Source organism: Salvelinus namaycush, chromosome 19 (genome assembly GCF_016432855.1).
Source record: "Salvelinus namaycush isolate Seneca chromosome 19, SaNama_1.0, whole genome shotgun sequence".
NCBI lineage: Eukaryota > Metazoa > Chordata > Actinopteri > Salmoniformes > Salmonidae > Salvelinus > Salvelinus namaycush.
In genome coordinates this window covers 15,617,848-15,689,936 of record NC_052325.1, presented here as the reverse complement: position 1 = coordinate 15,689,936, position 72,089 = coordinate 15,617,848, and the positions used below count along the sequence as shown (strand labels likewise).

General features: G+C 43.9%; 1 protein-coding gene across 1 annotated transcript; it reads left to right on the top strand.

Annotated features, from left to right (window-relative positions):
* The first annotated feature begins 42,588 nt into the window (after nucleotides 1-42,588).
* LOC120064174 (serine/threonine-protein kinase SIK2-like) lies at nucleotides 42,589-56,991 on the top strand. Its single transcript, XM_039014561.1, has 11 exons — nucleotides 42,589-42,884; nucleotides 43,508-43,720; nucleotides 43,922-44,038; nucleotides 48,008-48,071; nucleotides 48,229-48,390; nucleotides 48,707-48,831; nucleotides 50,342-50,465; nucleotides 50,650-50,876; nucleotides 52,648-53,368; nucleotides 53,492-53,687; nucleotides 53,798-56,991. Exons 2-11 carry the CDS (start codon nucleotides 43,568-43,570, stop codon nucleotides 54,327-54,329), a joined length of 2,421 nt encoding a protein of 806 aa, XP_038870489.1. The 5' UTR covers nucleotides 42,589-42,884; nucleotides 43,508-43,567; the 3' UTR covers nucleotides 54,330-56,991.
* Nucleotides 56,992-72,089: the final 15,098 nt, after the last annotated feature.

Genomic DNA, 72,089 nt, shown 5'->3' with positions numbered 1-72,089 from the left:
GTTTTAGTGTGCTGTGCACCAGTGTGTTCTTGTCTGAATCTGCCACGTGCTGTGTAGTGATGTGATGATGTGTTGTTTGTGTGTCCGTGCACGTGTGTGTGTGCGAGGTAATGTTCATAGTGGTGATGCTTCTAGAGGTGATGCTTCTAGAGGTGATGTGCATAGTGGTGATACTTCTAGAGGTGATGTTCATAGTGGTGATGCTTCTAGAGATGATGTTCATAGTGGTGATACTTCTAGAGGTGATGTTCATAGTGGTGATACTTCTAGAGGTGATGTTCATAGTGGTGATGCTTCTAGAGGTGATGTTCATAGTGGTGTTACTTCTAGAGGTGATGTGCATGGTGGTGATGCTTCTAGAGGTGATGTTCATAGTGGTGATGCTTCTAGAGGTGATGTTCATAGTGGTGATGCTTCTAGAGGTGATGTGCATAGTGGTGATGCTTCTAGAGGTGATGTTCATAGGGGTGATGCTTCTAGAGGTGATGTTCATAGTGGTGATGCTTCTAGAGGCGATGTTCATAGTGGTGATACTTCTAGGGGTGATGTTCATAGTGGTGATGCTTCTAGAGGTGATGTTCATAGTGGTGATGCTTCTAGAGGTGATGTTCATAGTGGTGATACTTCTAGAGGTGATGTTCATAGTGGTGATGCTTCTAGAGGTGATGTTCATAGTGGTGATGCTTCTAGAGGTGATGTTCATAGTGGTGATACTTCTAGAGGTGATGTTCATAGTGGTGATGCATCTAGAGGTGATGTTCATAGTGGTGATGCTTCTAGAGGTGATGTTCATAGTGGTGATGCTTCTAGAGGTGATGTTCATAGTGGTGATGCTTCTAGAGGTGATGTTCATAGTGGTGATGCTTCTAGAGGTGATGTTCATAGTGGTGATGCTTCTAGAGGTGATGTTCATAGTGGTGATGCTTCTAGAGGTCATGTGCATAGTGGTGATGCTTCTAGATGTGATGTTCATAGTGGTGATGCTTCTAGAGGTGATGTTCATAGTGGTGATGCTTCTAGAGGTGATGTTCATAGTGGTGATGCTTCTAGAGGTGATGTTCATAGTGGGGATGCTTCTAGAGATGATGTTCATAGTGGTGATGCTTCTAGAGGTGATGTTCATAGTGGTGATGCTTCTAGAGGTGATGTTCATAGTGGTGATACTTCTAGAGGTGATGTTCATAGTGGCGATGCTTCTAGAGGTGATGTTCATAGTGGTGATGCTTCTAGAGGTGATGTTCATAGTGGTGATGCTTCTAGAGGCGATGTTCATAGTGGTGATACTTCTAGAGGTGATGTTCATAGTGGTGATGCATCTAGAGGTGATGTTCATAGTGGTGATGCTTCTAGAGGTGATGTTCATAGTGGTGATACTTCTAGAGGTGATGTTCATAGTGGTGATGCTTCTAGAGGTGATGTTCATAGTGGTGAGGCTTTGTGTGTGTGTGTTTGTGTCTGTCAAATCAAATCCAAATGTATTTGTCACATACTTCGTAAACAACAGGTGTAGACTAACAGTGAAATGCTTACTTACAAGCCCTTCCCAACAATGCCAAGAGACAGAAAATAGAGAAATAAATGAAAAGTAATAACACGTAATAATAAAAGTAGTAGTAAATAAACAATGAGTAATGATAACTTGGCTATATACATGGGGTACCAGCACCGTGTCTATGTACAGGGGCACGAGGTTATTGAGGTAGATATGTACATATAACTAGGAATAAAGTGACTAGACAACAAGATAGATAAGAAAGAGTAGCAGCAGCGTATATGATGAGTCAAAAAAGGTTTGTGCGTAGGGGGGGTCAATGCAAATAGTCAGGTAGCTAACTATTTAGCAGGCTTGGGGCAAGAAGCTTTTCAGGGTCCTGTTAATTCCAGACTCCATGCATCGTATCACTTGCCAGGTGGTAGCAGAGAGAACAGTCTATTACTTGGGTGGTTGGAGTCTTTGACAAGTGTTAGGGCCTTCCACTGACACCGCCTGGTATAGAGGTCCTGGATGGCAGGGAGCTCGGCCCCAGTAATGTGCTGGGCCGTAGGCATTACCCTCTGTAGTGCCTTGTGGTGAGATGCCAAGCAGTTGCCATACCAATTGGTGATGCAGCCAGTCAAGATGCTCTCAATGGTGCTACTGTAAAACATTTTGAGGATCTGAGGGCCCATGCCAAATCTTTTCAGCCTCCTGAGGGGACTGTGTTGGTGTGTGTGGACCATGATAGATCCTTAGTGATGTGGACACCGAGGAACTTGAAGCTTTCAACCCGCTCCACAACAGCCCCGTCGATGTGAATGAAGGCATGCTCGGCCCCCCATTTCCTGTAGTCCACGATCAGCTCCTTTGTCATGATCACATTGATGGAGAGTTTGATGTCCCGTCACCACACTGCCAGGCCTCTGACCTCCTCCCTATAGGCTGCCTCATCGTCGTTGGTGATCAGGCCTACCATCATCGTGTCGTCAGAAAACTTAATGATGGTGTTCGTTTTGTGCGCAGCCAAGCAGTTGTGGGTGAACAGGGAGTACAGGGGGGGACTAAGCACACACACCTGAGGGGGCAGCCCGTCAAGAAGTCCAGCTATTCAATCCCAGGGTCCTTAGCTTAGTTATGAGCTTGGAGGGCACTATGGTGTTGAACGCTGAGCTGTAGTCAATGAACAGCATTCCCACATAGGTGTTCCTCTTGTCCAGGTGGGATAGGGCAGTGTGGAGTGCAATGTTTTGGGGTGGTATGAGAATTGGAGTGGTCCAGGGTGTCTGGGATGATGGTGTTGATCTGAACCATGACCAGCCTTTCAAAGCATTTCATGGCTACAGACGTGAGTGCTACGGGGCGATAGTCATTTAGACAGGTTACCTTGGCGTTCTTGGGCACAGGGATTATGGTGGTCGGCTTGAAACATGTAGGTATTACAGACTGGGTCAGGGAAAGGCTGAAAATGTCAGTGAAGACACTTGCTAGCTGGTCAGCGCATGCTCTGAGTATGCTTCCTGGTAATCCATCTGGCCCTGCGGCCTTGTGAATGTTAACCTGTTGAAAGGTCTTACTTACATCGGCTACGGAGAGCGTGATCACACAGTCGTCCAAAACAGCTGGTTGTCTCATACATGGTTCATTGTTGCTTGACTCGAAGCAAGCATAGAAGGCATTTAGCTCATCTGTGTGTGTGTGTGTGTGTGTGTGTGTGTGTGTGTGTGTGTGTGTGTGTGTGTGTGTGTGTGTGTGTGTGTGTGTGTGTGTGTGTGTGTGTGTGTGTGTGTGTGTGTGTGTGTGTAAGCTTTCAGCTGCCAACTTCCTGTATCCCCCATCTGAGACCAGGAGGCCACCCGTAGCAACCGCCCTTAGCAACCAGCACTTTCTCTCTTCCTTCCACACGATGTTTATGCTGATAGACCAACATATGCAGCAAGTCATCGCAGAGACTTTCTCCTCTTTTCAGTACCAACCATCGGCCATTTGATCCCCGCTCCCCCTGTCTTCTCTGGGCGTGGCACTGACAGAGACCTCCTCCTTCCACTGGAGGTGTCAGAGCTCACATGGATGGAACACAGCCAACACACTCTTAATCGTTCTCTCCTCTCTATTCACTCCCTCACCCAGCTTAGACCTCATAAACCCTGCTGAGCTGTTCTCTTGCTCTGCAGACTTCTTCTCTACAACTTTTCAACTGCACAACACACACACGTGCGCCTGCACACACATTCTGTTTTCTCTATCTTCCACCTGTTGCCAGTCTGAGTGGAAAAGACAGCATGTCTTGAGAACAGCAAGAAGGCAAGGGGGAAAGAGGAAGGGAGGGAAGCATATGGAGAAAGGGATGTAGGGGGTGAGAGAGAAGCAATGAGAGTGAGAGAAAGGGCAGATGAAGGGAGCGCTGAAACAAAGAAGGCAGATGAGGAATGGAGAGGGAAGGGAAGGGAGGGAGGAAATTGGGCAAAGGAGGCAGGAGGAGGGGAAGGAGTGAACCTGCTCATTAGAGAGATGCAGCAGCAGGAGCAAGACGGAGTGGAGTCTTAAGGAGAGATTGTGTGTGAGCCTATTTAGCAGTGTGTGGTAGAGTCAAAAGGACACGTGTACTGTACATCAGGTTAACTTGCCAAAGGTCAAAGGTGATGAGGTGCAGAGACAGACAGAGAGAGTGAATGCAGAAAGAGAGAGAGGATATAAATAGTAGAGATTGCTCCTCTTTCATTGTCGAAGAACATCAGATGAGAGCCCTATAATTTTCTCTTTCTACCATCTCACTCTCCTCCTTCCCACTTTCCCCATTTATTCATGTATTACTCAACCTCCCTCTCTCTCTCGCTCAAATGCTAAAAGCACCAGACAGAATAAATGTCTTACTGCTACTGTAGGTTTATAGTGTCACGCCCTGGCCTTAGTATTCTTTGTTTCATTTATTATTTTAGTTAGGTCAGGGTGTGACATGGGGAAGGTATGTGTTTTTTGTATTGTCTAGGGTGGTTGTATGGTTTAGGGGGTTAAGTAGAGTAGATGGGTTAGTGTTCAGTGTAGGTGTCTAGGAAAGTCTATGGTTGCCTGAATTGGTTCTCAATCAGAGACAGCTGGTTATTGTTGTCTCTGATTGGGAGCCATATTTAAGGCAGCCATAGGCTTTAGCTGTTTGTGGGTAATTGTCTATGTCTAGTCTATGTTGCATGTTTGCACTTAGTCATTTATAGCTTCACGTTAGTCATTTTGTTGTTTTGTTTCGTTTGTTCTTCTTCTAAATAAAGAGAAGATGTATTTTTCACACGCTGCGCCTTGGTCCTCTCTCTCAACCAAAGACGATCGTGACAGAATTACCCACCAATCTAGGACCAAGCGGCGTGTCAAGCGGCAACAGGACCCACCTACACAGGATTCATGGACATGGGAGTAGATACTGGATGGAAAGGGACCTTGGGCACAACCGGGAGAATATCGCCTCCCTCGTGAAGAGCTGGAGGCAGCTAAAGCCGAGAGGAGGCGATATGAGGAGGCAGCACGGAAGCAAGGCTGGAAGCCCGTGAGTACAACCCAAAAATTTCTTGGGGGGAGCCTTAAAGGGAGTGTGGCGAAGTCAGGTAGGAGACCTGCGCCTACTCCCTGTACTTACCGTGGAGAGCGAGAGTACGGGCAGACACCGTGTTACGCAGTAGAGTGCATGGTGTCTCCTGTACGCGTGCATAGCCCGGTTCGGTACATTCCAGCTCCACGTATCGGCCGGGCTAGATTGAGCGTTGAGCCGGATGTCATGAAGCCGGCCCAACGCATCTGGTCACCAGTGCGTCTCCTCGGGCCGGCTTACATGGCACCAGCCTTACGCATGGTGTCCCCGGTTCGCCTACATAGCCCGGTGTGGGTTATTCCACCTCCCCGCACTGGTCGGGCGACGGGGAGCATACAACCAGGTAAGGTTGGGCAGGCTCAGTGCTCAAGGGAGCCAGTACGCCTGCACGGTCCGGTATTTCCGGCGCCACCTCCCCGCCCCAACCCAGTACCACCAGTGCCTCCTCCACGCACTAGCCCTATGGTGCGTGTCTCCAGCCCTTTACCACCAGTGCCTACACCACGCACCAAGCCTCCTGTGTGTCCCCAGAGTCCTGTGCGTCCTGTTGCTGCTCCCCGCACTAGCCCTGAGATGCGTGTCCCCAGTCCGGTACCACCAGTTCCGGCACCACGCACTAGGCCTAATGTGCGCCCCCAGGGTCCAGCATGCCCTGTTCCTTCTCCCCGCACTAGCCTGAAGGTGCGTGTCTTTAGCCCGGTACCTCCAGTTCCGACACCACGCACCAGGCCTACAGTGCGTCTCAGCCGGCCAGAGTCTGCCGTCTGCCCAACGGCGCCTGAACTGCCCGTCTGCCCAACGGCGCCTGAACTGCCCGTCTGCCCAACGGCGCCTGAACTGCCCGTCTGCCCAACGGGGCCTGAACTGCCCGTCTGCCCAACGGCGCCTGAACTGCCCGACTGCCCAACGGCGCCTGAACTGCCCGTCTGCCCAACGGCGCCTGAACTGCCCGTCTGCCCAACGCTGTCTGAACTGTCCGTCTGCCAAGCGCCGTATGAACTGCCCGTCTGTACTGAGTCTTCAAAGCCGCCCGTCTGTACTGAGCCTGCAAAGCCGCCCGTCTGCCAGGAGCCTTCAGAGCCGTCCGCCAGACAGGAGCCGCCAGAGCCTTCCGCCAGACAGGAGCCACCAGAGCCTTCCGCCAGACAGGAGCCGCCAGAGCCTTCCGCCAGACAGGAGCCGCCAGAGCCTTCCGCCAGACAGGAGCAGCCAGAGCCTTCCGCCAGACAGGATCAGCCAGAGCCTTCCGCCAGACAGGATCAGCCAGAGCCTTCCGCCAGACAGGATCAGCCAGAGCCTTCCGCCAGACAGGATCAGCCAGAGCCTTCCGCCAGACAGGATCAGCCAGAGCCTTCCGCCAGACAGGATCAGCCAGATCCGTCCGCCAGCCATGAGCAGCCAGATCCGTCAGCCAGCCATGAGCAGCCAGATCCGTCAGCCAGCCATGAGCAGCCAGATCCGTCAGCCAGCCATGAGCAGCCAGATCCGTCAGCCAGCCATGAGCAGCCAGATCCATCAGCCAGCCATGAGCAGCCAGATCTGTCAGCCAGCCATGAGCAGCCAGATCCGTCAGCCAGCCATGAGCAGCCGTCCCTCAGTCCGGAGCTGCCGTCCCTCAGTCCGGAGCTGCCCCCCCTCAGTCCGGAGCTACCCCCCCTCAGTCCGGAGCTACCCCCCCTCAGTCCGGAGCTACCCCCCCTCAGTCCGGAGCTACCTCTCAGTCCGGAGCTACCCATCCGTCCGGTGGCGCCCTCTGGGATGGTCTTCAGTCCGGGACTTTCTACAAGGGCCGCCGCTCCAGAGGCGCCACCAAAGCGGGTATTGACAATGGTGGAGTGGGGGCCTCGTCCCGCGCCCGAGCCGCCGCCATGATGGGGGGCCACCCCGGACCCTCCCCTTCTGTTTCAGGTTCTGCGGCCGGAGTCCGCATCTTTGGGGGGGGGGGTACTGTCACGCCCTGGCCTTAGTATTCTTTGTTTCATTTATTATTTTAGTTAGGTCAGGGTGTGACATGGGGAAGGTATGTGTTTTTTGTATTGTCTAGGGTGGTTGTATGGTTTAGGGGGTTAAGTAGAGTAGATGGGTTAGTGTTCAGTGTAGGTGTCTAGGAAAGTCTATGGTTGCCTGAATTGGTTCTCAATCAGAGACAGCTGGTTATTGTTGTCTCTGATTGGGAGCCATATTTAAGGCAGCCATAGGCTTTAGCTGTTTGTGGGTAATTGTCTATGTCTAGTCTGTTGCATGTTTGCACTTAGTCATTTATAGCTTCACGTTCGTCATTTTGTTGTTTTGTTTCATTTCTTCTTCTAAATAAAGAGAAGATGTATTTTTCACACGCTGCGCCTTGGTCCTCTCTCTCAACCAAAGACGATCGTGACATATAGGTCCTATTACTACAACATTCAAATGTACAAAAATGTATCTGAAATCCATCGATGTCAACAACCAGCATTTTATATCGCTTAAAACCACAGGATTGATATTGATCTCTCCGCTACAACATACTGTACAAGTGTATCCGGAATGCAGACAGTAGGCACCTAAACTAACTGTAGCCTATCAAAAGTCATTGCACACATTGGCCTATTTTGACCCTTGCCTGTTTCTGGACTCTGTACCCGCCTGCCTGACCATTCTGCCTGCCTTGACCACGAGTCTGTCTGCCAATCTGTACCTCCTGGACTCTGATCTGGTTTTGACCTTTTTGCCTGTCCCCGACCATTCTCTTGCCCACCCCTTTGGATTAATAAACATTGTAAGACTCCAACCATCTGCCTCCTGTGTCTGCATCTGGCTCTCACCTTGATAAACTCAGCCAGGGAAACATAGACAGTAAGCTATTATCGGTCACACCTTTCATTAAGTGACAATGGATAGGCTACCGGGTAGCCTACAGAATGTATTTATTTACATATTTTTTTGTTGTTGTTGGGAATATTGGAATATAATCAAATAACAAGGGGCCTCGATGGCACTAGATTATCAATTGGCACTAGATTATCGCCAGTTGATGTCTTGTTAAACCATCAATCCACTCTAAATTCACCCTGAATTGCAACCATTACGGTCACCTCATTACCGCTCCCTACAAGATGATGTTGGTTTTTACCTTAATCCTGCTTGCAACCAAAGTCTTTCAGTCTTATCATCATAACAATTTAATCCTTTTTGAACAGACTAAAGAGGAGTTATCTAATCTGTGGTAATTTACCAAGCCTAATGTAGACTATAGGCTATCTAAATATTATTAAAACAATCCAATGGTGGAAGCTTGCAATGTATTCGAAGCTTAAAAAGTCCTCTGAAGTTTTTAATTCTACTTCAAAATCTTTGACCTGAATCTCAAAATATATAGAGTTTAATTTCTATGCCTTTGTTTTCTCTTTCGATGTTGGAATCAGTTAGCATAGCATCTATTGTTGTTTGATAGGGCTTTGCATTTTTGATTAATCAATTTAGCCTACCTTGTATTATTTATAATCATGTTTTATGTTGGACACTCACTCACAATCTAATTGATATTTGTCCAATGATTTATTATCTTTTAAATGTCTAAAAGGGCAGTCACACTCCTTTTGTAATTATTGAGCTTTTATTAAAAAGATAGAACAGTCTTAGAAAGACAGGGAAGAGTCAAATGGGAGTGGACTGGATTCAAACCCATGCCAACTCTGGAATATGTGTGCCGAGGTCATGCTGGACCACACAGGCACTCAGGCCACCAATCATTTTTTCTGCCTATTGCTTGCCTTGAACATATAATAAAACAATTGATCTCCCCAAAAAACGGATTTTCCCCAACTAGAAATACATCTACCCCCTACAAATATGTACATTTGTATAATCCACATAAGAATTCACACGGGACGTGCTGTAGCCTGCACGTAGCCTACATCGGCTACTTGGAATGGCGCCCAGTGGACCATGTAGGTACGGTACTTCCAGCTGCGGCCTGGCGGCAATTCTAAATATTTCTTTAGATATTAAAATCCTCTTGCTGCAGGATTATTTTACTCCTGTGACAAAACGGGTCAAATTAAGATCCGACATCTGTATGCACCGGGGCTTCTTTATCTCTCTCTCTACCCCTCTACCTTCCTCTCTTTCTCTCTCTACTGACTCTGTCTGCAATACCTATAAGTTTCAAGCAAACCACGATTGTTCATGTGCGCAAGAATGCCAAGATAACCTGTCTAAATGACTATTGCCCCGTAGCACCATGAAATCCTTTGAAAAGCTGGTAATGGCTCACATCCACATCATCAGCCCAGACACCCTTGACCAACTCCAATTTGCATACTGCCCCAACAGATCCACAGATGACACAATCTCTATTTAATCTCTATTGAACATACTGCCCTCTCCTACCTGGATAAGAGGAACACCTATGTGAGAATGTTGTTCATTGACTACAACTCAGTGTTCAACACCATAGTGCCCTCAAAGCTCATCACTAAACTCAGGACCCAGGGACTAAACACCTCCCTCTGCAATTGGATCCTGGACTTCTTGATGGACTGCCCCAGGTGGTGAGGGTAGGCAACATCATATTGGCCACGCTGATCCTCAACACGGGGCCCCTCGGGGGTGTGTGCTTAGTCCCCTCCTGTACTCCCTGTTCACCCACGACTGAGTGGCCGTGCACAACTCCAACACCATCCTTAAGTTTGCTGACGACACGTTGGTGATAGGCCTGATCACCAACAACGATGACATAGGCTATAGAGAGGAGATCAGTGACCTGGCAGTGTGGTGCCAGGACAACAACCTTTCTCTCAACGTCAGCAAGACAAAAGAGCTGATCATGGACTACAGGAAACGGAGGGCCGAACATGCCTCCATCCACATCGACGGGGCTGTAGTGGAGCAGGTTGAGAGCTTCAAGTTCTTCGGTGTCCACATGACTAAGGAACGAACATGGTCCACACATAGCAACACATTCGTGGAGAAGGCACGACAATTCCTCTTCCCCCTCAGGAGGCTGAAAAGATCCTCAAAAAGTTATACATCTGCACCATTGAGAGCATCTTTACTTGCTGAATCACCACTTGGTAAGGCAATTGCTTGGCATTAGACCGCAAGGCGCTACAGAGGGTAGTGCGTGCAGCCAAGCACATCACTAGGGCTGAGCTCCCTGCCATCCAGGACTTCTATACCAGGCAGTGTCAGAGGAAGGCCCTAAAACTTGTCAAAGACTCCAACCACCCAAGTCATAGACTGTTTTCTCTGCTACAACACAGCAAGCGGTACCGATGCACCAAGCCTGGAACCACCGGGACCCAGAACAGCTTTTACCCTTAGCCATAAGACAGCTAAATAGTTGGCCAAATAACTACCCGGACTATCTGCATTGACCCCCTTTGCACTAGCTCTTCTGAATCATCAAATACGCTGTTGCTACTGTTTATTATCTATCCTGTTGCTTAGTCACTTTACCCCTACCCATATGTTCATATCTACCTCAATTACCTCGTACCCCTGCTCATCGACCCGGCACTGGTACCCTTTGTATATCGCCAACTTATCGTTACTCATTGTTTATTCACTGTATTCCTCATGTTATCTTTCTTTAATTTTCAATTTTTCTCTCTGCGTTGTTGGGAAGGGCCCGTAAGTAAGCATTTCACTGTTAATCTACACCTGTTGTTTATGAAGCATGTGACAAATACTATTTTATTTTATTTGAATACCCTCTACCTCCCTCTCCTTACCCCTCTACCTCCCTCTATCTACCCCTCTACATCCCTCTCGTTCTCATTCTCTCTCTCTACCGCTCTCTCTTTCTTTCTACGCCTCTGCATTTTAAATTCCAATGTTGTCTCTTAGTTTGAGTATCTCTCTCTCTCTCTCTCTCTCTCTCTCTCTCTCTCTCTGTCTCTCTTTCTCTCTCTCTGTCTGTCTGATTCTGTCTCTGTCAAGCCCTTCTCTATCTGTTAACCTTTCTCTCTCTCTCTCTCTGCTCTAGGATAATGGACTGGTCTGTGGTATGACGCATGCAGCCGTGTCTCCAGAGGGATTAATACGCAGGAAGACAGGCAGGCAGGCAGGGAGACAGATGAAGAGAGACAGACATATGAAAAGAGACAGACAGACATGTAAGCAGGCAGGCAGAAAATCAAACAGACAGACAGACAGACCAATACAAACAACAACAGACAGACAACGACAGACAGCTAGGACCAGTAGTTACATCCTCAGCTTCAACCTGCATGGGGCCGCATCTGGATCAAAGGGTTTATTAATGTCCTCTGGTCATTGTCACCATAACACCTCCTAGTCACAAACATACAGACCCCTTTGTACTGGATACGGCATGGTGTTATTGTCTGCTGTCCTATGATATTATGTCCTGTGTATTGTTGCTGATGTGATTATAGTGGAACATTTCAGAAAATGCAGAGCTAAACTCATAAGCTCATCCAAAACACATTTTACCAGAATGATGATTATATTGAAAAGCCTTTATAGTTATGGCATATCCAACTATGGAAATGCTTTAAAGGCCCAGTGCAGTCAAAAAGGAGGTTTTCTGGTGTTTTGTATATATTTCCACACTATGAGGTTTGAATAACACTGTGAAATTGTAAAAAAAAGTATGATAATGCTCTTTTAGTGTAAGAGCTGTTTGAAAAGACTGCGTTATAATTTCAGCCTGTTTTGGTGGGAGGGAGTTTTGGCCTTAAACGGTGACATCACCATGTGGTAAATTAGTTAATAGACCAATAAGAAAGAGAAGAAGAAAGAAAAGAAAGAAAAGAAAGAAAAAGCTAATTATCAGTTTCCCCTCCTCACTCAGACCACTCCCACAGTCCTAGCAAAAGTCTTGCTTGAGAAATTGCCCTTTCCTAAGAAGCTATTTTTGTTTCTTTTTGACCATTTGAAAACAATCCTATTCTGTCTCCAGTATTCCATGAACAGCTCCTTAGTTTTTTTTTTTTTTTACATTGAGGGAAAGGTTATTTTCCTGGCACCACTCTGCCAGGGCTCCAACCTCCTCCCTGTAGGTTGTCTCGTCTTTGTTGGTAATCAGGCCTGGCATTGCTGTGACGTCAGCAAACTTGACGATTTAGTTGGAGTCGTGCCCAACCACACAGTCATGGGTGAACAGGAAGTACAGGAGGGGGCTGAGCACACACCCCTGTGGGGCCCCCGTGTTGAGGATCAGTGTGGCAGAGGTGTTGTTGCCTATCCTTACCACCTGGAGTCGGCCCGTCAGGAAGTCTAGGACCCAGTTGCACAGAGAGGAGTTCTGACCCAGGGCCATAAGCTTAGTGACGAGCTTGGAGGTCACTATGGTGTTGAGAGCAGAGCTGTAGTCGATGAGCAGCATTCTCACATAGATTTTCCTCTTGTCCAGGTAGGATAGGGTGGCGTGCAGTTGTAACGGATGTGAAATGGCTAGCTAGTTAGCGGGTACGCGCTACTAGCGTTTCAATCAGTTACGTCACTTGCTCTGAAACCTAGAAGTAGTGTTGCCCCTTGCTCTGCAAGGGCCGCGGCTTTTGTGGAGCGATGGGTAACAATGCTTCGTGGGTGACCGTTGTTGATGTGTGCAGAGGGTCCCTGGTTCGCGCCCGTGTCGGGGCGAGGGGACGGTCTAAAGTTATACTGTTACATTGATGCTGTTGACCCGGATCACTGGTTGCTGCGGAAAAGGAGGAGGTTGAAAGGGGGGGGAGTGTAACGGATGTGAAATGGCTAGCTAGTTAGCGGGTACGCGCTAGTAGCGTTTCAATCAGTTACGTCACTTGCTCTGAAACCTAGAAGTAGTGTTGCCCCTTGCTCTGCAAGGGCCGCGGCTTTTGTGGAGCGATGGGTAACGATGCTTCGTGGGCGACCGTTGTTGATGTGTGCAGAGGGTCCCTGGTTCGCGCCCGTGTCGGGGCGAGGGGACGGTCTAAAGTTATACTGTTACACAGTGCAACAACCATGTTGGGGCGGTATGCAAATTGTGGTGGGTCAAGGGTGTCGGGCAAGGTGGAGGTAATATGGTCCTTGACTAGCCTCTCAAAGCACTTCATGATAACAGAGGTGAGTGGTACAGGGTGATAGTAATTTAGTTTAGTTACCTTAACTTGCTTGAGTACAGGAGTAATGGTGGACATCTTGAAGCAAGTGGGGACAACAGACTGGGATAGGGAGAGGTTGAATATGTCCGTAAACACTATGGTATGTGAAGGGTTGACAATGTGGATGTGTTGTGAGTGTGTGTGTGGGTGGGGGGGGGGGGGGGGGGGGCTGTGGTTGTTGGTAATTCACACTATAATCGTGGGAACATAAACACTTTATAATGACTGCTGTTATAATCTGTGATGACTGTGGGTTTAGTTAATGGACCAATAGGAAATATGGCTCCAAACCTCTCAGCCAATAACAGCTAATTTTCAGTTTTTCCCTCCCCACTCAAACCCATCCCAGACAGTCCTAGCAAAAGTCTTGCTTAAGAATTTGCCCTTTGCTAAGAAGTAATTTTTGTTGACCATTTGAATGAAAAACAATCAGAGTAAGGTACTTAATTGTTACCCACAAATTATTTGATATTGATATAAAATGTGGATGGGGGAGTGCTCCACATTCTGTCTCCTGGGGGGGGCACCGTGTTGAGGATCAGCGTAGTGGAGGAGTTGTTACCTACCCTCACCTGGGGTCAGATCGTCAGGAAGTCTAGGACCCAGTTGCAGACCCAGGGCCCTGAGCTTAGTGACAAGCTTGGAGGGCACAATGATATTGAAAGCAGAGCTGTAATCAATTTTTTTATTTTTTTTTATTTCACCTTTATTTAACCAGGTAGGCCAGTTGAGAACAAGTTGTCATTTACAACGGTGACCTGGCCAAGATAAAGCAAAGCAGTGCACATTAAAAAAGTTATCCTTGTTCAATAAAATGATGCTAAATATATTCACGTCACCAAATAATTAAGAAAAACACTGTTTTGCAACGAAAGTCTACAGTAGCCTGAACAGCACTCTGTAAAGTAGCACCATGGTGTAGCCTCTTCTGGGTACACTGACTTCAATACAAAACCTAGGAGGCTCGTGGTTTTCACCGCCTTCCATAAACTTACACAGTAATTATGACAACTTCCAGAGGATGTCCTCCAACCTATCAGAGCTCTTGCAGCATGAACTGACATGTTGTCCACCCAATCAAAGGATCAGAGAATGAATCTAGTACTGAAAGCATAAGCTACAGCTAACTAGCACTGCAGTGCATTTAATGTGGTGGGTAGTTGACTCAGAGCAAAAGACAAGTTGAACAGTTCTGAAGAAATTAATTTCTTAAAAAATTAAGGAAAAGCAAGAGAGAGAAATATTTAGTTGTATTATTATCACTTTCACTTAGCTAGCTGATGCAGCTACGTAGCTAGTTTAGCCTAGATAAACACCCGGCTCAAAAAGAGAGGGACGCTATTTTAGCTAGCTGACTATGGCTATCCAACACTGGAAATCTTCCAAGTCAAGGTAAGCGTTTGGTTTTATTTTACCAGGTAAGTTGATTGAGAACACATTCTCATTTACAGCAACAACCGGGGGAATAGTTACAGGGGCGAGAAGGGGGGATGAATGAGCCAATTGTAAGCTGGGGATGATTAGGTGACCGTGATGATATGAGGGCCAGATTGGGAATTTAGCCAGGACACCGGGGTTAACACCCCTACTCTTACGATAAGTGCCATGGGATCTTTAGTGACCACAGAGAGTCAGGACACCCGTTTAATGTCCCATCCAAAAGATGACACCCTACACAGGACAATGTCCCCAATCACTGCCCTTGGGATATTTTTTTTTAGACCAGTACTTCCTACTGGCCCTCCAACACCACTTCCAGCAGCATCTGGTCTCCCATCCAGGGACCAACCAGGAAAACCCTCCTTAGCTTCAGAAGCAAGCCAACAGTGGGATGCAGGATGGTGTGCTGCTGGCTTATTAATTGATTGCCACCGGGGCCCACTGGTGTAACTGCTTAAATGTTTCCCTACTGACTGTACACTGTACTATATGATTGTTGCAGGTTTACTAACACGTTTGTTTTAGTAGCTATGTTGACTATGACGTTAATATGGTGACAAGAATGTAGACTGTGGGTGTGTTCGTAAAGGCACTCTAGAGTGCCAGAGTGTGCTCAAATTGCGCTCTGGGCATTCATAAATTCAGAGTGTTTCACTCTCAGAGCGTTCAGAGTGCCCACTGGGTGGGTAGGTTTGATCTGAGCGTCCTAACCTCACAACTGCTGTCAAGCACTAAAGCTAACTGGCTAAAGTTTGGGGGTATCATCGGATGGGGCCACAGTGTCTCCTGACCCCTCCTGTCTCAGCCTCCAGTATTTTTGCTACAGTAGTTTATGTGTCGGAGGGCTAGGGCCAGTCTGTTATATCTGGAGTATTTATCCTGTCTTATCCGGTGTCCTGTGTGAATTTACGTATGCTCTCTCTAATTCTCTCTTTCTCTCTTTCTTTCTTTCTCTCTCACAGAGGACATGAGCCCTAGGACCATGCCTCAGGACTACCTGGCATGATGACTCCTTGCTGTCCCCAGTCCACCTGGCCGTGCTGCTGCTCCAGTTTCAACTGTTCTGTCTGCGGCTATGGAACCCTGACCTGTTCACCGGACGTGCTACCTGTCCCAGACCTGCTGTTTTCAACTCTCTAGAGACAGCAGGAGCGGTAGAGATACTCTCAATGATCGGCTATGAAAAGCCAACTGACATTTACTCCTGAGGTGCTGACCTGTTGCACCCTCGACAACTACTGTGATTATTATTATTTGACCATGCTGGTCATTTATGAACATTTGAACATCTTGGCCATGTTCTGTTATAATCTCCACCCGGCACAGCCAGAAGAGGACTGGCCACCCCTCATAGCCTGGTTCCTCTCTAGGTTTCTTCCTAGGTTTTGGCCTTTCTAGGGAGTTTTTCCTAGCCTCCGTGCTTCTACACCTGCATTGCTTGCTGTTTGGGGTTTTAGGCTGGGTTTCTGTACAGCACTTTTGGATATCAGCTGATGTAAGAAGGGCTATATAAATAAATTTGATTTGATTTGATTTGATTTAAAGTTGGCTTGCTTGCTAGCTACTTCCAGACACAAATGAGAGAACACCTCACTATGACCATTTTACTCTCCCTATCAGAGCTGGTTAAGATGTTTTCATGTTAACTAGAGCGTGGGTGACTGTAACTGTGCTCCTGGCAACAATTGCATTCATTTTATTTGCCCACATTTGCTGACACTGGTCATATTCAATGGGTGTTGGGCATTTGTAAATTCATCACTTATTCTGTGCTCTGGCACACTCAGAAGAGAGTCCTAGATCGGAGTAGATAGCCAGAGTGAATTTACGAATGCACCCCGTGTGTAGCGTTTATGATGTGAAGGTTTGGCTTGGAATGTTTTTTTCCGCCTGGTCACAGAAAGCTGATGTGTTGTGCACTAAAGTCCGCAAGCTAGGGAAAAGGTGAGAGGAGGAGAGCGCGTAGATGCGAAAAGGAATAGAACGTTCAAAGGGATCATGCTGTGAAAGTGAACTGTCTTTGTGTGTGATCAGGGGTGTATTCATTTTGCCGATTGTGTTGAAAAGTATTTCTTAAACGGAAGGAAACGGAATGAAACAGGGATAAACACACCTACATTTGTCCAATAGAAAGTCTTGTTTGCAATTGTTAAACTAATGATTACACCCTAGATCAGCTAGATGCAAGCAAGAATGTGCAAGGCGGTATTGAATGTGTCAATGTCTGTCACCTTGATTACTCAAATTTCTCTCGACCTGTGCACCTACATTGTAAACTTTAATACACAAGCTAGGTTATAGCACCTTCATGATGGGCATAGGGAAAATTTGAGTATCATGTAGTAGCCTAAACCTATCGATATTACATTGAACTGGGTGAATGGAATATGAATGACAGTCATTCAATATGCTGTAATAGAAATAAGGCCATGCTCATAAAACAATAATTGTCCTCCCTCATCTTAAACGGCACCGACCACCACTGATTCAAATGTACAGTGCATTCGGAAAGTATTCAAACCCCTTTACTTTTTCTACATTTTGTTACGTAACAGCCTTGTTCTAAAAAGGATTAAAACAAATCCTCATCAATCTACACACAATACCCCATCATGGCAAAGCAAAAACAGGTTTAGACATTTTTACAAATTTATAAAAATAAAAAACTGAAATCACCTTTACATAAGTATTCAAACCCTTTACTCAGCACTTTGTTGAAGCAGCTTTGGCAGCGATTAACCCTTCGAATCTACTTGGGTATGATGCTACAAGCTTGTCACAGCTGTATTTAGGGAGTTTCTCCCATTCTTCTCAAGCTCTGTCAGGTTGGATGTGGAGAGTCGCTGCACAGCTATTTTCACGTCTCTCTAGAGATGTTCGATCGGGTTCAAGTCTGGGCTCTGGCTGGGCCACTCATGTACATTCAGAGACTTGTCCCGAAGCCACTACTGCATTGTCTTGTCTGTGTACTTGGGGTCGTTGTCCTGTTGGAAGGTGAACCTTCGCCCCAGTCTGAGGTCCTGAGTGCTCTGGAGCAGGTTTCATCAAGGATCTATCTGTACTTTGCTACATTCATCTTTCCCTCGATCCTGACTAGTCTCCCAGTCTCTGCTGCTGAAAAACATCCTCACAGCATGATGTTGCCGCCACCATGCTTCACCGTAGGGATGGTGCCAGGTTTCCTCCAGACATGACGCTTGGCATTCAGGTCAAATAATTCAATCTTGGTTTCATCAGACCAGAGAATCTTGTCTCTCATGGTCTGAGAGTCCTTTAGGTGCCTTTTGGCAAACTTCAAGTGGGCTGTCATGTGCTTTTTACTGAGGAGTGGCTTCCGTCTGGCCACTCTGACTTAAAGACCTGATTGGTAGAGTGCTGCAGAGACGGTTGTCAAGTTGTAGAAACATCTCAAGGATGATCAATGGAAACAGGATGCACCTGAGCTCAATTTCTAGTCTCATAGCAAAGGGGCTGAATACTTATGTAAATAAGGTATTTCAGTTTTTATTTTTAAAACATTTGCAAAAAAAATCTTAAAACCTGTTTTTGCTTTGTCATGATGGGGTATTGTGTGGAGATTGATGAGGAACATGTTTTATTTAATCAATTTAAGAATAAGGCTGCAACGTAACAAAATGTGGAAAAAGTGAAGGGGTCTGAATACTTTCCGAATGCACTGTAAGTATTCCTCTTGTCCAGGTGGGATAGGGTGGTTTACAGTGCAACGATGATGTTGGGGCGGTATACAAATTGTAGTGGGTCTAGGGTGTCGGGCAAGGTGGAGGTGATATGGTCCTTGACAAGCCTCTCAAAGCACTTCATGATGACAGAGGTGCGTGCTACAGGGTGATAGCCATTTAGTTCAGTTACCTTAGCTTGCTTGGGTACAGGAACAATGATGGACATATTGAAACAAGTGGGGAGACCAGACTGGGATAGGGAGAGGTTGAATACACTACATGACCAAAAGTATGTGGACACCTGCTCGTCGAACATCTCATTCCAAAATCATGAGCATTAATATGGAGTTGGTCTCCCCTTTGAATCTACTTGGGTATGATGCTACAAGCTTGTCACAGCTGTATTTAGGGAGTTTCTCCCATTCTTCTCAAGCTCTGTCAGGTTGGATGTGGAGAGTCGCTGCACAGAGAGTCGCTCCACTCTTCTGGGAAGGCTTTCCACTAGACCTGGAACATATCCCAGTCCAAGTGATCAACACAGTCTTGTAGCATTGATTCCGATTGGTCAGACCAACGTTGAACATACTTTACCACAGGTGCTTCCTGTTTTAATTTCTGCATATGTGCGGGGAGAAGCAGAATGGAGGCATGATCTGGCCTTGTAGCCATCCCGGAACTGAGAATAACAATGGTCAAGCGTCTACTCTCCGCGTGTAACACAGGAGATGTGTTGGTGGAATTTCAGGAGAATTTTCCTCCGATTTCCTTTCTTGAAGTCTCCAGCTACAACAAATGTAGCCTCAGCATATGTGGTTTACAGTTTGCTTCAAATTCCATATAATTAGTACTTGGAGTTCCCCTGTGGTGTCGGCTTAAACAGCCATGGCCATAACCAATGATCATTTTTGGGGGAGGTAATGGGGTCAGCATTTGATGGTGATGTATTCCCGATCAGGATACAGATACATTACCACAATTCCAGATACATTCCAGATACATTACCACAATCACATCATGAGTTATTAATCATGAAACATACCCCTCAACCTTTACTTCCACGGAGAGTTATTTGTCCTGTCCGTGCGATGTCCAGATAACCCAGCAGGTTGTATGGATGGAGACGGTGTAGAAGGGGAGAGCTATGTCTCTGTAAGGTCAATTATTTTACAATCTCTTGTGTACTTCTGGAAGGAGATACTTGCCCTGAGCCAGTAGGGTACTGTACACACAATTATTAGGATCAGAAGAAGCCATTGGAGCTGTTTTACTCACGTTACTCACTCTGGATGACATCACTCATCTCCCATTCCTGGTGACTTACTGATGGTCAGGTGAACCTTTGACTTGGGCACCATTTGAGGATGTCATAGAAAATACGTGGGCATGTGCAGATCTCATCCCACTACCTGTATGGTATTTTGAGACGATGATTACTGATGATGGCTGAGGAATATGACATTGCTGTATATTTACAGTAAAACTGCAGACTTCCTGTAGAGGCTTTGTGACGTGATGCAGTATGAACAATCACTCTTCAGCCTGTTCCCTTTCACTTTTAGTCATTAGCTGAGCTTCCCCTTACGATTGTGGCCTACAGCTTTTCTCAGAAATGGTGTGTGAAGGGGTATTATGTGGTTGTGGTGTGTGAGTGTGTGTGTGTGTGTGTGTGTGTGTGTGTGTGTGTGTGTGTGTGTGTGTGTGTGTGTGTGTGTGTGTGTGTGTGTGTGTGTGTGTGTGTGTGTGTGTGTGTGTGTGTGTGTGTGTGTGTGTGTACGTGTCTGTGTGCAGTGGGTATCATAAGTATTCACCCCCACACATTTTGTTGAGTTACAAAGTGGGATTGAAATAGATTTAGTTGCGAATTTTTTGTCATTATCTACACAAAAAGTAAAAAGAAAGTTCTACAAATTAATACAATTTAAATAACTAAAATGTAGTTGTTGCACAAGTATTCACCCCCTTTGTTTAGGCAAGGTAAATTAGTTCAGGAGTAAAATTTGGCTTAACAAAACACATAATAAATTACGTGAAATGGAACAGGCTGAAGAGTGATTGTTCATACTGCATCACGTCACAAAGCCTCTACAGGATGTCTGCAGTTTCTTTGTAAATATACAGCAATGTCATATTCCTCAGTCATCATCAGTAATCATCGTCTCAAAATACCATACAGGTAGTGGGATGAGATCTGCACATGCCCACGTATGTGCTGTGACATCATTAAATGGTGCCCATGATAGGGGTTGACATGATTTTTGAATGACTTCCCCTTTCTCTGTCCCCTATACATACAACATCTGTAAGGTCCCTCAGTCAAGTATTGAATTTCAAGTAGATTCAACTTCAATGACCAGGGAGCTTTTCGAAAGCCCCATAAAGAACAGCAGTGATTGGTAGATGGATAACAATAACAAATCAGACATTGGATATCTCTTTAAGCATGGTCAGGTTAATAACTAGCTGTGGGTGATGTATTAAACCACCCAGGCACATCAAAGATACAGTTGTCCTTCTGAACTGAGCTCCAGGACAGGAAGGAAACTGTTCAGGGATGTCACCATGAGGCCATGGGTGAATATACACTGCTCAAAAAAATAAAGGGAACACTTAAACAACACAATGTAACTCCAAGTCAATCACACTTCTGTGAAATCAAACTGTCCACTTAGGAAGCAACACTGATTGACAATAAATTTCACATGCTGTTGTGCAAATGGAATAGACAAAAGGTGGAAATTATAGGCAATTAGCAAGACACCCCCAATAAAGGAATGGTTCTGCAGGTGGTGACCACAGACCGCTTCTCAGTTCCTATGCTTCCTGGCTGATGTTTTGGTCACTTTTGAATGCTGGCGGTGCTTTCACTCTAGTGGTAGCATGAGACGGAGTCTACAACCCACACAAGTGGCTCAGGTAGTGCAGTTCATCCAGGATGGCACATCAATGCGAGCTGTGGCAAAAAGGTTTGCTGTGTCTGTCAGCGTAGTGTCCAGAGCATGGAGGCGCTACCAGGAGACAGGCCAGTACATCAGGAGACGTGGAGGAGGCTGTAGGAGGGCAACAACCCAGCAGCAGGACCGCTACCTCCGCCTTTGTGCAAGGAGGAGCACTACCAGAGCCCTGCAAAATGACCTCCAGCAGGCCACAAATGTGCATGTGTCTGCTCAAACGGTCAGAAACAGACTCCATGAGGGTGGTATGAGGGCCCGACGTCCACAGGTGGGGGTTGTGCTTACAGCTCAACACCGTGCAGGACGTTTGGCATTTGCCAGAGAACACCAAGTTTGGCAAATTCGCCACTGGCGCCCTGTGCTCTTCACAGATGAAAGCAGGTTCACACTGAGCACATGAGCACATGTGACAGACGTGACAGAGTCTGGAGACGCCGTGGAGAATGTTCTGCTGCCTGCAACATCCTCCAGCATGACCGGTTTGGCGGTGGGTCAGTCATGGTGTGGGGTGGCATTTCTTTGTGGGGCCGCACAGCCCTCCATGTGCTCGCCAGAGGTAGCCTGACTGCCATTAGGTACCGAGATGAGATCCTCAGACCCCTTGTGAAACCATATGCCGACACATGCACATTTGTGGCCTGCTGGAGGTCATTTTGCAGGGCTCTGGTAGTGCTCCTCCTTGCACAAAGGCGGAGGTAGCGGTCCTGCTGCTAGGTTGTTGCCCTCCTACGGCCTCCTCCACGTCTCCTGATGTACTGGCCTGTCTCCTGGTAGCGCCTCCATGCTCTGGACACTACGCTGACAGACACAGCAAACCTTTTTGCCACAGCTCGCATTGATGTGCCATCCTGGATGAACTGCACTACCTGAACCACTTGTGTGGGTTGTAGACTCCGTCTCATGCTACCACTAGAGTGAAAGCACCGCCAGCATTCAAAAGTGACCAAAACATCAGCCAGGAAGCATAGGAACTGAGAAGCGGTCTGTGGTCACCACCTGCAGAACCATTCCTTTATTGGGGGTGTCTTGCTAATTGCCTATAATTTCCACCTTTTGTCTATTCCATTTGCACAACAGCATGTGAAATTTATTGTCAATCAGTGTTGCTTCCTAAGTGGACAGTTTGATTTCACAGAAGTGTGATTGACTTGGAGTTACATTGTGTTGTTTAAGTGTTCCCTTTATTTTTTTGAGCAGTGTATATAACAGCTACAGAGTTCAATGGCTGTAAGAGGACAAAACTGAGGATGGATCAACCACATTGCAGTGACATTGTAGTGACCTAAATGACAGATTGGAAAGAAGAATAACATTTGACACTATAAAAAATATTCCAAAACATGCATCCTGAATGCAACAAGGCACTAAAGTAATACTGTAGAAAAACATGGCAAAGGATATACACTTTTTGGCCTAAATGAGGCCAAAAAGTGGGGCGGCAGGTAGCTTAGTGGTTAGAGCGTTGGGCTAGTAACCGGAAGGTTGATAGATTGAATCCTCGAGCTGACAAGGTAAAAATCTGTCGTTCTACCCCTGAACGTGGCAGTTAACACACTGTTCCTAGGCTGTCATTGTAAATAAGAATTTGTTCTTAACTGACTTGCCTAGTTAAATAAACATTAAAAAAAATGCAAAGTCTTATGTTTGGGGCAAATCCAACACAACACATCACTAATTAACTGCCTACTTATTTTCCAGCATGGTGGTGGCTGCATCATGATATGGGTATGCTTGACATTGGCAAAGACTGGGGAGTTTTTCTGGATTAAAAGAAATGGGACTGAGCTAAGCACAGGAAAAATGCTAGTGGAAAACATGCTTCAGTCTGCCTTTCACCAGACACTGGAAAATTAATTAACCTTTCAGCAGGACAATAAACTACAACACAAGGACAAATCTACACTGGAGTTGTTTACCAAGAATTCAGTTGATGTTCCTGAGCAGCAGTTTTTTTTTACAGTTTTGACTTAAGTCTGCTTGAAAGTCTATGGCAAGATCCCCTACACTTTGACAGAGCTTAAAGGATTTTTAATAGAATAATGGAGAAATATTGCACAATCCAGGTGTGCAACGTTCTTAAAGACTTACCTAGTAAGACTCACAGCTGTAATCGCTTTTTAACATGTATTGACTCAGGGGGGTGAAAATGTATCTAATCAAGGTCTGCTAAATGACTTAAATGTAATGTAAATGTATATTACTGTTTTATTTTTAATTTGTCTTTTTTATATAAAGTACCAGGGGCTCCCAGGTGACGCAGTGATCTAAAATACTACAGCTCAGTACAAGAGGCGTCACTGCAGTACCTGGTTCGAATCCAGGCTGCATCACATCCGGCCGTGATTTGGAGTCCCATAGGGCGGCGCACAATTGGCCCAGCGTCGTCTGGGTTTGGCCAGGGTAGGCAGTCTTTATAAATAAAAATTTGTTCTTAACTGACTTGCCTAGTTAAATAAAAAAAGTTTAGACACACCTACTCTTTCAAGGGTTTTTCTTTTTTTTTACTAGTTTCTACATCAAAACTATTAAATAACACATATGGAATCATGTAGTAACCAAAAAAGTGTTAAATCAAAATATATTTTAGATTTTAGATTCTTCAAAGTATCCACCCTTTGCCTTGATGACAGCTTTGTACACTCTTGGTATTCTCTAAACCAGCCTCATGAGGAATGCTTTTCCAACAGTCTTGAAGGAGTTCCCACTATGCTGAGCTTTTGTTGGCTGCTTTTCCTTCACTCTGCAGTCCAACTCATCCCAAACCATCTCAATTGGGTTGAGGTCAGATGATTGTGAAGGCCAGGTCATCTGATACAGCACTCCATTACTCTCATTGGTCAAATAGCCTGGAGGTGTGTTTTGGGTCATTGTCCTGTTGAAAAACAAATGATAGTCCCACTAAGCGCAAATCAGATGGGATGGCATATCGCTGCAGAATGCTGTGGTAGCCATGCTGGTTAAGTGTGTCTTGAATTCTATATAAATCACCAAAGTAACAAAGCCTACCATCAGTAACACACTACGCCGCCAGGGACTCAAATCCTGCAGTGCCAGACGTGTCCCCCTGCTTAAGCCAGTACATGTCCAGGCCCGTCTGAAGTTTGCTAGAGAGCATTTGGATGATCCAGAAGAAGATTGGGAGAATGTCATATGGTCAGATGAAACCAAAATATAACTTTTTGGTAAAAACTCAACTCGTCGTGTTTGGAGGACAAAGAATGCTGAGTTGCATCCAAAGAACACCGTACCTACTGTGAAGCATGGGGGTGGAAACATCATGCTTTGGGGCTGTTTTTCTGCAAAGGGACCAGGACGACTGATCCGTGTAAAGGAAAGAATGAATGGGGCCATGTATCGTGAGATTTTGAGTAAAACCTCCTTCCATCAGCAAGGGCATTGAAGATGAAACGTGGCTGGGTCTTTCAGCATGACAATGATCCCAAACACACCGCCCGGGCAACGAAGGAGTGGCTTCGTAAGAAGCATTTCAAGGTCCTGGAGTGGCCTAGCCAGTCTCCAGATCTCAACCCCATAGAAAATCTTTGGAGGGAGTTGAAAGTCCGTGTTGCCCAGCAACAGCCCCAAAACATCACTGCTCTAGAGGAGATCTGCATGGAGGAATGGGCCAAAATACCAGCAACAGTGTGTGAAAACCTTGTGAAGACTTACAGAAAACGTTTGACCTCTGTCATTGCCAACAAAGGGTATATAACAAAGTATTGAGATAAACTTTAGTTATTGACCAAATACTTATTTTCCACCATAATTTGCAAATAAATTCATTAAAAATCCTACAATGTGATTTTCTGGATTTTTTTTCTCATTTTGTCTGTCATAGTTGAAGTGTACCTATGATGAAAATTACAGGCCTCTCTCATCTTTTTAAGTGGGAGAACTTGCACAATTGGTGGCTGACTAAATACTTTTTTGCCCCACTGTATATATACAGTGGGGAGAACAAGCATTTGAAACACTGCCGATTTTGCAGGTTTTCCTACTTACAAAGCATTTAGAGGTCTGTAATTTTTATCATAGGTACACTTCAACTGTGAGAGACGGAATCTAAAACAAAAATCCAGAAAATCACATTGTATGATTTTTAAGTAATTAATTTGCATTTTATTGCATGACATAAGTATTTGATCACCTACCAACCAGTAAGAATTCCGGCTCTCACAGACATGTTCTTTAAGAAGCCCTCCTGTTCTCCACTCATTACCTGTATTAACTGCACCTGTTTGAACTCGTTACCTGTATAAAAGACACCTGTCCACACACTCAATCAAACAGACTCCAACCTCTCCACAATGGCCAAGACCAGAGAGCTGTGTAAGGACATCAGGGATAAAATTGTAGACCTGCACAAGGCTCGGATGGGCTACAGGACAATAGGCAAGCAGCTTGGTGAGAAGGCAACAATTGTTGGCGCAATTATTAGAAAATGGAAGAAGTTCAAGATGACGGTCAATCACCCTCGGTCTGGGGCTCCATGCAAGATCTCACCTCGTGGGGCATCAATGATCATGAGGAAGGTGAGGGATCAGCCCAGAACTACACGGCAGGACCTGGTCAATGACCTGAAGAGAGCTGGGACCACAGTCTCAAAGAAAACCATTAGTAACACACTACGCCGTCATGGATTAAAATCCTGCAGCGCACGCAAGGTCCCCCTGCTCAAGCCAGCGCATGTCCAGGCCCGTCTGAAGTTTGCCAATGACCATCTGGATGATCCAGAGGAGGAATGGGAGAAGGTCATGTGGTCTGATAAGACAAAAATAGAGCTTTTTGGTCTAAACTCCACTCACCGTGTTTGGAGGAAGAAGAAGGATGAGTACAACCCCAAGAACACCATCCCAACCGTGAAGCATGGAGGTGGAAACATAATTCTTTGGGGATGCTTTTCTGCAAAGGGGACAGGACGACTGCACCGTATTGAGGGGAGGATGGATGGGGCCATGTATCGTGAGATCTTGGCCAACAACCTCCTTCCCTCAGTAAGAGCATTGAAGATGGGTCGTGGCTGGGTCTTCCAGCATGACAACGACCCGAAACACACAGCCAGGGCAACTAAGGAGTGGCTCCGTAAGAAGCATCTCAAGGTCCTGGAGTGGCCTAGCCAGTCTCCAGACCTGAACCCAATAGAAAATCTTTGGAGGGAGCTGAAAGTCCGTATTGCGCAGCGACAGCCCCTAAACCGAAACCTTTGACATTCCAGAGTATTTTGTTTTGACAGAAAAAAAGACCATTCAATCAATTTAAATCCCACTTTGTAACACAATCAAAGTGAAGAAATATGTGTCTGTGTGTGTGCGCACGTGTGTGTGTCTATGTCTGTGGAAGTGTCTTTGTGTGTGTGATCCGTGAGGCCTCTCACCATTAGTATTGTTTGTTTGTGGATGAGAGCTTGACGCACATTCTCACGAGGACAGCGATCGTCTGCCAAAGTCAACAAACAGAGACAGAACCGCACTAATTACCAGTGAAGAATAGTTCCTCTATCCTCCTAGAGATTATATTACTCTAAACTCTCACACAAAGGGCCTTTTAAGAGAGGGTAGATGGAGGTCAGTCGCAGAGGGGTCAACCCCAAGGAAATTGCCTTTCAGTGGGGTCAGAGGCTAAAACCACACACACACACACAAACAGTCAGTAAACCAGGTGTATGGATTGCCCTTATCATGTTTTCTGAGAGATTTGAGGCTTTGGCTGTGCTCACACTCTGTGTCATGTTCAAACACACAATGTATTCTCACCCACAGGATTACCAGCTTTACATGTACTTCTGGCCTCTGATCCTGTTGCCGGGATGCTTGGAATGTCCTTACCCCATTGAAGTTGAAATATATAATGGTTAACGTAAGGGTTAAGATTATGTTTAGGTAAGGTTTATGGTTATGGTTATAGTTAATGTTAGGGTTAGGGTTAGGGTAGGGTTTAAGGCTAGGGCTAGGGCTAGGGCTAGGATTTAAGGTAGGAACGTCCCAATGATCCTGGATAGGACTAACCTATGAAACAACTGCTGAGATCATACACCAAACACTCCGATTAATTCAATAACCTTTATACATTTGACATTTTGTAGAGCATGAGTGTAACGTGAGCAGGGTGTTAGGGTGTAAAGCGAGAATAGCAGAAGAACAATCCAGGCCATGTCTCAGTGTGTGCCTGCAGGGCAGCTATTGTTCAAACACAATGAGGTTAGAATTTCTCACCACATTATTACATCCAACAGCTATGTGGATGTGACGCACAACAAGGAGAGTGGTATTTCCAAACACCATTTATTACAGAAGTCTTAGTTCAAATGATGGATGAAATGCCACAGTAAATCATGTCACAGTTTGTAAAAACAAAACAAAAGTATTGTTTCATTGTGACATGCATTTCTTTGTGCTTATGCTGATCCAATGTGACCTTTGAAAACCAAATAGTTCACGTTTGAGAGACCAAACAACAGTGATAATGTTTGTGTAACCGATGTAACCGATCTGAAATGGCTAGCTAGTTAGCGGTGGTGCGCGCTAGCAGCCTTTCAGTCGGTGACGCCACTTGCTCTGAAACCTTGAAGTAGTGGTTCCCCATGCTCTGCAAGGGCCGCGGCCTTTGTGGAGCGATGGGTAACGACACTTCGTGGGTGACTGTTGTTGATGTGTGCAGAGGGTCCCTGGTTCGTGCCCGTGTCGGGGCGAGGGGATGCCATAAAGTTAAACTGTTACATTGATGCTGTTGACCCAGATCACTGGTTGCTGCGGAAAAGGAGGAGGTCGAAAGGGGGGTGAATGTAACCGATGTGAAATGGCTAGCTAGGTAGCGGTGGTGCAGCCTTTCAGTCGGTGACATCACTTGCTCTGAAACCTTGAAGTAGTGGTTCCCCTTGCTCTGCAAGGGCCGTGGCTTTTGTGGAGCGATGGGTAATGATGCTTCGTGGGTGACTGTTGTTGAGGTCCCTGGTTCGCGCGAGGGGACGGACGTAAAGTTATACTGTTACACACATACCAAGACAGGAGCATTGCTATTGCCTAGAAAAGCAGGAAGTAAGAACAAAATAAAAGACAAACTGGCAAAACATGGCTGATAAGTGTGTTTGGAAGTAAACAGTGATAGGTGACATTCAAGACAAAACAGTGTTGACTTTGGCTATCGCTCAACGTCAGTGTTTGTGTTTGAAAGAGTGGTGGCCCTTGCTCTCCTGAGTATGAATGACAACACATCAGGCCCAATCAACCAACTGCCTAAGGGATCACACACACACAATGACCCTGAGTACTGATGTCATATGAAGGCTGTTTGGAGAGTGCAGTGAACAATTGCCCATGCGAATAGATTCAGGGGCTTATTGGCAGATGTCAATGTATACATGTGTGTGTGTGTGTGTGTGTGTGTGTGTGTGTGTGTGTGTGTGTGTGTGTGTGTGTGTGTGTGTGTGTGTGTGTGTGTGTGTGTGTGTGTGTGTGTGTGTGTGTGTGTGTGTGTGTGTGTGTGTGTGTGGAGCTTTCTTTCCAGGAAAAATTATGAATATGTTTTTCAGGTCATATGTGATCATAGGTGCACTCAGCTCCCTCCTTCCTCTGAGCTCTAGCAATGGGGAATGTAACCTACTTTTAGATCCAAATGTATTAGTTTACCCTCATGCTACTTTCACACCAAGTCTGGCATTTTCGCATAAAAATGCCACACCTGCCAGTTTGGGGCTGTATTGTGGGAAGATATTTTGGGGTGCGTGGCATTTCTTCATTCTAAGTATTCTATAAGCAACATTTGAGCCACATCACAAGGAAATCAATGCAATTGAAAACCATCATAAAATGCCATAAACCTCCATTTGAAATGACTGGACTTGTCTTGTGTGGCCCCAGCATAATCCTAACCCTGGTCTTCCAGCTGAATGTATTGTGTGGCCCCAGCATAACCCTAACCCTGGTCTTCCAGCTGAATGTATTGTGTGGCCCCAGCATAACCCTAACCCTGGTCTTCCAGCTGAATGTCTTGTGTGGCCCCAGCATAACCCTAACCCTGGTCTTCCAGCTGAATGTCTTGTGTGGCCCCAGCATAACCCTAACCCTGGTCTTCCAGCTGAATGTATTGTGTGGCCCCAGCATAACCCTAACCCTGGTCTTCCAGCTGAATGTCTTGTGTGGCCCCAGCATAACCCTAACCCTGGTCTTCCAGCTGAATGTCTTGTGTGGCCCCAGCATAACCCTAACCCTGGTCTTCCAGCTGAATGTCTTGTGTGGCCCCAGCATAACCCTAACCCTGGTCTTCCAGCTGAATGTCTTGTGTGGCCCCAGCATAACCCTAACCCTGGTCTTCCAGCTGAATGTATTGTGTGGCCCCAGCATAACCCTAACCCTGGTCTTCCAGCTGAATGTATTGTGTGGCCCCAGCATAACCCTAACCCTGGTCTTCCAACTGAATGTCTTGTGTGGCCCCAGCATAACCCTAACCCTGGTCTTCCAGCTGAATGTCTTGTGTGGCCCCAGCATAACCCTAACCCTGGTCTTCCAGCTGAATGTCTTGTGTGGCCCCAGCATAACCCTAACCCTGGTCTTCCAGCTGAATGTCTTGTGTGGCCCCAGCATAACCCTAACCCTGGTCTTCCAGCTGAATGTCTTGTGTGGCCCCAGCATAACCCTAACAATGATCAATCAAAAAGAGATCCTAACAGCACACAGTTCACACCTTCAAACCTGGTCTCCCAACATGCCGGTCCCTCTCTCAGGTCAAGCTGTAAGAGTTACATAACCAGTGATATGTCAAACAGACACAGACACAACCACAACTTTAACATGCAAAGCTGTGACAGATACAAATGGAACTGGAACATTTGACATTTAACTGAGCAAACAAAGACAGCAGAAGAAAAGCGTGCAGTGTGGTTGGCTGTCAGGATGCTTTGCATCCAGTTTGCATTCCTCTATCATAGTAATGTAGAGCGTGGGAGCGGTAGACTCCTTCCCTCTACTGTGGTGGGGCGTAAAATTTAAGCACTCCTACTCTTTCCACCCTCTCTCTCTCTCTCTCTCTCTCTCTCTCTCTCTCTCTCTCGTCTTATCCCACCTTCTGTCTATCACACTTGGCCTCTGTCTGTCATTCTCATTCTCTGAATATTTCTCTCTATCCCTTCTCTCTATCTCACTCTCTCTCTCTTTGTGTCTTCTTGTGTTTGGATGGTTTATTCATTTTCCCCTCTCATGATCTGTGTCACGTGTGTTTCAACCACTATGTTATCAGGGAGCACAAAGGGATGGTTAGTCTCCAAGTGGTCTGTATGTTCATGCTATTATATTGCATTACAATATCATTGCACTTTTCGTCTGATGTCTGTTCTTGTGCAATGCAATTACTCTTATTGCTCTGACTCTTATGTGACTGTTAATGTAGTGGCGTAATTATTTGCTAAGCAAAGATTACCTCATTGCGCCTCCTTGGTATTGTATTGTATTGTATTCTACTCTATTCTATGCTATTTTATTATATTATTGATTATAGTTATACCCATGCTATTGTTAGGAATGAGTGGGTATACCCATGTGCTTATTTTTCTACTCAGGAATGAATGGGTATACCCAAGTCATGGTAAGAGTTGTAAAAGTCCTCTGTGTTCCTCTCAGGGCTGTGTTGGCTGAGTCTTTCTCCCTGAGCGGGGGAGTATAACACCTCTGCAGGGGTACCCCCTAATTACTGTCAAGGCCTTTTTCATGATGCTGTGGCTCCTTGTGTGAAGAATAGAAATAGACTACTAAACCACCTAGAATGTTGGGTGCTTTCCAGCACTAAGTACAGTACACACCCTCAATAGCATAAATCAGACAGACAGAGATGACAGATATTTCAATGTGCCACAACATCAATCAAAGGTAGAGACACAGAGAGAAAAGAGAAATGACAACTATGTTGATTGTCCAGTAGCATAAATCAAGAGTTGTGTGGACGTTAAGAGAAGAGGAATGAGGCCCAGTAGGAATGAGGCCCATCTGTTTGGAGGCCCAGTAGTATAACTCTGTAGTTACTGACACGTAAATGAAAGGAGAAAGGACAGATATGTTAAACTTACATTTCACATGAGAAGCATATTGTTACATGTATTAAACTTAGAGTTCACATGTTAACACCACCTTTTCACATGTGAAATGAATAACATGTTTTCACCTCATGTGAAATTTACATTTGCAGTTTCCCATGAAAGAAAACTCCACATGTGCAATTGCACGTTAACATGTGTGGGTGAAATAGTTTCTCCTCACATGTGAAAAGGTGATGTTAACACACTGCAGTAACAACGTTTCTACATGTGGAATGCAAATTCTGTAATGCCATTCTGTAGAAAGGTTACTTAGCCTACCTGAGTATAATAATTCAAGTGCATTTAACATAATAATCTCTTATTTCTGAGCCATCCACTCCATGATTATTGTAGTCCTCCATGATGTTGCATTGCTAAACATGTATATTTAGCGCTACCACACACATAGAAGACTCCAGAGGGCTCTCCATAGGGTGGTGGGGTCAGCCCAACGCATCACCGGCGAGGCATTCGGAGTGTTACTGCTGCAGAAAACATTAAAAAATATGAAATAGCACATATGGAATCATGTAGTAACCAAAAAAGCGTAAACAAATCAAAATATATTCAAATAGCCACCCTTTGCTTGATGACAGCTTTGCACACTCTTAGCATTCTCTCAACCAGCTTCATGAGGTAGTCACCTGGAATGCACTTCAATTAGCAGGTGTGCATTCTTAAAAGCAGGTGTGCATTCTTCATTTGTGGAATTTGTTTCCTTCTTAATGCGTTTGAGCCAGTCAGTTGTGTTGTGACAAGGAAGGGGGGTATACAGAAGGTAGCTCTATTTGGTAAAAGACCAAGTCCATACTATGGCAATAACAGCTCAAATAAGCAAAGAGAAATGACAGTCCATCATTAGTTTAAGACATGAAGGTGTGTCAATACGGATAATTTCAAGAACTTGCAGTCGCAAAAACCATCAAGCTCTATGATGAAACTGGCTCTCATGAGGACCTCCACAGGAATGGAAAACCCCGAGTTACCTCCGCTGCAGAGGACAAGCTCATTAGAGTTACCAGCCTCAGAAATTGCAGCCCAAATAAGTGCTTCACAGAGTTCAATTAACAGACACATCAACATCAACTGTTCAAAGGAGACTGTGAATCAGGACTTCATGGTTGAATTTCTGCAAAGAAACCACTACTAAAGGACAGCTGTAAGAGGAGGAGACTTGCTTGGGCCAAGAAACACAAGCAATGGACATTAGACCGGTGGAAATCTGTCCTTTGGTCTGGAATCCAAATTTGAGCTCTTTGGTTCCAACCGCCGTGTCTTTGTGAGACGCGGTGTTGGTGAACAGATGATCTCCGCATGTGTATTTCCCACTGTAAAGCATGGGGGAAAAGGTGTGATGGTGTGGGGGTGCTTTGCTGGTGACACTGTCTGTGATTTATTTAGAATTCAAGGCACACTTAACCAGCATGGCTACCACAACATTCTGCAGCGATATGCCATCCCATCTGGTTTGGGCTTAGTGGGACTATCATTTGTTTTTCAACAGGACAATGACCCAACACACTTCCAGGCTGTGTAAGGGCTATTTTACCAAGAAGGAGAGCGATGGAGTGCTGCATCAGATGACCTGGCTTCCACAATCCCCCGACCTCAACCAAATTGAGATGGTTTGGGATGAGTCGGACTGCAGAGTGAAGGAAAAGCAGCCAACAAGTACTCAGCATATGTGGGAACTCCTTCAAGACTTTTGGAAAAGCATTCCAGGTGAAGCTGGTTGAGAGAATGCCAAGAGTGTGCAAAGCGGTCATCAAGGCAAAGGGTGGCTATTTGAAGAATCTCAAATGTAAAAAACATTTTGATTTGTTTAACACTTTTTTGGTTAATACATGATTTTGTATGTGTTATATTATAGTTTTGATGTCTTCACTATTATTCTACAATGTAGAAAAAAGTACAAATAAAGAAAAACCCTTGAATGAGTAGGTATTCTCAAACTTTTGACTGGTAGTGTAGCTTGTGAGCGTCATAGAGCAAAATATGTGCTCAGCTTTTCCTAGATAGCTTTTAATAGTTTATAGCGCAAACCATTCGGCCCCTTTGGGATCTGCCCTTGTCTCACAAACACAGCTCTAGCTCAGCCACCGTTAATCACACAGACTAATGTTTGTTGTCAATGGATGCAGAAGAAATACACAAATACAATGTTTTGAAGTCTGTAGCTCAAACTCGCAATGTTGTAAAGGGGTTAGAAGTCTAAAAGTGCCAGTGTCATGGTGGGACTGTAGGAGTTAAATAGTCTTTTTTACAAATGAGTGTATTTACATGTGTACATATGAGCCAAGGTAATGATATGTATTTTAGAAGGTTACTTTTTATGAAATTTGTATCTAACGGTCAAATGCTAATTGCTAACCGCTAGCTAGCTTAGTGATAGGTGATAGCTAGCCTTCCATTTCATCCTAGCTAGCTATTTTTAGCTTCTGTTATTGTTAGCCTTCAGAAAGTTTTTTTCTCACCCATCTATACACAATACCCCATAATGACAAAGTGAAAACATGTTTTTAGAAATTGTTTGCACATTTACTGAAAATGAAATACAGAAATATCTAATTTGCATAAGTATTCAAACCCTTCAGTCAATACTTTGCTGAAACACCTTTTACAGCGACTACAGCTGTGAGAATTTCTGAGTAAGTCTCTAAGAGCTTTCCACACCTGGAATGTGCAACATTTGCCCATTATTCTTTTCAAAATTCCTCAAGCTCTGTCAATTTGCTAGACTACCGTTTGCAGGTCTTGTCATAGATTGTCAAGTACATTTAAGTCAAAACTGTAACTCGGCCACTCAGGAACATTCCTTGTCTTCTTGGTAAGCAACTCCAGTATAGATTTGGCCTTGTGGTTTAGGTTATTGTTCTGCTGAAAGGTGAATTAATCTCCCAGTGTCTGGTGTAAGGCAGACTGAAACAGGTTTTCCTCTAGAATTTTGCCTGTGCTTAGCTTCATTCCGTTCCTTATTTATCCTGAAAAACTCCCCAGTCCGTAATGATTACAAGCATACCCATAACATGATGCAGCCACCACTATGCTTGAAAATATGGAGAGTGGTACTCAGTAATGTGTTGAATTGGATTTGCCTCAAACATAATACTTCATATTCAGGACAAAACGTTTATTGCTTTGCCACATTTTTTTGCAGTATTACTTGAGTGTCTTTTTGCAAAAAGTATGCATGTTTTGGAATATTTGTATTATGTACATGCTTCCTTCTTTTCACTCTGTCAATTAGGTTGTTATTGTGGAATAACTACAATGTTGTTGATCCATCCTTAGTTTTCTCCTATCGAAACCATTAAACTCTGTAACCGTTTTAAAGTCACCATTGGCCTCATGGTGAAATCCCTGAGTGGTTTTCTTCCTCTCCGGCTACTGAGTTAGGAAGGATGCCTGTATCTTTGTAGTGACTGGGTGTATTGATACACAATCCCAAGTGTAATTAATAACTTCACCATGCTCAAAGGGATATTTAATGTCTTCTTTTTTTTTACCCATCTACCAACAGGTGCCCTTCTTTGTGAGGCATTGGGAAACCTCCCTGGTCTTTGTGGTTGAATCTGTGTTTGGAATTCACTGCTCGACAGATGGACCTTACAGATAATTGTATGTGTGGGGTACAGCGATAAGGTAGTCATTCAAAAATGATGTTAAACACTATTATTGCACACAGAGTGAGTCCATGCAACTTATCATGTGACTTGTTAAGCCAATATTTATTCCTGAACTTATATAGGCTTATCATAACAAAGGGTTGAATGCCTTTTGACTCAAAAGAGAATTTTTCATTCATTTGTAAAAATGTTTGAAAAACATAATTCCACTTTGGCATTATGGGGGTATTGTGTGTAGGCCAGTGACCCGAAAAAATCGAAATTTAATCAATTTTAAATTCAGGCTGTAACACAACAAAATGTGGAAAAAGTCAAGGGGTGTGAATACTTTCTGAAGGCACTGAATATAATGGTGCGTATGAACAGTATGGACAGTATTACCAATGTAATAGGTGTGTACAGCAGTAGTTATATATGAGCCATAACCAGAATACATTGCATACATTGTATACATATAAAGTAAACATTATTAAAGTGACCAGTGTTCAATGACTCTAGGGCAGCAGTGTCTAAGGTGCAGGGTAGAGCTGCCACTTTCAAGGAGCAGGACTCTAACCTGGAAGCTTATAAGAAATCCCGCTATGCCCTCCTATGATCCATCAAACAGGCAAAGTGTCAATACAGGACTAAGATTGAATCGTACTACACCGGCTCTGATGCTCGTCGGATGTGGCAGGGCTTGCAAACCATTACAGACTACAAAGGGAAGCACAGCCGAGAGCTGCCCAGTGACACGAGCCTACCAGACGTGCTAAACTACTTCTATGCTCATTTCGAGGCAAAAAACACTGAAACATGCATGAGAGCACCAGCTGTTATGGAAGACTGTGTGATCATGCTCTCCGCAACCAATGTGAGTTGAAACAGGTCAACATTCACAAGGCCGCAGGGCCAGACGGATTACCAGGACGTGTACTGCGAGCATGCGCTGACCAACTGGTAAGGGTCTTCACTGACATTTTCAACCTCTCCCTGTCCAAGTCTGTAATACCAACATGTTTTAAGCAGACCATCATAGTGCCTGTGCCCAAGAACACTAAGGTAACCTGCCTAAACGACTACCGACCCATAGCACTGACGTCTGTAGCCATGAAGTGCTTCGTCTGTAGCCATGAAGTCATGGCTCACATCAACACCATTATCCCAGAAACCTTAGACCCACTCCAATTTGCATACCGCCCCAACAGATCCGCAGATGATGCAATCTCTATTGTACTCCACACTGCCCTTTCCCACCTGGACAAAAGGAACACCTGTGTGAAAATGCTATTCATTGACTACAGCTCAGCGTTCAACACCATAGTGCCCTCAAAGCTTATCAATAAGCTAAGGACCCTGGAACAAAACACCTCCCTCTGCAACTGGATCCTGGACTTCCTGACGGGCCGCCCCCAGGTGATAAGGGTAGGTAACAACACATCCGCCACACTGATCCTCAACACAGGGGCCCTCAGAGGCACGTGCGCAGGTCCCTCCTGTACTCCCTGTTCACTCATGACTGCACAGCCAGGCACAACTCCAACACCATCATTAAGTGGTAGGTCTGATCACCGACAACAATGAGACAGCCTATAGGGAGGAGGTCAGAGACCTGGCCGTGTGGTGCCAGAACAACAACCTCTCCCTCAACATGATCAAAACAAAGGAGATGATTGTGGACTACAGGAAAAAGAGGACTGAGCACACCCCCATTCTCATCGATGGGGCTGCAGTGGAGCAGGTTGAGGGCTTCAAGTTCCTTGGTGTCCACATCACCAACAAACTAACATGGTCCAAGCACACCAAGACAGCCGTGAAGAGGGCACGACAAAACCTATTCCCTCTCAGGAGACTGAAAAGATTTGGCATGGGTCCTCAGATCATCAAAAGATTCTACAGCTGCACCTTCGAGAGCATCCTGACTGGTTGCATCACTGCCTGGTATGGTGCTCAGCCTCCGACGGCAAGACACTACCGAGGGTAGTGCGAATGGCCCAGTACATCACTGGGGCCAAGCTTCCTGCCATCCAGGACCTCTATACCAGGCGGTGTCAGAGGAAGGCCCTAAAATTGTCAAAGACTCCAGCCACCCTAGTCATAGACTGTTCTCTCTGCTACCACACGGCAACCGGTACCGGAGCGCAAAGTCTAGGTCCAAGAGGCTTCTAAACAGCTTCTACCCCCAACCCATAAGACTCCTGAACACCTAATCAAATGGCTACCCAGACTATTTGCATTGCCCCACCTATACCCCCCCCTCCTTTTTTCACAAACTTCTGCTACTCTTTGTTGTTATCGTCTCTGCATAGTCACTTTACATGTACATTTTACCTCAACTGACCGGTGCCCCCACACATTGACTCCGTACGGGTACCCCCTGTATATAGTCTCACTATTGTTATTTTGCTGCTGCTCTTTAATTACTTGTTACTTTTATTTCTTATTCTTATCCATATTTTTTTTTTTACTGCATTGTTGGTTAGCGGCTCGTACGTAAGCGTTTCACTGTAATGTCTACACCTGTTGTATTCGGCGCATGTGACTAATACAATTTGATTTGATTTGAGTACCGGGTGGTAGCCGGCTAGTAACAGTACTAATGTTCACTGGACGGAGACTGGCTAGTAATAACTGTTTCACAGTCTGATGGCCTGGAGATAGAAACTGTTTATCAGTCTCTTGGTCCCAGCTTTGATGCAGTTGTACTCTTTCTACCTTCTAGGCTCAGATGGCTGTGTTCATTGATGATCTTCTTGGCCTTCCTGTCACACCAAGTGTGGTAGATGTCCTGGAGGGCAGGAACTGTGCCGCCGGTGATGCGTTGGGCAGACCCCACCACCCTATGGAGAGCCCTCTGGAGTCTTCTATGTGTGTGTAGTATAGGAGATGGGTTGATATAATTACAGTAGCGTTTCTTCAGATGTCCCTTTTTAAAGTCCCCAGCTACAGTAAATGCAGCCCCAGGATATGCTGTTTTCAGTTTAAACAAACTCTAGGGTAGTTCCTTGAAAGAGACATTTTTCAAAATACACTGAAAACATCAAATACAATCTATACAGCTAAAAACAACAAGGGGATGTGAAAGCAAGTTGACATTGAGATGAAAGAAAGTGGGTTTTATTCATTTACCTGATTTTGCTAACCGTTGCTTTGGACAAAAACAAGACGTCAATGTTCTTGTAATATAGAAATATCTTAATTACAGCTCAATTTGATAAAATTCTGAATTTGAGATAAATTGTGATTAATCACAGCAAATCCTGTGGTTATCTCAATTAAATTGTTAAATGTTTGACAGCGCAATTTTGAAATCTGAGATTGAGAGAAATTGATATACATTGGAAGAGGAACCCAGTGTTGGCCCTCTTTGTCTAATGGTCAAGACATTGGCTTCTCCCTTTGGTTCTAGTCCCGCCACTTACAAAAGCACACATGTTGAAATTTACAATATCACATCTGAAAACCGCTTGTCTGAGTCACATGAAAAATCCATGTAAAACTTCACACGTGTCTAAAATCCACTTGTCTGACTCCTGATTTTTTGTAAGGGTGTTGACGTCAACCAATCGATCAAATTAATTTTATAAAGCCCTTTCTACATCATCAGTTGTCACAAAGTACTTATAAAGATACCCAGCCTAAAAATCCCCAAAGAGCAAGCAATACAGATGTGGACGCACAGTGGCCATGAAAAACTCTGAAGAAAGGCAGGAACCTAGGAAGAAACTGTCAGGGGTTCACCTAGGGGTCATGATAGGTGCTGTACCAAATGTTTGATGTATTAAAATAATTGATTATGCTTAGGTTGTATTAATAGAAGGGGAGGGGTTATAAGACCCTTACATGTATAGGGTCCTAGACTACAGATTAAGAGGTTTAATATTGTTCCACAGTCTTTTCTAATCTCTGCCTCTTATAAAGAAACTGTCTGAGAAATGTGTGACTGTGAAGACAGAACTCTGCAGGGGAGTGTAAGAGATAAGAGACTAGTCAGACATTCCACTATAAATCAACTTGGACATTTACTGCTAAGCTTTTAGATAACACTAAAACTCTTGTTTATATAGCTGTGTAGGTATGGTTTTGGTGAGTAGAAGGTAATGACGTAGGCAGTTACATCACAGGGGGTTGACTACAAGCATGATAAAAGCAACTTGGAACCTTTTTTATTTTGCAGAACTTACTCAGAAACATGCGTGCTATGTTCCTGTTGTCAACTTCTGTCTGCAATTGCATTAATAAAGGTTATTGAATGATTTAGTTAAAGATATTGTCTGAATGCTAATTTCACCAATGAGCCAATGATTGACAATGAACAAGGTGAACAAGGAACGAACACCAACAAAACCTAGAGAGGAACCAGGCTCCGATGGGTGGCCAGTCCTCTTCTGGCTGTGCCAGGTCGAGATTATAAGAGAACATGGCCATTAAGGCCAGATTGTTCTTCAAGATGTTTAAACGTTCATAGATGACCAGCAGGGTCAAATAATACTCACAGTGGTTATAGAGGGTGCAACAGGTCAGCACCTCAGGAGAAAATGTCAGTTGGCTGAGTGTTGAAAAAGTGTGAATGCATTTGTGCATGTGTGCGTATTGCAGCAAACCAAATGCAGAGCCACTCAGTCCACGCTCTCACGATCCAATTTCTCTCTTCCTGTCCTCTCATCTCTCTCACCTTCCTTCTTTCTCTGATACCCTCCCCCTCTACCATCTCCCTCTAGGCTACATCTCTCTTATTCTCTCTCCTTCCCTCTCCCCTCTACTCCTCTCTTATCTTTTTTATCCACCCCTCCCCCTCTCACGCCTCTTATTTGCTCTCTCTTTCCCTCCCCCTTCACTCTTATATTAATCCCTACTCCCTGCTCTGCTCAAGTGCATGTCATTTTGCGTGTGTGTTTGTGTTTATACAATGGGTGGGTCTAGTCCTGAATGCTGATTGGTTAAAACCGCATTCCAGCCTGTGTGTATTCGACAAGTTATCACCCGCTAAATATATGACATTAAAATGCCTATTTACTCTGTTCCATCTGACTGAGCAATCCACTGTCTCATCAGCCCAGCCAAGCAATTTAGAAACTTGATCTCCATTACAAAAAGCATTTAGACATTATCTCACATTTCTTTTAGACTAACATTTAGTTTTCAACAGCGGAGATTTGTATAAACCTTGCTGTCTGTCTCTCCAATATTTGCAACATTGTTTCAATATTCAAATTCGATCTCCAGCTGTCCCATATTAATGAACTTGTTGGGGGTCAGGAAGAGACAGACAGTACATGTCAATACATACACACAAAAACGTGGTCACATGGGGGAGAGGCGTTGTGCCGTGAGGTGTTGCTTTATTTGTTTTTTTTAACTAAGTTTGCGGTTCACTTGCTCCATGTGAGATGAAAGGGAGATCCATGCAATCATGGCTCTATATAATACTGTATGCTTTCTTGAATTCGTTCTGGACATGGGGACTGTGAAGAGACCCCATGTGGCATGTATGGTGGGGTAAGTACAGTATGTCTGTCAGAGCTATATCTTTTAAACACATTAATATTGCTCACCAAAAGAATAATTGATGCAATCAATCTCTCCTCTGCGTTGCGCCAAGAGAGACTGACATGCATACTGTTGACATTAGCCCTCTGACTACATTGAAGGGCAAGATGTGCTGCTCTGTTCTGGGCCAACTGGAGCTTTTCTAGGTCTTTCTTTGCAGCACTTGACCATATCACAGAGCAATAGTCAAAATTAGATCAAACTAGAACCTGCAGGACTTGTTTTGTCGACTGCTGCACAGAAGAAATATCAGCACGGGGCAGAGAAGCACCAGATTGAACTTCACCGAGCTTTCTAGAGTTGTCTCTGTTAACACTGTCAACATTTCCCTTTACTGTGGAAATTGTGATCGAATCAACGCAATATTAGCCACTTTGAAAGCAAAATACTCAAACAAAACTAACTATGCAAGAGATTTTGTTGTAGGCAGAGCACATCGTAGTAGGATTCTATTGCAATGACAGGCAGGCCCATTCTCTACACAGACCGGTGCGCCATATCCAATCAGAGCTGCTGTAGGCCTATATGCAAATAGACCATGGCCATACATGGATTTATGCCATTAACTTTGAACTGGACGGTTTTACAGCATGAGCGGTCATGATTATTATAGGCTTGTTTTGAGATTAAAGCGAGAGCTGCATGTAGCCAAGTGTTCACATTTGTCCATATTCTTTGCTAGTTAGTGAGTTATTAGCCAAGTTATAACTAACTTGTAGTCAGCAATGTGGGAGTGAATGCTTCCTACAAGAGCACAAACTTTGTACATTTCTAGCCATCTTTGAAAAGGGAGTCAGGTAAAGAGATTGTTTTTGTCTTAAATGGGCAGTGTTGTATTTTGAGACAGACTTGAATAAGATAAATAGCCAATAGGCAATGGGTAGCATACTTTGTCTGATTCTCTGTAATAATGGTATGGGAATAATTTTGCATTTTATTTTGTAAAGTTGTTTCTTGCATCAAACAACAAAACAGAATGTTCAGACCTTGTCTGAAGAACAAGTGGATTTCCCCAAAGTTTGCTAAGAGCTGACAGCAAGCTGATTGATCTGCTGTTAGAACCATTAAAGGATGCTTTACCATTCTTGGGTTGCGGAATGACTTTAGCTCCCTCCAGGTCTGAGGACAAACACTTTTCTCCAGGCTCAGATTAAAGATATGACAAACAAGGCTGGCAATATTGTCCACTACCATCCTCAGTAGCTTCCCATCTAAGTTGTCAATACCAGGTGGTTTCCCATTATTGTTTGTTTATGTGTAACTCTGTGTTGTTGTTTTTGTCGCACTGCTTTGCTTTATCTTGGCCAGGTCGCAGTTGTAAATGAGAACTTGTTCTCAACTGGCCTACCTGGTTAAATAAAGGTGAAATAAATAAATAAATTAGAATTGATGGACTGCAATAATTTTTCCACCTCTCCTGTACTAACTTTACATATTTCAAAATTACAATGTTTTTCTTTCATTATTAGAAATTGTATGCATGAATATGGTGGCTCACAGATTGTTGTTGGCATTTCATGTCCGAGTTTGCCCACTTTGCCAATGAAATAGCCATTCAAATAATTGCCAATATCAAAAGGTTTTGTGCTGAATGAGCCTTTCTAATTCAATGAAAGAGTTGAATTAGTCTTTCTGCCCACAATTTCATTTAAAGTACTCCATCATACTTTACATCGTTTCTCTTAGTTCCGTAATACAGTTTCTTCTACTTTTTGTTCAGTTTAGTAATATAATTATAATATAGAATAGAATAGAATAGAATACAATAGCATGATGTGTGCAACCACAAAAAAAGGTTCATAAGGATTAAGAACCATTTTTGGTTTCACTTTTTTCCACTGAAGTAAGGAGAGGAAAGGCAACTTGAAAGTCGAGGGAGCGAACATAAACGCCGTGATGAGCGAGTGCCAACTCAAGCTCTGCTATACATCAGCAGCTTGGGAGGAAACATCACGTGGTGACACATCTCCGGGACTTACGTCACCGTTCTCGTCTCCAAGCAACCTCTCCATCCGCACTCGCGTCACCACGCGCCAAGCCGCACGGTTGCCCAGCAACTTCTGCTTTGCGCTCGCGCCCGGCCTTGCGCCCCACTCGAAGCTCTGACGCGGGTGTGACGTCATTGAAATGTTATCAACTTGTTATGGGAGGAGGAGAGGAGGAGTTTCCCCATGAACACCGTGGATGTCCGCATTCCATAGGAGCGCACATGCAGACGGAGCAGGGCAGTGCAGGAGCCGATTATATGACCGGCCAAGTCACCCTGTAAATAGTTCTTACTGGTACAACTGGCACACTGTGCTGTACATTTCTGTACATATTTCGTTAAAAGAAAGACAATTAAAAAGTTATATGCTGTTTTATACTTTTCTCGTATTTTTTTCTCGTAATATCCTTATGGAATGACTTGTAGCTAGCTACCTGCCTATGACAACCGATTGAAATGTGAGAGGTGTACCGACATCCAAAACGGTAAGACACTGCAATGCTCTTATGATTGTTTGGAAAAACTGGCTTACAGTTCAATGTGGTTCTATAATGCACATGTATAATAATAGTTTTTTTTATTTGTCTCAGTTTTTGGCAGCCTATATGCGCGGAGCTGCAATTTAACTTTTAATTATTTAACACATAACAATTGTGTTTTGTGTTATAAAGGCACACATGTCTATTATCCATTGACTTCTCACATTTGGGCATGTTTATAGTTTGAATCCGGCGCTTATCAAATATAATGAATAAGCTATATGTTTAGTTCAGTAGGATAATTCAATTTAGTGCAAGATTGTACAGATGTGAAGGGATGTGGTCTATATTTAATACTTTTCTGCGTCATCATGGTGCAATGCAAATGTTAATTCAGAATTTTAATTGTTGATGAGAACGAATAGGCTACGCCTAGCTAAATGTGTAGCCTAATGATTAGGACTATAATTATAACGTTATTATCATTCGTTATAATAATACATTGATAATGTAATGCATTTGATAACACACTAATAATAGGCCTACAATAATAAAAACAAAAATAATAATGTCATTACGCATAGGCTTATGTGCATTTGATATTTACACGTTTGTATTTTGCGTCGCAGATAGCCAACTACACACAATTTGAATCGTATCCTTTGGAATACGTTAATCAGTGTGGCATCATGGTGATCGTAAAGGAGAGAAGCTCGGGGTCCCAGCCCAACCATACTCATGGAAGGCCTCTACAGGTCGGCTTCTACGAGATCATCCGCACACTGGGGAAAGGAAACTTCGCTGTGGTCAAACTGGCAAGGCACAAAGTCACCAAAACACAGGTTAGCATCCCTGCTCTTTCATTAACAATGCTTTCATGTCATATTTTATTCCTTTCAAAATCACACAGACAGAACTCATTTTATTTATTTTTTAATTGATAGAATCATATCAGCCTCTCATATTGCATTTGTCCTAGATATAGTAGACCTACATACCCGTGTGTTTACAGTTTGCTTTGTTGGTTGGTTGTCCACTGCCAGGTGGCCATAAAGATCATTGACAAGACCAGACTAAACCCATCCAACCTAGAGAAGATCTACAGAGAGGTCCAGATCATGAAGCTGCTGAACCACCCCCATATCATCAAACTCTACCAGGTGTGTGTGCTGTCTATTACAATATGGTTACATTGTTATTGGATGTGTGTGTGTGTTCTTTTGGGTGTGTTGACTGACACCGTATCCTGCATGGATACAGCTGAGTGACTGGTCCATGTGTTTGGCTACGTGTCCACAGAGAGAGACACATGCTGAGCGGGTGCTGAGGACAAACAACACAGGCAGAATAAGCAGGAGAGGCAGAGGGAGTAGGGATGGAGGTGTGGGATTTGATGGAGAGAACGTAAGGACTCAGTGTGTGTTATGATACATCAGGGTTTGTGGTATATCGTCTTGAATATCACAGCGCTGCAGCTGTACTATTGTCATGGAGTGTGTGTGCACGTGTGTGTGTCTTCATCTTAAAGCTAGCTGCTGACTCCTAGGACACGTTGCTGTGAAACATAAGTACACATATTAATTCAATCCTTTTTGACCTCTTTTTCTCTTTGGTGAGATGATGACAGAGGAGCAGAGAAGTAGACAGAGGGAAGGAAAGAGAATTGCTTGGATGAGTCAGTCTCTAGGTCTGAGTGTCAAGCTCAATTAGCGTCTATGGTAGTCAAGTGCAATGTTTCTGTTCCTCACGTAAAGGCCAAGCTGCTCGGCCCCTAATGACGCTACCACAAATCCACTTTTTCCCTCAGCAGGCCTGACACTCTGGTGCAGATGCCCTTACACACACACAAAGTACACACACACAAAGTACACACACAGCGCCCAATGCGACCCCACTCGCACGCCTTGAGTGAGACAGGAAAGCCTGAGTCAGGCAAGTCATATGTTCTCCAGAGGACGATTCCTCAGTTACTCTCTATGTCAGATGAGCCACTGTGAGCAGAGTAATACGGAGGGATAGTCCCCCTAAAGAGACACAGGGCTCTACCTCTCTCTCTCTCTCTCTCTCTGCCCCCCCTCCTCTATCTCTCTCTCTATATATATATATCTCGCTCTATATATATATATATCTCTCTATACATATCTATATCTCTATATATCTCTATATATATCTATATCTGTCACGACTCCTACGGAAGGTGGCTCCCCTTCCTGTTCGGGTGGCGCTCAGCGGTCGTCGTCACCGGTCACCGGCCTACTAGCTGCCACTGATCCCTTTTCCCCTTTCTGTTTATTGGTTTCACCTGTTTGTGTTTTAGGCTGTTTGTGTTTTAGGCTGACTGATTGATTGTGCGGGATTGTTTGGTGTACGTGTGTACACGTCTGTGAGTTACGGGTTTCCCATTTTTATGGGTTTTGCTGGACTGTTTAAGTTCCCCGTGTTTGGGGCATTTGTTTTGGGGTGCGCCCTGTGTTTCGTGGGGTTGGCTTATGTTCACCGTTTTTTGTGCATTAAAAGGTATAGCACTACCCTGAACTCTCTGCTTCCTGCGCCTGACTTCTCACCCACTACACCCCGGACGTTACAATATCTATCTCTATATATATCTATCTATCTCTCTCTCTCTATATATATATCTATATATATATTTATATCTATATATATATATATTTATCTCTCTATATATATCTCTCTTTTTATATATATATATATATCTCTATATATATATATTTATATATCTCTCTCTATATATATATATATATCGCTCTCTCTCTATAGATATCTCTCTTTCTCTCTCTAATTTCAATTTAAGGGGCTTAATTGGCATGGGAAACATATGTTTACATTACCAAAGCAAGTGAAATAGATAACAAAAGTCTCCCTCTCACTCTGTCCCTCTCTCTGTTGCTCCCTCTCTCTCTGGGAAACAGTGAGGGTTAAGCTTGTCAGGTGCTAGCTGTTTGATGAAGGTTAGAGCAGGTTTCTATGACCTGAGGGAAACCCTTTTCTCTTTCACACCCCATCATCTGCCCACTGAGGGGGAGGTGTAGTGCAGTGAAGGCGATCGTGTGATCAAGAGGTCACATCCTCTCCTTATCATCCTCCTCTTCCAATAACCAAAAACAGAACAGTGAATTACGAGCAGTCTGTACCGTATGACTAGTCGAGGAGAGAAAGTAGCTAGAAGAGGAGAGGGGGAAAGCCTCAAGAATAACACCAAAGCGTTGATCCTTGACCTTTAAATAAGCTGCAGTTTCCATCTTATGTGAACAAAATGTCCCTTTTTTCTGCATTTCTGGAGATCATCACAGCCTCTTTCTCTCTCTCTCTTGCTCTCTCTCGCTCTCTCTCGATTTCTGTCTGTCTCTCTCTCATTCACACACTCCCCCACACACCACTCTTCAGGGGCCAGTATGAGGGCCCTTAACGTGCTAGACTTCTTCTCTGGAAGCCTGTATGACATCAGCAGCACCTCTAGGTGAGAGGGACAGAGTGGTTCTCATTTCAGATAAAGACTATAAGTTACTCTCTGTATGGGAGCCTCTGTGCCGCCCTAAAAATGACTGCTGCCCAACGTCTCTCACAGAGTTAGAAAAGTGAAAGAGAAACTGTGTTGGAAATTAAATGAGGCTATAAAATGTGTGACATAGCTTTAGGTGTTGGTTTATTGAGTCCTGGCAGTGATGAATATCAGTCTTTTCTTCAGAAGTGGTAGTGACACAACACTCCCACAATGTTTGGTCCCCGAGGGCTCTCCTGGCCCTGGGAAGTTTCCGGGAGTTCCAGGAAGGGGATGGAGCATTGTGTCTTTCCTTCTTTTTCTTTTTGTCTTTGCGGTGGTGATGGGTTCTCGAAACACAAGCTCGTCCTTTGTGTCTGAACTTTTCTCTTCCTTTCCCAGAAGGAAAGAGATTAGGTTTCTGTTGAAAACTGATGACAGACAACACAGTATTAGTGGGAATACTGGGCAGGATGCTCTCGATGGTGCAGCTGTAGATCCTCAAAAGGTTCTACAGCTCCACCATCGAGAGCATCCTGACCGGTTGCATCACCGCTTGGTATGGCAACTACTCGTTATCTGACCGTAAGGCGCTACAGAGGGTAGTGCGAACGGCCCAGTACATCACTGGGGCCAAGCTTCCTGCCATCCAGGACCTATATAATAGGTAGTGTCAGAGGAAAGCCCATAAAATTGTTCGAGACTCCAGTCACCCAAGTTATAGACTGTTTTCTCTGCTACCGCACGGCTAGCAGTACCGGAGCGCGAAGTCTAGGACCAAAAGGCTCCTCAACAGTTTCTACCACCAAGCCATTAGACTGCTGAACAATTCATAAAAATTGCCATCGGACAATTTACATTAACACCCCCCGTCTTGTACACTGCTGCTACTCGCAGTTTGTTTGTTACCTATACATAGTCACTTCGCCCCCACCTACATGTACAGATTACCTCAACTAACCTGTACCCCTGCACACTGACTCGGTACCAGTGCCCCCTGTATATAGTCTCGTTATTGTTATTCTTATTGTGTTACTTTTTTATTATTACTTTTTATTTTAGTCTACTTGGTAAATATGTTCTTCTTCTTGAACTGCACTGTTGGTTAAGGGCTTGTAAGTAAGCATTTCACTGTAAAGTCTACACTTGTTGTATTCGGCGAATGTGACAAATAAAGTTTGATTTGATTTGAATAGTGGTTTGAACTATTTCTGTGTTCATATCCTATAAACAAAGAGCATGCAGGAAGTGCCTGTCAGCTCTGTTATGCAACAGTGCATATCATGGAAAGTCAGAGTGTCGTGTCGTGTGTGTGTGTGTGTGTGTGTGTGTGTGTGTGTGTGTGTGTGTGTGTGTGTGTGTGTGTGTGTGTGTGTGTGTGTGTGTGTGTGTGTGTGTGTGTGTGTGTGTGTGTGTGTGTGTGTGTGTGTGTGTGTGAATGAGAGGAAGTGTGGTCAGGGGAAAGATAAGGTGTCCAGAAAACATCCCCAGTGCCCAGTCCTGGCTCTGCTAAAACACTTACAGCAGCCTTTGCAGTGGAAAGACCTCTTTCCTCACGTTATCACTGCAATTGTGTGTAGCCTACTTCTTGCTAACCTCTTTCCATTGTCTCTCTTTGTATTCCTCTTAGGTTATGGAGACTAAAGATATGCTGTATATTGTGACAGAATACGCCAAAAATGGAGAGATGTTCGGTGAGGATTAAATTCAATATCCCCTTTGTTGTAAACTATGTTGGGCTGTTTCATTTTACATAATAAAGGGGTCAAATATTCTTACCCAGTATTTACAGTCCTTATTTAGTTCTCTGAATCTAAACTGTCCCCCTCTCTTCTCCCTCTTTTCCTCTAGACTACTTGACCTCAAACGGGCGCATGAGCGAGGATGAGGCACGGAAGAAGTTCTGGCAGATCCTGATGGCGGTGGACTACTGCCACAGGCACCACATCGTTCACCGTGACCTCAAGACTGAGAACCTGCTGCTGGACACCAATATGAACATCAAATTGGCCGGTGAGTCTTGTGTGGGAGATAATAGATAGCAGACTACCCTCTGTCCTTGATGGTTCCCTACTGATATTCAGACTGCTAAATGTCTCTACTAAAGAGAAGCCATGCATCACTGGGTCTGTGCTAATGAAGTGTCAACTGCCAAGAATTAGAGGGTTCTTCATGGTAAAATAGTAGAATAAGAGCAGGGCTGATCTGATGCCATAAAGACCCAGTGTGACAGGCTGTAGTCAATAAACACACACACTAACACACACACACGCGCGCACGCACTCAGCAACACAAATAATCATTAGTCGATCTCCTCCTTCCCATTCAGACTTTGGATTTGGAAACTTCTACAACTCAGGCGAGCCCCTGTCTACGTGGTGCGGCAGCCCCCCCTATGCAGCACCCGAGGTGTTTGAGGGGAAGGAGTACGAAGGGCCACAGTTGGATATCTGGGTAAGGGCTCACAGGGAAACCGCACACAACATGGCTACCCATGTTTTGAACGCAGGTTGGCATTTATTGTCATGAATCTTGCCTTGGAGAAGAGCCCTGCAGAGTGGTCACTAGCTGGCACAGCCACAGAGTCATAAGATCTGATTTTAAACCTAACATGTTGACCACACCGACGCGTTGCGTGTGCGAGCTTTGCAAAATAAATATAGACATACATGTTATTCAGTAATTTCAACTGCTCGCGCCCATCAATGAGGTTCTGCGTAGCCAGGCGCTAAAATAGAACTTGGTTCTGTTTTTGACGCGTTGCAAGTCCTGTCACGCCCTGACCTTAGTTATCTTTGTTTTCTTTATTATTTTGGTTAGGTCAGGGTGTGACGAGGGTGGTATGTGTGTTTTTGTCTAGGGTTTTGGGTATGTCTAGGTGTGTGTGTGTAGCCTAGGCATTATGTAGGTCTATGGTGGCCTAGATTGGTTCCCAATCAGAGGCACCTGTTTATCGTTGTCTCTGATTGGGGATCCTATTTAGGTTGCCATTTTCCATTTATTGTCTATGTGAGGTTGCATGTTTGCACTCAGTGTTATAGCGGTCACGTTCGTTTTGTTATTTTGTGTTGTTTGTTAAGTGTTCTTCATTATTAAAAGGAAGAATGTATTCTAATCACGCTGCGCCTTGGTCTCCTCACTACGACGTTCGTGACAAGTCCCGTCTCTCCCATCTCCTCATTGGTTTTTAGGCGCCTATACGCACGTGGGTGATTGAAAGATGAACTGAGGTCCACACTCCAGTCCAGTTGGTGGTGGTAAATGCACCTTAAAGTTGTTTGCCAACCGCCATATAAAGTCCACAGGAGAAGAAGCCTGAAGGATCAGAGTTTACTAGACAGTAACTAGGTTTCCCCTTTTATCTGTGGATGAATTGTCAGAGTAGAGAACACACGATTTTGTGTGACTCAAAATGGGTAAAAATTCTAAAAAGATCCAAAAAAAGGACCTTGTGTATTTCAGGTACAATAACAACCTAATGTTTATTTCCCAGGACAAATGAGCTAGCTACAGCAAGCTAGCTAGCTAAATGTCCATGAATGTTTCATGCGTTTCGACCTGCTTCAGAGTACGTTTTGATATTTCAACCTGCGTGTCCTGATTGCATCTGGTGTGGATGGACAAAATCAACATGTGTGTGATGGTGGACTCACCCGCGTGCCCGGTCTAGTCAGCATGTAACCCTAACCTTAACCACACTGCTAACCCTAATGCCTAACCCTAATCATAAATAAAGACCAAAAAGCTCTTTTTAGTTTTCATACATGTTTTATGATATAGCCAATTTTGACTTTGCAGCTGGCCTATCTAGCAGAAATCGCTCAGTTCTGCCTCCAGGGCAAGATTCATGACAAAGAACGTAGCGTTTTGAAACCAAGTTCTACTATTTTCATGCAAAATGAATGAACACAGAAGTAATGGGAGAGACCATTTGTTGACGTCCTCCTGGTCTATCTCTCTACAGAGTTTGGGTGTGGTTCTGTACGTTCTCGTGTGCGGATCCCTTCCGTTCGACGGGCCTAGCCTTCCCGCCCTCAGACAGAGAGTCACAGAGGGGCGCTTCAGAATCCCCTTCTTCATGTCTCAAGGTATGCATCACCATGGCAACAACACAGTGACACATTTCATAGTGTAATTGGGATTGATAAATTGACTGATGAAATGTATATTAGATTAAAGCACATGCTCTAGCATCGGAGAATGACCTTGCTTTCCCTTCTACCTCCCTCCTTCCATCCTCCCTCTCTCTCCCTCTCACTCTTTTCCCCCCAGACTGTGAGAACCTGATCCGTAAGATGTTGGTGGTGGACCCAGCCAAGAGGATCAGCGTGGCCCAGATCAAGCAGCACCGCTGGATGCTGGCTGACCCCACAGCTCCTAACCAGACCCTCAGTATGGCACTGCCCCTCACAGACTACAACTCCAACCTGGGGGACTACAGCGAGCCCGTCCTGGGCATCATGCAAACCCTGGGCATCGACCGCCAGAGGACCATCGAGGTGAGTGGCAGATTGGTTGGTTAATTGGCTGATTCGTTGATTGGTGTTATCGTCATGGAAGGAGGATTAGAGGAGGGTAAGGAGTGAGTGGAGCTTGGTTATATAGATTACAGGTTATAGGTTATATAGTTGTTTATACAGAGTATCACTAGTGTCCTAGAAATACAGTATTTGAAGTAAACTGTAGAGACAGCTAATGGGGTTGGGTACTGGGTTGAAAGTGGTGGGGCTTTGAGACAGTTAGTTATGTCTGGCAGTAGAGTAGGTGGTATGTTATGCTGCCTCCCGGGCAGGCACCACAGTCAAACCCACCCTGGATCCCTGTACGCCTGGTGGGCTTACTACTCGTTTTGTAAGGAGAATTAGGGGGATAACTGGCATCTGCTTTTAGAGGCTGACACTGAGCTGAGAAGATGAGCTCCAACAGCAGTCTCTCAGATCAGACTGAGTGAGTGCAGAGTGATGGGCGCAGAGCGTGTGTGTTTCCTGTCTAGAGAGAAATAGAGAGTGAGAGAAACAGTCCTTTATTATGACACCCTTTGAACCAAAATGGCTGACTAACATGTCCTTAGCTGTGTTCGAATACTCATACTAGCCGCACTAACCGTAGTATTTGTGACGTAAATTAAGTATATAGTATGCATATTGGTCATAGTATGGATATAGTTAGTATTCCAAAAGTTCCCGGATGTCGTACTATATTCGCCAAAATTTGAAGTATACGAGCAGTGGACACTATTTGCGTGCTTTTAGGGCCCATAATGCAATTCTTCAGAAATTGGTTTTCAGATTTGAAGAAAATGGCGGAAAATATGCAGCCGAAGTCCAACGAAGAGCGGATACAAATTCATTGCTTTAACTAATTATGACAAATGTTAAGATACCTTACATGTTATGTTGGCTGACAATTTCTTAGCTACGCTATCCTTATGAACTGCATAGCATATCATTACAGCAGTATGTACCGGTATGTTAGCTAGCTAGCTAACGTTTTTTGGCTACTAATACATCGAACTTGCCAGTATATTAACTATATGCTATTTAACTAACTACCCAAAGTTTATTAACTTGATTATTCTCGTTATTCTTAGTGGTATAGTCGTTGTGCGTTCTTAATGGACATTCAGGTGCATTCGTAAATTCGTTCTGGCTATCTACTCCGATTTCAGAGCACTCTCCTCTGAGTGTACCTGAGCCAGAGCGCAGAATAACTGATGAATTTACGAACAATCAACACCTGTTGAATATGGCCGGTGTCAGTAAACATCGGCAAATAAGCGTAATTAAATTGTTGCCAGCAGCACAATTACAGTCGCCAACACTCTGGATAACATGAAAACATCCTAACCAGCTTTGCTAGGGAGAGTAAAATGGTCAGAGTGAGGTGTTCTCTCATTTGTGTCTGGAAGTAGCTAGCAAGCTAGGATCAACCCTACTCCTCGGCCAGAGTGTCCAGTGAAACTGCATGGCATTTACAAATGAACAATCAGACAACGCTCTGAGCGCACTCTGGTACTCCAAATTGAATTTAATAACACACCCGAAGTCGTAAAATGTCTAGCTAGTAATGTGTTATGCTAACTAGCTAGCAAGAGGTTGCATAGCAACATAATCAACTTCCGATAGACAGGCAAACCGCTAGTAAGCTCAACTGAAAGAATACCGTTAGTTTACAGTATACTAAAATGAACTAATAGTATGTAGTATATATTCATTAAGTATGTAGTATACAGTATGGGTATTCAAACACAGCTCTTGTCTTTTTCCCCAGTCTCTGCTGAGCAGCAGCTACAACCACTTCTCAGCCATCTACTACCTGCTGTTGGAGAGGGACAGGGAGCACCGGGCCTTGCAGCTCAGTCGCCAGTGTGGACCCTGGACCCAGAAACTCAGGAACACCTCCGACTCCGGTACCCCAGAGGTCATCATGGAGGACAGCTTCAGAACTTCAGCCTACCCCATTCATTGCAAGACCACCCCTCCCATGCAACCGGAGATGGAATATGACCATGGTGCATTGTTCCAGCGTGTGGCGTTCCCGGTGGAAGCCAGTCTGAACCGACTGCTGTGTAACCGCTCCATCTCCCCAAACAGCCTGCTGGAGACCAGCATCAGTGAGGAGGTGCGGCCTCGTGACTTGGAGGAGGTCACAAACACCTGCTCACCCCTCGTCCTGCCCACCACCACCACCTCCCGGCGACACACCCTGGCCGAGGTCTCCCCTCACTTCTACCAGTGCAATCCCCCCTGCATCGTGGTCAGCCTCTCCGATGGTGCATCGTCTGACAGCTGTCTGAAGTCCTTGTCCACCCCCAACCCTGCCCTGCGCCCTTCTGTGGGGGGGCTGTCAGCCATGCCAGCCTCTGGGACTGACCCCAGGGTGCTGGTCTCTGCCGGTACCCAGCTGGCCCTCTCCACTCATCTCCTCCCCCAGGCCCAAGCTTCCAGCTTCCAGGAGGGCCGCAGAGCCTCTGACACCTCCCTAACACAAGGTATGGGTGATGTTAGTTTATAACCATTACATACAGTATGTATCATTCACATCATCATCACTACAAGGAAATGTATCAGGCCCTACAGAATTTAACCCATCCCCTCTCTGTGCGCCTCCCCAGGTCTAAAAGCCTTCCGCCAACAGCTGAGGAAGAACACGCGCACTAAGGGTCTTCTGGGTCTGAATAAGATCAATGGTCTGGCAAGGCAGGTCTGCCATCTGACCTCCGACCACAGTAGCCGTGGCAGCCGGGGATCAATAGGCCCCACCATCAATGAGCACTGCAGCATGCTGGAGGAAGTTCTGCAACAGCAAAGGTAAGATGTAGACACACACAGAGACACACACACCTGCACATAAATATAATCACAACCACATAGTCACAGTAAGTGAAACTCTAACCCCTCCTCTCCGTCTCTATTTACAGAATGCTCCAGATCCAGCACCAGCCCCAGGCTCCTCAGTCAGCATCTACCCAGAACCCTCTGCTCTTCCTGTCCCAGCAGCAGCCCCCCTCCCCCACATCCGTTTATGCCACCTCAACCCTGTTTGACACCTCCGCCTCCTCCCTCCCCCAGGGGGAACATCAACACCCCCTTTCCCCACACCAGAGTCTCCTGGCTCTCCAGCACGCCTTCTGGCAGCAGCCTTTGGAGTCATCTTCCTCCTGCTCCGCATCATCATCCTCCTACTGCCCCTCCTCTACCTTCCTCTCCCCCGTGGCCTCCGCTGCTTACCTCCTCGAGGCTCGCCTGCACATCAGCCAGCAACCCAGCCTCCATCCCCAGACCAACCTACACTACCAACCCCAGGCCCAGAGCCAGGCCTTCACCCAGGGCCCCTTACCCCTCATGGCCAGGCAGGGGATGTGGAGCCTGGATTCAGCCTCCGGGAGAGAGTCGGAGATGCAGGAGCTGAGCCTGGGTGGGCAGCTGAGCAGCTGTGTGATGGTGAAGTAATGGAGAGAAAGAAAGGCGAAACAGGAAACAACAAATTCCTACTAGACCAGAGTACTTGTTCTGTATGGCAACCAGAGTAAAAATGTCATGGTGATGTCATCACTGATGAACAAGAAGGGTGAGCACTTTTTGACAGTGGGAACAGAACTTTGAGCTGTGGAGTTGCTCACAGATCATCAGATGATGAGAAGATGATAGGACGACAGAACAAATTGTCCAAAGTGTGAAAAGAGAACTATTGGGGAGAACTATATGAAAAGCTGAGCATAGAGTGGACAGATGTTTTTACATGATGAAAGTGACAAATCTAAATTCTGTTGAACAACATGCAAACACTCACATCTAGGTGTGTGTATCTGTGTGTGATCACATAAGCTGACAATTAAGCAATAACAAAACTCTGGAGAGGTGACTGTGCTCTTGTCGGATCCCCAGAGAAGCAATAAAGGTCTGGGACCACCTCAACGCAACACTGTACCTGTCCTTTCTCCCTAATAGGGAACCCAACTCACCCATCTCCTTTTCTGGAGGGGTGTGTGAAGGACTAATCTTAAAAAACAATGAGGAGTGGTATCAATGAACCAGATGAGGTCATGTAAGAACTATTTCAACAGTTTCTTCAGTTCTTTTGTTTGAAAACAGGAGGATCTAGTCTTCCTGATTTAGTTTGTTACTTTTTCAGTTTTGCTCACTGTATAGAGACTTTTATTACATTTCATTGTTTTTTACTTTATTTAAATAAAAAAACGATTTGCCTTTTGGAGAAGATATTACTTTGTGGCAATCCTACAAGCATTCAGCATCAGAACAATTTTAATCTTCAAACTTTCTTTGAACACAATGTTACAGTGATTTGACAAACTGTGATTTGTTTGTGCAAGATTCTAGCTGCGCTAATGCTGCTTTTACCTCAGAAGAAGATAAAAACCTGGTATATCTTGATCAGCCAAAACTGAATAAAAAATATACTTGCTGAGTGTCTAAAGCACAATAGGTATTGCTATTAGCAAGCTGTGTGTGTGTGTGTGTGCCTTACAAAAAGGTTGATTTCAATTTATAATTTATACTTATATATGGTTACTTTCTAATCATATTCCCTCTGCTGTTATGTCATTTTGGTGAGGAATCCTCAACCATGCTATTCTGCTGTTTTATCACTACCTTCTCAGGTAACCAAGTCCCAAAAATGTGGAAACATTGTCTAAACTGAAGATCCTGAAGACCTACAGTATGAGCATGATGTCATTCCCTATCAGAGGAAAACAAGACTTTAACCACTTTTATTTTCACTTGATGTATAGGCTGTGTGTAGCTATATGCTGTACTGCTTTCACATAGCCAGAACAAAGACTATAATGCAATATTTCACATTGAAATGCAGAGGAAATGAGAAATGAAGCGCTGACAGGATCGTACATTACTTGCCTGCTGGCATTTATTCGATTTCTTTGTTTTTATTAGTAAATTTTTTCATTTTTGTATGATTGTAAGAGGTTTTAAAACCTTTTGGAGGGCGCTAGCTGAGTAGATCAGGTACCTGAACGCTTCTGTTTTTGATGAACATGAACATAGATATGAATAGATTTAAAAGAAAGGACCCAAACCATTTCATAGTGCTTTTCCTCTTGACATCACAGTTGCCTCTGCCATTGTATAATGGCAGAACTAGAGATAAGCCAAAGAGAGAGCAGAGTAAGAGAAAGAAGCACTGCCTACTTTCCAGCAAATGCTAGCTAGCTAGTGCTTTCATGGCATACTCTGTGTGGCTCCTGCTATGAGCAAGCTGCTTCTGCCACAAGATGCGAAGGTGTTAAATTCCCCTAGCAGTTGGGTTCCAGGACCATGGCTGTATTTGTTTTTGTATTTTCTAAGAAAATAAGAAAAGAAATGGAAAACAACTTGTAGCAGTACATTTTTTTTTGCTGTAATGTGAGTTTTTCAATTGATTGGCCGCAGGTGGTAGAGGTCGCTAGCTAGAGGTTAATACAACGTACTTGGGTGTATGTGTTAGGCCTATTTATTTTTTGAGAATGTGTTTGAAACAGCACCATTTACTTCAGCTGTTTACACCATGATAGCGGTGCACCTTTGTTATTTTGGTTAGTTTGACCATATCTGTGAAGTGTCTTCTTTTGAACAACATGTTGAAGAGGAAAAGTGTTGGAAGCCTGAAGCTTAAAAGTTGTTTGATCGATTTCTCTCTGAAATAAGCAGTGTTAATATTTCTAAATGACATTATATTTTGCTTGATTACACTCACCAACAGTGCTTGTGCCTTCTTCAGAACAAACCCCCTATGATCAGAGTAACTCTCTTTTGTCCAATCAGCACAAAGAGAAAACAGCTGGGCCCATAAGACCCAGATCTGCTACTTTTGCTGTATTAAAGAAAAAAATAAGCATTTCACTTTACAATGAATATATCTCATTTCTGAAATATGTTTAGTTTCTCCTGTTGGTCCAGAAAACTCTTCACAAACTTAGTTTGACCAAACTATTGAAAAACAAAATAACCTTTTCGACGCATATCTGTAAGATGTCCTTTTTGGTAAAATGTTGGATATGAAGAAATGTGCGTTATGATTTTCTTGATTTTCTACTTGACTGTGTGTGTATGTGTTTGTATGAATGTTATATGAAAATAAAGATTGTTTATTTGTGTGGCTAATTTATTTGAATAAAAGATGAATAAACATGAATTCCAGTTGTTGGTCGTAATTCTGTGTAAATGTCTTAAGCCCTGTTTATACCTGTTTCTAACATGCATGCTTTGCCCTAATCTTGTCCAACATTCTGATTTTGCCCACATTTTTAGACAGTGTAGAAGATTAAAAGAAGCATTGTGATCTGATTGTGATCAGATCTTCCTGACAACCTCCTGAGGTAGTCAGACACTTAGACGGACTCTTCACAGTGAAACCATTTAAATCATCATTATCCCGCTGTCTAAAACCATTGACGTTTGATATATAACCTTAACCCAATTCGCCATTGACTTATGGCATCAATATATGTCTTAAAATAAATTATTATTATTTTGAAACAATATTTGTCAAATAATTTGCATACAGGAAGGGACCAGGACATCTGGTCACAATGCGGATAAAGTGGACAGATAAGAAACACATTTTACTACCATGTGTAGATGCAACAGCTACAATGTGGGCACAATCAGAATGTGAATAAGATCAGGACAAAGGATGTATGTTAGCCCCTGGTATAAACAAGGCTTTAGTCATATGATAATACATGCTAATATGTATTAATCAAAAGTAGGTTGACTAACAACCACTATAGTTGATGTTAAATCAAAATGGATGACATGGAAAGCTGAAGCTGAAAATATTCCCTTGAAAACTACTTCAATGTTTTTAACTCCATATTTAGAAGGCCAGACAAGGAATCACATTGTCACCTTCCCCCTGGTGATGACGCACATTGATGATGCTCTAGTTCGCTGTGATGACGCGATGACTGGGAAAAATCGATTTGAACGGTCATCCAACTTGGAATTCCAACTCGGGAACTCAGGCCTCTTTCTAGAGCTCTGACTTTCCATCCTGAAGATCACTGACGTCATTTATTTTTCAGAGTTCCCGGTTGTTTTGAACGTGGCATATTACTCATAAGGCAGCAGGCAGTGACAGACGGCTGATGGCTGACATGGACCCATGTGTGAGAGGGATGGAGGCAACACGACATTGGGCTAACGAACCATGATTCCATCTTAATAGATCGAACTTTTATAAATGTTTTGCTTCAAAGAAGCTTACAGAACTGTATGAGTTCCCCAAGCCTATGTAAATGCCATTGTTAGGATAAATTATATTTTTTATTTAACTAGGCAAGTCAGTTAAGAACACATTCTTATTTTCAATGACAGCCTAGAAACAGTAACGACAGATTTTTACCTTATCAGTACAGGGATTTGATCTTGCAACCTTCCAGTTACTAGTCCAACACTCTAACCACTAGGCTACCTGCCACCCCACATTAAGGTGGCATACCTTATTATGCAATAAGTTGGTGTACCTTATTATATATAGCATGTAATAAATACACTTAATATTATAGAAGAATGTGTCAAATGCAAAAATCATTAAGGAACATTTTAATTTGAAGTATGTAAACTTAACTCTCACGGGTGGCCAATAAGATTTAGCTGAAAGCGTTGCTCCTAATAAGCCAAGCCTCCTGAAAATAACCTAAGGATTACATTCATAAAGACCCAGCTGCAAGGTCAACCCAACCAATTAACCCATGTTTGGGTAATCCCAACAACCTAACTTGTTGGGTTAGTCACGCAACCCAGACAAACAACCAGAAGATTCTGCGGGAGGCCAGTGTAGGATGAAAGCATCCCCCCAAATCACACTGGTTAGAGAGTTGGGAGGAGAGCTATCAATGCTATGTTCCTCACCGAGCTCCCCTACAACCCAATGGGACATATTTAGCATGTTCCCAATGTGTCTGGGTGTGTGTGTGTGCGTGCGTGTGTGTCTGTGTGTGTGTGTGTCTGGGCCTGGTGTGTGTGATTGTAATGCTGTTTAATAGCAATCAGGCCACCCTACAAACACATCCATCACCATCCAGCCGCCTGCTGTGTACACGACCTTGTACTGACTAATGAGCTCGCAGTTGCACAGTGTCACAACAATGCACACTGATGGGCTGATTTATTGTGTGTGTGTGTGTGTGTGTGTGTGTGTGTGTGTGTGTGTGTGTGTGTGTGTGTGTGTGTGTGTGTGTGTGTGTGTGTGTGTGTGTGTGTGTGTGTGTGTGTGTGTGTGTGTGTGTGTGTGTGTGTGTGAGTGCGTGCGTGCGTGCGTGCGTGCTTGCGTGCGTGCGTGCGTGCGTGTACAGTACGTGTTTTTAGTGCTCCCTGCAGGGAGGGACATGACTACTACAGAAACAGCTCTTCTGGACCATCAACCACAGGACACAGTACTGACAGGCAGATAGACAGTGTGCCAGTTGCCATTTCCCCCAAAAAAATTCCCCTCAAGTAGAAAGAGGATAAAACAATATTTTGGGAAGAGATGGCTGAGAATATGTGTGTCTGAGCAGCCTTGCCTCAGAGCCATACGAAACATACTATATGTATTTCGGAGCACCTCCAAGACGTACAATATGTGCTAATGGTCTAGTAGACAGAAACAAAAGGAGGGAAGTTGGTTGAGGAGTTTGGGTGTATACCGCCACCATCTAGCAATCCCAAGGTTGTGTGTTTGAGTCACGTCTGTGACAAATATAGCATTTTAGCTAACCCTTATTCTAACCTTAACCCAATTCACCTAACCTGCTACGGGATGGAGAGAGACAGAAAGAGAGACAGAGAAATGGCCCAGTGGAAATGGCCCAGTGAATTTCCTCAGAGGAAATTCCCACCCTGATAGTTTGGACTCAGATGAACCTTGCAAAGCATTCTGGGATCTGAGATCTCAGGTCTACACTCTTAAGTGTAAAGAGCTCTTAGACAGACTTGTCTCTCCTTGCCACACACACACACACCACACAACACACACCACACACACACAGAATAAGTGAGATTTCTTGAGGTTCCAGACACAACCTGCCATAAAAGTTTCACAGTACTCTCAATAAGTAACTATGTTATCACCATGAAAGCACACAGAGGAATGTTATTTTCCAGTTTCCTTGTGTGAAAGCAGAAGAGAGGGGAGGAGGAGATTAAGAGGTTAGCCGCTTCTCTGGTCAAATGACTCAAATGTTACAAAACACAATCTAAAGAGAGATACATGAATGATTCATACCAAGAACAAGAGACAAGAGACAAGAGCCTGCATGCAGCCCAATATCTGTACATAGCCTCAGCCTGGTGCCCGAGCTTGCCGCAGGACATACAATGGGAGTTCAACAAGGATAGTTTACACGTACCCCGCAGTCAGATAAGCAGCCTTTAATGATTGAGTGTGTATGAGTTCACACGCACAGTTGCGTCATTGCTTAGAATCAAATTATCTGGCTGGGGTAGTGTGAATACCAGAGGATTTGTGGACGTTTTGGGTTAAGTGGAGGAAAACGGCTAAAAGAACATTCTGTTCAATTCACAAAACTGCAAACTACCAAAGTGACAAACACATAGAACAAACACCACACAATACAATGCAGCAATACAATACAATACAGTACAACACAACAACATAATACAATACACCATCCCCGAGCCTAAGAGAGAGATATTGAAACATTTTATATTCTCCAGAAGTGTGCATTATGCTAGGGCTTCACCAATGCAAATATGTGCAAACTGAAACTCGGCGCAAGAGTTATGAGTTCAGTTTTGGAGACTTTTACATAACACCTTGGTGTGTTCTTTGTTCAGCATGGGGGAGTGACAAAGATAAGTAACTGCACTACCCAACCCTTTTTCACACATTCTCGTGCCACACCTACTGTAGGACAAGTGCATGCTGCATAGTTATCTACGTTACATTTGCACCAAAATAACCAGTCGACTCTTTAGACTTTCAGACACATTGTTGTGTCCATCGTTATATATATAGAACTGATACTCTGAGGTGATATGGTGCTGTATCCATGGTCATGCCAACCAGAGTTTTGGCTTTGAACTGAGCTTTGAACTGAACTGTCAGAGTACACTTGAGAGAAAGAGAGACTGAGCGGTAGAGAGAAAGGGACTCTGAGAGAGAGAGAGAGCCACACACACCCCCCTGGGTCAGCTGTGAGATGGATGACGCACATTTGGCTCTGTTAATATTGTAAAGGAGGCTCTGGGGTCTGTATGAGCATTCCATTACAGACCTCTCATACTGGGTTCACTAAGCAGCTGTGTGCTGAATTAGCACTCTCTCTATATACCATTATTTCCCTCTACCACTCTCTCTCTCTCTCTCTCACTCGTATCTCTCTCTCTTTCTCATTATCATCTCTACCATCTCATTTTTCCTCTCCCTGTTTTTTCTCTGTTCTCTCCCTCCCCCTATCTTTCTGTCTCACTCCACTTCTCTCTTTATTACATTTTTGCTCTCTCCCCCTCCCTCTTATTGTCCATTTTTTCCCTGGAAACTAAGAGTTTATTCAACGCTTATCGCAGAAGTTCAGCGTTACATTGTGAGTGAAATATAAAGGCAATGTTTCTGTGTTAGCGGAGACTGCATTCACAGTAAAGGCTGCATATGTCAGCTCGATCAGAAATTGCCTTTAAATTTCTATCACACAATCTGTAGCGCTTCAGCGACACAGATTGAATAGAACCCTAATAATTACATTTCCTCTCTCTCTTGCTCTCTGTCCTTTTTTAATGTTCTGTCCTTTTCCTTTTCCATTTGTGAGTCATACACAATAACACCTGAAGAAAAACATTATTTATTCCAAAATTGATCATTTTAATCAAACAAGTTTAACAACTTTAATCTAATAGTGTAATTGTAGGATGTGCCTGACTGTTTTGAAAATGAATCACACATGCAGCATGCCTCTGAGCAACATGGACTCAGAGCATTTCATATTATTCTGTATGTAAATCCGAGACACACATTTAGTATGATATGTTACATTTCATACAGTATGGTATGTATTTGTGGATGTCCACCATCCCCCATTTCATATATGATATGATATGTTACAAATTACAATTCATATTATATATCATGAAACGTGCAATATGTTACGAATTTGTAAAACATACAATATGTTATGTATTTGCAAAACATGTGATATGTTACGAATTCTAGCTAGGTGGCTAACGTTAGCTAGCTTGCAAACATTAGCTTGGCTAGGGTTAGGGTTTAGGTTTAAGGTTAGGGTTAAGTTTATAAGTTAGGTTAAAGGGTTAAGGTTAAGGGAATGGTTAACGAAGGTTAGGTTAGGGTTAGGTTAAGGGTTAGCTTAAATGGTTAGGGTTAGGGTTAGGAGATTGGTTAGCTAACATGCAAAGTAGCTAAAAAGTAGTAAGTAGTTGAAAAGTTGCTCATTCGCTAAAATGATAAAGTTGTCTGTAATGAGATTCAACTCGCAACCTTTGGGTTGCTAGACGTTCGTGTTATACGCCTCCCACTCCACCCTGACCAACCACCCTCCTTTCATTTTTGCCTTAATTAACCATCTGTCTTATGTAACCATACAAAACGTAATGTAATTAAACAGGCAGGGAGCAGGTCTCGAACTCTCGACCTTCTAGCCCGAAGCCCAGCGCGCTATCGACTGTTCCGCAAAAGCATGCTCAAACGGCAGAGTCTATATCCATGCATATAAACCCTGGGTCGTTACCGTAACATATCATACTAAATGGAGTGTCTCGGATTTGCATAGAGAATAATACAAAATGCTCTGAGACCAGGTTGCTCTGAGGGGTCTTGAACATTGTCAACATCAAGCCCAATAAGATGGATGAGCTTCGTTTGAGAGTCTCCTATCAGAGAGACTTGAAAAGCTGCAATATTATATGTCTTACTGAAACGTGGCTGGATGATGACGCTATGCACGTAGTACTCAGTGGATGCTCCATGCAGCGGCTGGCTTCAGATAAGTTGAAAGGAGGTGAAGTGTGTTTTTTCATTAATAACAACTGGTGTGCTGCTTCAAGTGTGAAGGAAATCTTGAGTTTTTGTTCACCTATTATAGAATACCTAATGGTAAGCTGCAGACCCTTTTTCCTACCAAGAGAGTTCTCATCCGTAATTATCATGACTGTCTACATCCTGTCCCAAGCCAACACCCCTCTGGCACTAAACGAACTGTATGGGGCCATAAACAAACAAGAAAACGCTCAACCAGAAGCAGTGTTTCTGGTGTACAGAGACTTTCATGCAGGGAGACTTAAAACCGTCTAACCTCACTCCTACCAACGTGTCTTCTGCACCACTAGTATTTGTCAGTATTTGTCAACATGAAGAGAGAAAGTAGGATGTGGCATATCTCAGGATATTAAATGAGTCCATATCCGGCCATAGGAAATGTCCGTGTCTGATATTCGGAGTAATCGCAACATCATACGTCTAAAAGACTCATCTGGATTCAGAATTTGTCAGGATATGGTGCATATCCAAAAAACTTCAAATATGCATTGGAAATGATCTGTATTCTCTAGAATATCAAAAACATGCCATGTAAAGATATCCCCTGATATGGAACTTTTTCACCATTGTAAATTCTCTCGGGATTTGAACTTGCAACCTTTTGGTCTGGAGTGCATTGATGTCTCAGCAGTGCCACGATATGTTTTTTTGTTACCAAGAATATACAGTGCATTCGGAAAATATTCAGACCCCTTGACATTTTCCACTTTGTTACGTTACAGCCTTATTCTGAAGTTGATTAAATAGTTTTCCCCCTTATCAATCGACACACAATACCCCATAATGACAAAGCAGAAACAGGTTTTTAGAAATTCTTGCAAATGTATTAAAAAAAATAACGGAAATATCACATTTACATAAGGATTCAGACCATTACTCAGTACTTTGTGGAAGCACCTTTGGCAGCGATTACAGGCTAAAGTCTTCTTGGGTATGACGCTACAAGCTTGGCACACCTGTATTTGGGGAGTTTCTCCCATTATTCTCTGCAGATCCTCTCAAGCTCTGTCCGGATGGATGGGGAGCATCGTTGCACAGCTATTTTCAGGTCTCTCCAGAGATGTTTGATTGGGTTCAAGTCCACTCAAGGACATTCAGAGACTTGTCCCAAAGCCACTCCTGTGTTGTCTTGGCTGTGTGCTTAGGGTCGTTGTCCTGTTGGAAGGCGAACCTTCGCCCCAGTCTGAGGTCCTGAGCACTCTGGAGCAGGTTTTCATCAAGAATCTCTTTGTACTTTGCTCCATTCATCTTTCCCTTGATCCTAACTAGTCTCCCAGTCCCTGCCCCTGAAAACAATCCCCACAGCATGATGCTGGTGGTGCCACGTTTCCTCATGACGTGACACTTGGCATTCAGGCCAGAGTTCAATCTTGGTTTCATTTAGGTGCCTTTTGACAAACTCCAAGAGGCTGTCATGTGCCTTTTACTGAGGAGTGGCTTCAGTCTGGCCAGTCTACCATAAAGACCTGATAAGTAGAGTGCTGCAGAGATGGTTGTCCTTCTGGAAGGTTCTCCCATTTCCACAGAGGAACTCTGGAGCTCTGTTAGAGTGACCATAGGGTTCTTGGTCACCTCCCTGACCAAGGCCCTTCTCCCTCGATTGCTCAGTTTGGTCGGGCAGCCAGCTCTAGGAAGAGTCTTGGTGGTTCCACATTTCTTCCATTTAAGAATGATGGAGGCCACTATGTTTTTGGGGACCTTCAGTGCTGCAGACAGTTTTTAGTACCCAGATCTGTGCCTCGACACAATCCTGTCTCGGAGCTCAACGGACAATTCCTTCGACCTCATGGCATGGTTTTTGCACTAACATGCCCTGTTAACTGTGGGACATTATATAGACAGGTATGTGCCTTTCCAAATCATGCACAATCAATTGAATTTACCACAGGTGGACTCCAATCAAGCTGTAGTGTCATGTGTGCTCCCTCTCATTAGACTCACTTGGACTCCATCCCTTCCCCGATTACCTTACTTATACAGTGGCGAGAACAAGTATTGGATACACTGCCGATTTTGCAGGTTTTCCTACTTACAAAGCATGTAGAGGTCTGTAATTTTTATCATAGGTACATTTCAACTGTGAGAGACGGAATCTAATCTGTGTGTTCTTCGAGGTTCTTTTTTTTTATTTAATTTTTTTATTTTTTTATTAAATGATTCACTCCCTGAACTTGCTTCCCGAATCCCACATCTCCAGGATGATCCATGGAAACAGGATGCTCCTGAGATCAATTTCGAGTCTCATAGCAAAGGTTCTGAAAACTTGTAAATAAAGTATTTACATTTTTTTTATTTTTTTTTTATACGTTTTCACTTTGTCAGTTTGGAGTATTGTGTATTTAATACATTTAGAATAAGGCTGTAACGTAACAAAATGTGGAAAAAGTCAAGAGGTCTGAATACTTTACGAATGCACTGTATATCCACACACTCTCAAATATAAGGGTATGGTTATGGTACCGTGTTGTTCCCTGGTGTATGTAAAGGTCAAAGGTACACATAAGGTACCTTCAGAGAAACCCATAGGAACTCACATGGTACTGGTCAGTAACTTTTAGGGTACATGTGCGGATAATCTATATAGTATAATGGTAAATTGTTCTACCCAATATATTCAATGTAATGCTGTGTTCGTAACCATGTGAGAGGTGGGAATTGACCCGTTCTAAATTCGTAAATACCAGTTAGATGCATTCATGTGCTTTGAACTTGTTGAGACATGCCAATTGGCTAATGGCAACAAGCTGCGTCAACCATTAACTAAATGTACAGCTATCATGCTTGTAAACACATTTTCAAGTTCAAAATTATTAACCATATTAATAGATTTATTTTTATAAATAATGTTTTGTTGTTACATTAAATATGTTGTATTTGTGCTAACCGTCACTTGAAATGTTGGACCAGTTTAAGTGGTTTTATTGTTATGTTGATGAAGGTTGAGTATGTCTTTTGACACTGTCAGTTCTGCAATCTTTGCATGAACTTGTGACAATCAACAGCTGCACTGTTAAGAGGGTACTGTGCTTCTCCCCAAAGTTTAACGGGCAGATAGTTCACAGGAAGTTCATGTTTAATTTTCAGTAACTAACTATCAACTTATTGCAAGTAGGTTATTGTAAAATTCACAGTATCTTACCACAGCTGGCTTATAACTGACTATTACAATGACATGGTGACTATCAACAAATTGAATGATGTATAACTCTTCAGCATCACATGCACTTATGTCAACATATAACAAGGCCACAGAACTGACAAAATACAGGCTCAATGTTATTGAATAGAAGACAACAGATCAGATTAACTGGGATAACATTCCTTTTCATGGGAGACCAAAAACACCTCGCTGAAAGCCACGCCTCGAATAAGTCACTCCTGCAATCTTCTGATAGGCTGCTGCTGCTACAGTATGCTGCCAATCAATAAGTGATGTGCTTGCTGTCAACAGAAATGTCAGGAAGGTTATTGGTGTCACGTTCCTGACCTGTTTTTCCTTTTTCTTGTATTTATTTAGTTGGTCAGGGCGTGAGTTGGGGTGGGTTGTCGATGTGTTATTTTCTGTGTTCGGCCGGGTATGATTCTCAATCAGAGACAGCTGTCAATCGTTGTCCCTGATTGAGAATCATACTTAGGCAGCCTGGGATTCACATGTGTTTTGTGGGTGTTTGTATCTTCTCGTGTCTGTATTCGTGCCACACGGGACTGTTTGTCGGTTCGTTTCTCTTTTGTCATTTTGTTTCATTAGTGTTCCGGTTATTTTTGTTAATAAATAATCATGGACACAAACCACTCCGCATATTGGTCTGATCCTTCTCGCCTCTCCTCCTCGTCCGAGGAGGAGGATTACGACGACCGTTACAATTGGCAAGGATTGCTAGCGGCAGAAAATGTCCTGTCGATTAGAAGCAACGTTTTGCCTGTGAATTATTGTGACTTTTACAATGACTTACTGAGTAGTTTCCAGTTAAGAAATGACAAATTCACAGCAACTTCTGGCAATAATGAACATGCACAATAAACTCTTTACAGTGTAGCTTTTTCCTGACATAATTTTTGCAAATGAGCAAAAGTGTGAAAGGCATAACCATTAAACACTTAAACCACTCCAACATTTCGACTGACAGTTGGCACAAATGCACATTAATATTTAGCCACTCCCCCACACTTATATGTTAAAGCGCAGTAATGATAGTACCTTATATTCAAAATATTGGGTAGAAAAATCTCCCATATCTACAAGGTACTGAACTATATCCTGTGAGTTTATATGTGTAGCTGTGAAGTGTACCTTAGACCTTTTTTTGTACACCAGGGAACAACACTCTACCATAACCATACCCTTCTTTTTTTAAGTGTGATAATCAGTGGAGGATCCTTAGAGGAGAAAGGAGAGGACCATCCTGTTCTGTGAATTTCATTTTTTTTTAAATTGTGAAACATTAAATAAGTTGTCCTTTTTAGATAAAACTATACAAAATATATTCACGTCACCAAATAATTGATCAAAAGGCTGGGTTTCTGTATAGCACTTTGTGACATCTGCTGATGTAAAAAGGGTTTATAAATACATTTGATTGATTTATTGATTGATTAAAACACACTGTTTTGAAATGAAGGTCTACTGTAGCCTCCACAACACTCTGTAGGGTAGTGCCATAGTGTAATCGGAGGACAGCTAGTTTCTGTCCTCCTCTGGGTACATTGACTTCAATACAAAACCTAGGAGGATCATGGTTTTCACCCCCTTCCATAGACTTACACAGTAATCTAGTACCGAAAGAATATGCTACAGCTAGCTAGAGCTGTAGTGCATAAAATGTGGTGAGTAGTTGACTCGAAGAGAGAGAAAAAACATTTTTGAACAGTTTTCAATGAAGGAAAAATGAAGGAGAAGCATGCGAGAGCGAGCTAGCTATGTTTTGTTGTATTTTTTTTCACTATCACTTTCACTAGTTTAGCCTACTCAAACACCTCAAATACCCGTCTCAAACAGAGAGGTATGCTATGTTAGCTAGCTGGCTTTGCTTTGACATTAGCTAATATGGTGACAATGATGTAGGCTGTGTGTAGCGGTTAGGGGTTATGATATAAAGGTTTGGCTTGGTCACCGACAGCTGATGTGTTGTGCACTGAAGTCCACAAGCAAGAGAAAAGGTGAGAGGTAGAGAGCGTGTAGATGCGAGAAGGAAATATAGCTACAACGATAAAAGTGATGATGCTGTTTGTATGTGGCTGGTATGAAAGTGAACTGTGTTTGCATGTGATCAAGGGTGTATTGATTCCACCGATTCTGTTCTAAAATTTCTTAAACAGAAGCAAACGGAACGAAACGGGATAAAGATACCTGAATTTGTCAAATAGAAACTGAAGTCCAGTTTCTATTTCGCTTGCAACTGTTGGGCAAATGATTACACTTTAGATCAGCTAGATTCAGGCAAGAGTGTGCAAGGCAGTATTTAATGTTTCACTATTTGTCACCCTGATTACTCAAGTTTCCAGCCTTGTCGTCCCTCTCTCCCTCTCCCTCTCTCTCTCTCTCTCTCTCTCGCTTTATCTCAGTTTGCTTCTTTCTATCACAAACTTTTGCACTCTTAATATAGGAGATCAACATATTTGAAAATAGCTTGTTTCTATGTTTTGTAGTAAAAAAATAGAAGATAAGTGTTTCCAATAACATCATCAACCAATTAGTAGACAATTAGTGGGCAATGCCAACTCATAATTGGTTAAAATCACATGATGCACACAGATGACGTCATTGGCAACACTTATCTGCATTTTTTTGGCAGAAATGCCTTCTCGAACATGTGAACTTTCATGTGCCTTAATAACAAACTTGTATGCCATCTGTAAATACGAATAAAATTGTTAAATTATGAGCCTAGTTGGTTTAGCCACAGAAAATGTCAGCAACCTTCCCGCTAGCCATGATTGGCTGAGATAATGAGTGGGCTGGATATGCCGAGACATGTGCTTGGATTGGTCTGCCATATAGCATGCCTCTCTCTATTTTAGCTGGTCAGTATGTGTAGGTAATCCTGTGTATCGCGTAGTAAAACTGCATAGGTGTTGCTCTCTACTTTCTGGAGGACCGACTTTTGAAATCAGTGGAATTCAAGTATGATAGCTAAGGAGATGGAGAAAATACCTGTCTCCAGATTACATCTTCAAACTAAGGGCAACCATGGCATCCGTGACAGGACACACGTTCATCTGTGATAGTCTAGTCTAGCGAGCTACATTTTCAGATATTGTACGTTTCTAATTTTGACAGAAAGGGGTTTCATTTCATGTTAAAGTGTACTGTTAGCTAGCTAACATTAGCTGGCTGGCTTGCTAGCTAAAGTTACGTGTATGAGCTTATTATTCGTATCTCAGAGCGATTTGCTTGACTAGTTACAGCCTAATGTAAGCTAGCTAACATTAAACCTGGTTGGTTAGCTACCTGCAGATTCATGCAGGGTAGTAATGTCATGAGTTGGGATTATGGTTCATTGTTTAGCTAGCTAGCTAGCTACATGTCTTCAAAAGACTCCACTATGTAAGTAACCATTTCAGGTGTGTTCGTAAAATCAGTCTGGTCATCTACTCCAATTTCAGAGCACTCTCGTCTGAGTGTGCCAGAGTGCAGAATAACTGATGATTTACATACGCTCAACACCCATTGAATATGGCTGGTGTCTGTAGACGTTGGCAAAAAAGCGTAATTAAAATGTTGCCAGCAGCACAGTTACAGTCACCAATATTCTGGATGACATGTAAACAGCCTAACCAACTCTGCGAGGGCGAGTTGTAGACAAAGAAGAGCTCTCCAGTAGGTACCAAAACATTGAAAGGCCATTTTCTCAAAAGTGCGGTTACAAGTTTATCGATTTTCAAAGCAGAATTAATTTATTACTTTCCCGTTATTCCTTAAATGCAGTGTATGATATACCATTTTGTAGCTCTGTCTCTCTGCTTTTATCCAATGTAAAAAACACAATTTCGCTACATAAGACCGAATCAAGGCGGTCAGTCGCATATGTTGAGGCGGTGCTGAAGATAATGAATCTCTCTCTCGCTCTCTGAATCAGAGGAGAGCTTAACTGAGGGGCCTGGTAACATAGGTTAGGTCACACAGTAGGCTACAGTACTATTGACATTCTGGCCCTGATGAACCCCTGCCTGCCTCTCCAGTGACAGCAGCTCACTTTACACCTCAGTGAAAAGACTTACTTAACAATGTGGTATGCAAGTTCACAGATAGCAGGGTCATTTAGGCACAAAGGGTGGCAGAGATCAAGCACCTGTGACGTAGAGGTACACAGGCTAGCTTTGCTGTATGAGACCGTATCTATGGGAGAGTTCAATACTGTCAACATGAATCCTGAATTTCTGTTCACTTCCTGAATAGATTGAGTTAAATGGAGCTGACAACAACCCCTACAACCCTGCAACAAAGCATTGGAGTTCAGGCAGCTGTGTCACGACTCCCACTGAAGGTGGCTCCCCTGCCTGTTCGGGCGGCGCTCGGCGGTCGTCGTCGCCGGTCTACTAGCTGCCACTGATCCCCTTTTCCTTTTCTGTTTGTTATGTCTTATTGGTTGCACCTGTCTCTTGTTTAGTTTTGATTCAGGACTATTTAACTTTTTAGGGATAGGGGCAGCATTTTCACATTGGATGAATAGCGTGCCCAGAGTGAACTACCTCCTACTCTGTCCCAGGTGCTAATATATGCATATTATTATTACTATTGGATAGAAAACACTCTGAAGTTTCTAAAACTGTTTGAATTATGTCTGTGAGTATAACAGAACTCATATGGCAGGCAAACTTCCAAACAGGAAGTGGAAATTCTGAGGCTGGTTGATTTTCAACTCATCGCCTATTCAAATCCCAGTAAGATATGGATTTGTTTGCACTTCCTACGCCTTCCACTAGACGTCAGCAGTCTGTAGAACGTTGAATGAAGCCTCTACTGTGATGTAGGGCCGGATGGGAACTGTTTCAGTCAGTGGTCTGGCAGAGAGGCACAGATCTGGAGAAGGGTAAAAAAATGTTATTGCAGCATTGAAGGTCCCCAAGAACATAGTGGCCTCCATCATTCATAATTGGAAGAAGTTAGGAACCACCAAGACTCTTCCTAGAGCTGGCCGCCTGAGCAATCAGGGGCGAAGGGCCTTGGTCAGGGAGGTGACCAAGAACCCGATGGTCACTCTGACAGAGCTCCAGAGTCCCTCGGTGGAGATGGGAGAACCTTCCAGAAGGACAACCATCTCTGCAGCACTCCACCAATCAGGCCTTATGGTAGAGTGGCCAGATGGAAGCAACTCCTTAGTAAAAGGCACATGAGAGCCCACTTGGAGTTTGCCAAAAGGCACCTAAAGGACTCTCAGACCATAATAAACAAGATTCTCTGGACTGATCAAACCAAGATTGAACTCTTTGGCCCAAATGCCAAGTTTTACGTCATGAGGAAACCTGGAACCATCCCTACGGTGAAGCATGGTGATGGCAGCATCATGCTGTAGGGATATTTTTCAGAGGCAGGGACTGGGAGAATCATCAGGATCGAGGGAAAAATGAGAGAGAACCTTGATGAAAACCTGCTCCAGAGTGCTGAGAACCTCAGACTGGGGCAAATGTTCACCTTCCAACAGGACAACGACCCTAAGCACACAGCCAAAACAACACAGGAGTTGCTTCGCGACAAGTCTCTAAATGTCCTTGAGTGGCCCAACCAGAGCAACATCCTGAAGATTGATTCTCGACTTAGTTATACAAGTTTATTCGACCTGTAATATAACTTTTTGAAGTTTTCGTCCGAGTTCACCTGGATCTGCGCGAGCATTTGGACATGTGTATTAAACGTGCTAGCAAAAGTAGCTACTTGGACATAAATAATTGACATTATCGAACAAAACAAGAATTTATTGTGGAACTAGGATTCCTGGGAGTGCATTATGATGAAGATCATCAAAGGTAAGGGAATATTTATGATGTAATTTTGTATTTCTGTTGACTCCAACATGGCGGAGAAATGTTTTTTATATCTGAGCGCCGTCTCAGATTATTGCATGGTGTGCTTTTTCCGTAAAGTATTTTTGAAATCTGACACAGCGGTTGCATTAAGAACAAGTGTATCTTTAATTCTATGTAAAACATGTATCTTTCATCAAAGTTTATGATGAGTATTTCTGTTATTTGATGTGGCTCTC

What these genes read in the sequence shown, in the direction of transcription:
- LOC120064174 (XM_039014561.1), top strand. Translation starts at nt 43,568, where the DNA reads ATGGTGATCGTAAAGGAGAGAAGCTCGGGGTCCCAGCCCAACCATACT. An exon ending in ACAAAGTCACCAAAACACAG is followed by an intron (nt 43,721 to 43,921) that starts GTTAGCATCCCT and finishes GTCCACTGCCAG; the next exon opens with GTGGCCATAAAGATCATTGA. An exon ending in TATGAACATCAAATTGGCCG is followed by an intron (nt 48,391 to 48,706) that starts GTGAGTCTTGTG and finishes CTTCCCATTCAG; the next exon opens with ACTTTGGATTTGGAAACTTC.